Below are 61,059 nucleotides of genomic sequence, written 5' to 3'. Positions count from 1 at the left end.
TAATCTAACCCTTATGTCATTCCACAATTGTATAACTTTTATTTTTCTGTGAATAAACATCATTTTTGTCCATTCAAGTGAAATCAACGCTCAACAAAACCGTCTGGTTACCAACTTAAAAATATCGTTTAGTATTCTGAAAAGTAGTATAGGTTTGGAACGATGTAAATGGTGACTTTAAGTGCCATTAAGGTCTGAAACCACAGTTAGCACCCACGCAAAGCATACTAGGAGGCATTGTAATAGCATATTTACATTGCTTACAAAAGGAAGCAGCAAGCAAATTATCATGCGATTAAAACACCTTAACTCAGAACCACTTCCCTCTCAGTAAAACAGACCATCAAAAGAATTCAGAGAACCACTTCTGTAAGCATTTATCTGTCCATCTTTGCAGATGGAATATTTTATTCAACTATTATTGAAACAATTTCAGTTCAGGCTTATGCTATCTGAGTTCACTGAGTGTCTTTCTAGCAGCACAAGCTTCTTGTTTAGCTTAATTATGATAGGTGGAAATTGAAACATCTGAAATACGAGGTTTTGGTATCCTGAGAAGAAGACCAAAGGTTTGTGAGAATCTTTGAGCAGTGTTATCTTAGTTGCATTTGATTCCATTAACAGGTGTGAATATGTTTTCATAACTGCATCTTCAAGAGTCAAATTCTCCTTCTTGTCATATCTAGGAAATTAAGGAAAAACATTCAGAAAAATCATCAATATTGCACATGTTTAGCATTGTCTTTGATAATTCATTGGTCACACACCTCCAGTTACTATTTAGCTCCAGAAAACGTGAGACTCCCGTCTGTGCAGCAAGTATATCAACATGTAATGACACATCTGTGTGAGAAGTATGCAACTTAATTAGATTGCTTCCATTTTTCAATAATAATTCAAAAGTAAACAAGCAATCAAAATGAATATACCTGCTGTTGCTGGAATTATTCTATGCAACTCCTGCATTGCTTTCCCTCCTGGGTAGTTGTGATGGGAAACATAAAGAGAAATACTTGTGTATACTCCATTGAGCATCAAATGTCCTACTATAGCTATGGAGCCAATTTTATACATCCATGACTTGTAGTAATTCTTCAAACTGTAACAAAAAAAGAAAAGTAAAACTAAACATATCCGTTGACATGAAATATTGTAGGGATGAAAAATTTACAAAAACACTTCCTGTTAAAACCACCTGTTCCATACCAAAACATAGGGTACGGTATGCAAATTTTAACATTTAGTACAGCTTTAATCTTCTAATTGGTCGATTTGAATGTATCAGATTTGTTTTTTAGCCACATGAACAAGAAAAAAAAAAAGGCTTGCTGGGTCGCTGTGAACATAATTGTTTTTGACAAAGTTTTGTTATAGACATTTCATGAAGACCTTAAAGAATCATAAAAACTTGCAGAAAATGGGCATTCTATTTCCCCTTCAAACTAAATTTTGTAGTCAACCCTTTGGGTAAAACATATGAACAACGCATTTGCAAGATTTTTTATTATTCTGACAGACCAATCTGATACTAAAGTGCATGAAAATAATCTATGCAGGACCAATTAGAGCAATAGCCGTAGCCGTATAATATCAAGTAAAAGTTAGCCAGCATAACTAGTGGTCTTGTTAACTATCATTTACTGAATTTCAGAAGTACTGACAAGCAATACTATACATGCACACAAAACAAGGTTCATGTATTTCAGAAATGAGGGTAATGTGTTTCAGATTTTTAACTTGTAATGTTTATCTTCTGACATATGCAGGAATTCTCCACCTACAAACTCCATTTTTTTGTGCAATGGGCACATTTGAAATCCAATCAACAACTGATGCGCAAAATCAAGTCCCTGTCCAAAAGTTTTTCTTTTTCAATAATCTGTTATACTGTAATGTTCATCACAATCTCTACTTTTTATAATAACTTCAATTTAACTTAAATTCAATATTTTAAAAAAAATAAGTTAATAATATTTTATTCTAGTTGAATAATGTTCTATTTGAAAACTAGTTACAAATATTAAGATAGAATAAAAGTTTTAAAAAGTAAATAATCCATTAAAACAACCGTAATCAATATAGCTGCCAAGCAGCGATTACGGGGCCAAGCACTCCACCAGCAAATTGAGGAGCTAAGCTTGGCATGGAGCATCACACCAAATGCAACAATGAGCAATTACAGCAATTTTAGTATGATTGTTATCGAAATGGAGAAAAAAATCATAAATACAACCTCTCGTAGCATGATTTATTGGCTTATCAAGTGTGACCAATAGGTGGCGCTGTTATCAAATTGATATGGTGTGTTCTGTGTGACTGACATTGACACACACTAAGTTAAGTGTCAATATGCCAAAGCACTGCAGAGCTACAGCTACAAGCTATCATGCCTCAAATTCGTTGCTGTAGTCTGTGAAAAAGGATTTGTCTATTGACACAAAATCCATAACATTTTGTCAGCGCAGTCTCTAGATTATCTCACTTGAATTTGGTGAAAATCGGACCAATGATTGATGAGTAGTTCAAAAAAGTTAGGTTTTCAACATAAATCAAAATGGTGGACAGGAAGTCCAGCTGGCATATTTGGAATCTATAGCCGCATTTCCACTGTCGGGCCAGTGCGAGCCAGGGCTTAAAGCGGGCCGGGCTAATAGACTCGGGCCAGTAGCACCGAGGCCAGAATAGCGCAGGGTTTCCACAGTGGAGCCTGAAGCTCCGCTGCGCGTCACTAAAACACACGCCCTTTACACGCCTCTCAGAACAACGTAATGCAACCTCATCATTTCACCAACAAAGAGAAGTTATCAGAAAACTAAGAAATAAGTCACTGGAACATGCGTGATCACACAGGAACATGATAAAAGCGGCCGTTTGTTTGCATGCTTTGGTAAATATTCTAATTCAAAAGCATCGATGTAGAATAAGTGATACATTGATCATACTGATTTAATTTATCAGGACTCAAAATTAATCACACATAAATACACTTACTTCTACTTTATTTATTTATTTATTTTAAACGCTTATGAAAATAGCCTGCTTATTCAGTCGAGTCTTTTTCTGTTTATTAGCCACAGTAGCCGTCACATTTAGAATGAATGATAATATCTCTATTTTTATAAAAGCTCCCGAACAAAAAACATTATTGTATATTTTTTATGATAGGCAACGTGGAGCTAAACTCTCGAGACGAGGCTTGTGACATAATATAAGTTACTAAATAAATACACGATTGTGATAGAGAATAAGAAGCTGACATCTGATTTCCTCAAACGGTCATATTTACCATGTTTACTATGGTAATGTTAATGCCTAGCGTGCATAGTCTTTTGCATCGCTTATAAATATTTCTGCCTTGTATGGTGATTATAATCCACATTGGACCCAGTTATTTCAAAGACTCGCTGCTGACTGAAAGTGAGTTTTGAGCTCGACTTATTTAAAAAAAGTGTTTAATGCTGGTGTTAAAGCTCTTATCTTACCAATGTTTTGCCCGAGGAAGCCCTGGCGAGGCACGATCAAGCCCCGGAAGTGACAGTGGAAACACGACTGGCCCTGGCACACACTAGCACGCCCGCTTTAAGCTCACCAGTGGAAACGCGGCTTATGTTGTTGGCCATTGAATATTTTGAGACCAGTTTCCATTTTGTTGAAAATCGGACCAACAGTTGAGGAGTTAGAAAAGGTAGGATTTTAACATAAAATGTTGGACAGGGAGTTCAGATTTCCTACTAAAACATTGGTATGTCTATAATCTATGTTACCAAATTGACGTGGCATGGTCAGTGTGAGGTGACAATAACACATACAAAGTTTGGTGCAAATGTGTCAAAGCTTTGTTGAAATACAGCCTCAAATGCATTTTGCCATCCTTCCAGCAAATTCGTTGATACTCTAAATGACAACCGTTCCGTATATCGACACGAAATCCATTAACTTTTGGCCAGTCGGGTCTGAAGATGATCCGCGTCAAATTTGGTGAAAATCGGACTAACGGTCTAGGAGGAGTTTGAAAAAGTAGATTTTCAACATTAATCAAAATGGCGGACAGGAAGTATGGCCAATTTTGGCATAATTGGAATCGATGTCCTCGGCATGACAAAAAGAATATAGGGAGACTATTTTCATTTCAATATTCTAATCTATTCAAAAATTATTAGCATTTTTTTATATTTCAATATAACTCTTGATCACAAGTTGGCGCTGCCATGCATGAAGCCGAATATTTTTGTAATTATTTTCATAACGATACGATTATGCATTCAAAAGATACAGCATTTTAAAACATAATTCAAAATGTCAGACGCCTAAAATGGCTGACACGGGAAATCTGGTTGTTTGATTGTTGGCCAAACCATTCAGAAGTTTTAGGCAAAAATATGCATTTTTCAAATCTCCTTACCACTAGGTGGCGCTGCGTCAAAATACTGCAGGTAGTCTCAGGTCATGGTTATTATAACACACACCAAGTTTGGTCTCAATATGCCAAACCATTGACCAGATATAGCCTCACATGCACTTTTGCGTGCTTTTCCTCAAATTTGTTTTCCGTGTCATTCAAGAATGGTTGGACGAATCAATTTGAATTCCTTAACTTTTTGCTAGCTTTGTCTGAAGATGATCTGAGCCAATTTTCGTGAAAATTCACTTTCGGTGCTTGGCCCCCTATTAAAACAGCATGTAGCCTTCAAATATTTTTCAATTAAGTAAAAATTGCTTTTAAAAAAGTCAAGTGAAAATTTAGTAATAAAATGAAGAACAAAGAAACTCATACAGAACAAGTGGCAAGTCTATCAAGTGTGTCATTTACATTCTAAGATCTAATTTGACATCAGATTTTTTTGTCCCATTTGTTGCTATGACTAACAGTGAAATCAGTGTAATAACTGTGTCATTGATTATAACGAGAGTTTTGGCAAAAATGTAGAAATCATGTTACTTACAGATGGTTTTCACGTGACTAAAAGGAACTGTGTGTAGTTGAACATTCAGTCACTGGATTGATTCACTAAAGCCCCTTTCACACTTCACGTCGGACCTGGCATATTGCCGGAACATTGCTGGGTCGCCTTCTGTGTGAAAGCAAACACGTCCCGGGATTGATTCTGGCATTGAACCCGGGTCGGGGACCTAGTAACATTGCCGGGTTCAACACGGGATGAGCGCTGTGTGAACAAAAGCCAGATCTAATGCCATGTCGAAGTGATGACGCGCGTTATCGCGTAACTCTTTTACTGGCTGTTTTGAAGGAAGATCAACGTTCACGAGGAAAAAATATGTGCAAACTGTAATGAAGCAGAGATCAGTTAGTTCCTCACTTTCCGCGCTGACGCCGAGATCGTTCGCTTGCTTCAGTGAAAGTATAATGTGCCTAACGTTTTCGACTCGTACATTACACATCACGCCCTGATGTCACGTGTCGTTAAGGGATCTTTATGGGTTGTGTGTGAAAGCACGCACATATCCCGGGTAATCACTGGCAGTGTGAGAGTGCAAAATCTAGTGACCCGGGAACAATTGCCGGAACACTTTACCCGTGTATTTGCCGGAATGGCAGTGTAATACATAAAAGCAGAGGACCACTTTGGGATAAATAACGACTGTATATGACAACAATCACAGGTCATGAGGGTCATCTCAGATTATGTTTCTAGAGGTTGGCAGTGTTGGGGAAAGTTACTTTTAAATTAATGCATTACAATATTGCGTTACTCCATAAAAAAGCAACTAATTACATTAGCTACTTTTTATGGAAAGCAATGCATTACATTACTTTTGCGTTACGTTCGTGTTCCTTTTCAAATACAAGCAGGGCTTGATTGTTTTTAATATAAGAAGTTCTATTTACAGTAAATGTAAAAGCCCTTTCACACCATAAAGTGTAATGAATAAACCTCTGAAGTAAATTCACATCTGTACATTAGGACACAGGGTAAAAAGGTTCAACACACTCCAGCAATACAAAATTTTTTACAATTAAGCCCAATTTTAAGTTTATTTAAAATAATTTTTGCTTATTAGTATGTTTGAACTGGATCATCAAAGGTCAGCAGGAAAGACTTGAGTTAATAAATGGGATTAGATAAATTTGTGTTAACATTAGGGCTGCACGATATTTGGAAAAAATGACATTGCGATATTTTATTTTTCTGTGATATATTGTCACGGTATTACGCTGCCTGAAGGAATACGGAGTCGAGGATAAACGGAATAAGGTTTTTAATATATCCAACACAGGGGATATCCAACATGGAGCACAGAGGTAGACACACGTAAGTAGCAAATGATGATCAAGTGAGCACAAGTGAGTAGCAAGTGATGAATGAAGACCCGACCAAACAGAACTGAAAGGACAAGGCTTAAGTACAAAGGATAATTGGGGAAACACAGGTGGATGGAATCATTAAATTAACAGGGACATGGAACACATGAGGAAGATAATAGACACCTGGGAACTAATCACGGAAGACAGAAACTGGGTCACTGGGCAAAAACAAGCTAAATGAGTCCAGGTGTGTGACAGTACTCCCCCCTCCCGGTAGGTGCGTCCTCGCACCGTAGAAACAGAGGGAGGCATGGGTGGAAACCTGGGAGGAGGTTCCGGTGGAGGACGGACTCCCAGGAGGGGGCCAGCAGACAGGGACCACAGAAGGAGGAGCCAAGGAGGAGACGACGGAGGAAGGAGCCAGGGAGGAGACAGGAGCAGGAGGAGCCAGATGGTCCACCAGAGACCAGCCAGGACGGAGATCCAAGGTGGAGTCGACGGCGGGAGGAGCCATGGTGAAGGAAGGGTCGACGACACCAGGGAGCCGACAGGCGGAGACTGCACCGGTGGGTGAGGAGCCCAAGATGGAGCAGCACAGCCGCAGAGCCAGGGGGACGTCGAGGTTCCGGAGGGCCTAGGTGGAGCAGAAGGCTCAGGCGACCAAGGCGGAGGCAGGGTCCTGGCAGACCGCTGTGGAGCCGGAGCGACCGAGGATGGAGGTGGAACCGGAGGGAAGGAGGAGCCTGACAGAGCCGGAGGGATGGAGTGACGAGGTGGAACCAGAGGAGTGGAGTCCCGAGGCGGCGGATGGTCGACGACTGACCAAGGTGGAGCCGGAGGGACGAGGGAGCCCGGTGGAGCAGGTGGGATGACAGGCCACGGTGGAGACGAGGGAGCTAAGAGCCAAGGCGGAGCCGCTGGGTCGAAGGACCGAGGAGGAGTCCAGGGCTCGGAGGCTGGAGGCGGAGACAGGGCCTTAACACGCCAAGGCGGAGCTGGAGACTGGCAGTCCAGCGGCGAACCACCGCGCCCCGATGGCGCGGACTGAGGGTGAGCTGCGGGACTGACTGGCACCAGCAGGGATGACGAGGAACTGGCTGGTCTAGGAGGAGGAGAGAGGAGAAGGATGGGAGGAAGGACAGGAGGATCAGGACTGGACGGAACCAGCGAAAGAGGAGTAGAGGGACCAGCAGGTTTGGGAGGAGGCGGGAGAGGGAGGCTGGGAGGGAATACAGGAGACACAGAAGATTCAGAGCTGGGCGGAACCAGCGGAGACACAGAAGATTCAGAGCTGGGCGGAACCAGCGGAGACACAGAAGATTCAGAGCTGGGCGGAACCAGCGGAGAAACAGAAAACTCAGGGCTGGGCGGAACCAGCGGAGAAACAGAAGATTCAGAGCTGGGCGGAGCCAGCGGAGATACAGGAAACTCAGGGCTGGGCGTAACCAGCGGAGAAACAGAAAACTCAGGGCTGGGCGTAACCAGCGGAGAAACAGAAAACTCAGGGCTGGGCGTAACCAGCGGAGAAACAGAAGATTCAGGGCTGGGCGTAACCAGCGGAGAAACAGAAAACTCAGGGCTGGGCGGAACCAGCGGAGAAACAGAACACTCAGGGCTGGGCGGAACCAGCGGAAATGGAGCAGAGGAAATGACTGGAGGAGGTAGGAGTGGGAGACTGAGAGGGTATACAGGGGAATCAGGGCTGGACGGAACCAGCGGGGAAACAGGAATATTAGGGATTACCTCCGTAGACCAGTCCATCAGATCCCGAACTTGCTCCATACGATCTTCAGAGACTGTATACAGCTCACCCTCAGTCGCAGGAGTGTGGGCAGGGCTTTCCTCCACGCCCTCGATCTCCACGAGGACTCCCACGATGCACGGTGTTGCCGGCTCACACACCTGGTCAGTCGTGCTCTCGAGATCCTGTTCCCTGACAGTGGATGGCTCGGGCTCTGCGGCTGCGGTGGGCTCTGGCTCCGTGCGGCGTGATGGTGGCTGGCTGGTCTCTGGGTCGGGAGTGGGGCTGGCGAGGTCCTCTATGGGGCAGACGGTGAGAGGTGACCCATTTCTCGCCAGAGTCCACTCCACGTATGCGGCGAAATCCTCTCGAGGACCATCTTCGGACGACAACGCTCTGCATTTGGAGTTCAGGCTGGTGTTGTAGAAGGTGCAGAGCGCGCCGTCCGGGTAGCTGGTGGCATTAGCTAATAAGGAAAACCATCTGGTGTGGTCCTCGAGAGAGCGTTCTTCCTGCTTCAGCAGAAGGATGAGGAATTCGGGACGATAGAGGGGATCCATAGAAACACTAAGAAAAGAAAAGACTTTGAAAACACAAAAACAAAACGGAGGGAAGAACACGCAGTTTTCTATTTTCTCTTATTAGGTCGGGTCTTCTGTCACGGTATTACGCTGCCTGAAGGAATACGGAGTCGAGGATAAACGGAATAAGGTTTTTAATATATCCAACACAGGGGATATCCAACATGGAGCACAGAGGTAGACACACGTAAGTAGCAAATGATGATCAAGTGAGCACAAGTGAGTAGCAAGTGATGAATGAAGACCCGACCAAACAGAACTGAAAGGACAAGGCTTAAGTACAAAGGATAATTGGGGAAACACAGGTGGATGGAATCATTAAATTAACAGGGACATGGAACACATGAGGAAGATAATAGACACCTGGGAACTAATCACGGAAGACAGAAACTGGGTCACTGGGCAAAAACAAGCTAAATGAGTCCAGGTGTGTGACATATATATTGCGATATGAAATCTAATCTATTTTTTTTTTACAAACAAAAATGGGGTGAGCACACTTACATTCTAATTTCAAATGATTTAAACATCGACACCATCGTGTCAATTGATTAATATGAGTGAAGGAGGGAGAGCAAGACAGCACTCATGTTGTTTGAAGACGGCTCTCTCTCTCTCTCTCTCTCTCTCTCTGCCCTGTTAAACTTGCATGTGTCTTTCAGTCCTGTCAATGATAAACTTTCACTCTATGATGGTTAAGCTGTGCAATTAATCTGCGAATCACATTCGTTAAGGGCCGGGGAGCAGCTGGCCCGTACAGTTAATGAATAACAGATCAACTACGACAGCCTACATCGCACATCCTGTGATGTGACAATCGTGGATTCGTACATTGCGATATCGATGCTTAAACGACACATCGTGCAGCCCTAGTTAACATATTTCATTATTGCAGGTTTGCGGCATATTCTGAGTTTGCATTTCACTGTTCTAATTAATTTTGTTGAATACTGAGTTTTTCACACAGCGCACGCAATGCCTCTGTGCTTCCGATTTCTCCCAGTATGGGGAGCAATATGACTTGTCAGTCAATAAATGGGAAAAAGTAGCTGACGTTACATTTTTGAAAAAGTAACTCAAAAATGTACACAATGTAAAATAAACAATGTAAAATATTGTAAAATAAAAAGTAATGCATTACTTTACTGGTTACTTGAAAAAAGTAATCAGATTATGTAACTCGCATTAAGCACGATTTTAGCCCAGTTTTTGGCTCGCCAACAGGTTTTGAGAAAACGCTGACAAATGCCCGAAATCAGAGGAAAATCTGTGCTCGTTCACGCGAGTGACAATCACGCAGTGTGAATGAGCAAAGACGTGATCTGAGAGAATCGCCGACAAATCACTGATGCCCGTTAGATATTTGGCATGCTAAATATCTGGAACTGTTGGCGATTCAAAATCATGTTCTACATCGGCGATGACCGACAGCCAATGAGAGAGCAACGGTGAGGAGTTATAAACCAAAATATCAGCAAGCATGGCTTAATTTCAGAAAACGTCTTTCTTCTCGGCCTATTTGGACCCAAGATAAATTAGTATAAATTTAGCAGGAGCACCCATGTCTGTTTGACGTTTCATCTGAGCTATCCCAGTCTCACGTGAAAACTCTGGTCTTGCAAGTGTGATATCGAGTTGTTTCCTTGTTACATCTCACGGGTGTTTGGTTGTGAAACGTAGTTTATATGCAAGGCAGAGTTGTCAGCGATTCTTCCTATTGTAAAGTCATGCAATGTGAAAAGAACAGAAAAGAACCCGACTACTTTGAAAATCGTGCAGTCTGAACTCGGCTTTACTTGTAATGTGTTACCCCCAACACTGGAGGTTAGTTTATACATTTTACAAAGTTTGTTGTTGCAAATTGTTTGTGAAACTGCATTCTGAGAGTAAGATTTAAAATGACATATTTGCTCTGCGTATGTATGTGGATTAATTCCAGTAAATTAATGCATGGTACATACAAGAAAAAGAATTAAGTACAAAATGTATAATACTGTACTAAAGTTTGACTAGACTCCTTCAATCTTTTTTGTTAATCAAAAAATAAACTAAATGTCCAGTGTTCTTACATTTTCAACTAACAAGAAATATTTTGTCAAGTATGAGGCTTTCTAAGCTAGTTTTGGTTTGTGATAAAGTTTCTTCCTCATCCATTTAAAAATCATAAGTATTTTGTAGGGATGTAACTATCAAAATCTCACAAAACGATAATATATGAAGTCCACAATAAGATATTTATTGCAATATTCTGCAATATGTTTCGTTTGACATAATGCCCCAAAACACAACTTAAAGGTGCTGTAGGGAACTTTTGTAAAAAAAAAAATTTTTTTACATATTTATTAAACCTGTCATTATGTCCTGACAGTAGAATATGAGACAGATAACCTGTGAAAAAAATCAAGCTCCTCTGGCTCCTCCCAGTGGTCCTATTGCCATTTGCAGAAAGTAATGCGCTCCCGGTAAAAAATAACCAATCAGAGCTGCGGTCCATAACTTTGTTTGTGTTCAAAATGTAGAAAAATGAACATAATAAGCGAGTACACCATGAATCCATTTTCCAAACCGTGTTTTTAGCTTGTCCTGAATCACTAGGGTACACCTATAATAAGTGTTTATATTCAGACTATTTTAGATTGCTTCGGGGGTACCGTGGCGGAGTAACCCAGTACCTTTGTGATTCTTCATAGACATAAACAGAGAGAAGTAGCTCCGGCTACAATGTTCTTCCGCAAGACGCAGGCAGTTCTGTTTATTAACCGCTAGAGCGTCAAAAGTTCCCTACTGCAGCTTTAAGAGGCCTTTTATGTTAAAATATGAAGTTTAAATATATTTTAAAAACTACACTTTTTGCCTGGAAGCCCTAAGTTTCATATCGTCAGGTGACCACAATAATATCAAGACAGTTTTGCTATCGCAATATCACAATATTTATATTGTTACATCCCTGTTATTTTGTCCTTATCAGTGTTGTCTTATTAGGCTTGCTACTAAGGGACATAAGGGACTGTTGTAACTTTCTTTTTAAATTTATTTCCTTTTGCTCTCATGTCACTAAGGCTAAGTAGGCTATAAAATGCTAACAATTAAAGTTTTGTTTTGGCAAAATCTCATTCAGTCTGGCACTATTCAGGTAGACCCTTAGTTTTTTTTTACCAAAATCTAAAATGGATAAAATAAATTTGTATTATATATTTTTCTCATTCACAATTCTGTTTCACTCTGAAATACAGCAAATTATTGAAGTAAAATATGTTTCATGCAAGAAAATTCTATACAGATACCAAAACATTACTATCAATATATGTTCAACTTACATAAAGGAACAGCCGCAGGCAGCGATCATGTTGAACACAGGGAAGGTGTAGATGATGAAACGGAGCTCCTTGTGAGGCAGAAAGGAGTACAGCAGAATGAAGCCTACAGTTATGATGAGCGGTTTTGTTGTTCGTCTATCCAACAGGCCAAGTGGAATGAATAGTATTGTGCTGCCAAGAGCTCGAGGGAGAGCAGAGTAGAAGTACCACAGAAAAGGTAAAGTTTGAGGCACGAATGAAGTCAAGGAAAGATACAAAATTTTGACAGGAGACAGAATCATGCAAGTTGCTTACTTAGCATGTTGCTTAAAATCTGTAGTTTTCAGTTTACTGGTCACTTTTACTCATGTGATCGTTTTAAGCATCAAAAAGAATGCAGAAGCAGAATTCAAGATTTTCTTCTACAATTCAGCAGTTAAAGCCTTAGCTATTACCATGACCACTGCGTCTGAAACACTGAGTAATAGTTTACAATGCACACATCAAAATCTTTTATTGGAAGAAAGTTGCTCAAGACAAGAAAAAAGCTTTTGTGTTTATATGCACTGTTAGCAGTTTTACCATGTACATGCAATAAGCAGCTTTCTCCATCCTTTCTATTATTTATATTATCCCACACAAATGCACTATCCTCACAAACCTGTTAGTCTTATGTACTTGTAGTCCTTTTGACTACTTTTAAAATATGATTTATTTATTTGTCATTTTTTAAATATTGAAATCTCCAGTGCTCATTCATTGTCATTGGAAAAGAGCAACCAGTTCCTCCTTTTGTGCTCCACAGAAGTCATAAGGTCTTGGATTGTCATGAGAGACAAGGACAAAACATTTTATTTTGACTAAACTATTGTTTAAACTACAAGCATTTTAAAAGAATTTTGCAAAAGGATATTCCCCAGTTGGAGCTTTTATTCAAGACTGTGTTGTACCACAGTACCTGACCCTCAGGCCAGAGCAGCTTATTCCAGAAAACTGTGTCAACCATGACAGTGAGACCTACAAAAGACAGCAAACACTTCAGTCTGTGAAGGTATTTGTCTGCATGATGGCAAGCAAAATATATCAATAAATGGAAAAGTCTACATTTAGCTTTAGACAATTACAGGATATGCTAACAAAATACATAAGAAAATACAGAAATCAAGAACTTGTGCTTCACTAACCCAAAGATAAAAGACCAGCAGGTACGGCATGGCAAAACAACTGTAGAAAATTGAGTTTCCTGCTCAGGAGTGACATCAACAACATCAGGCCAAAGAAAAGACACAATTCAGAGCGAAACACAATAATGGCCAAAGCGGAGAGCCAAATGAAGGCACCGTGTCTCTGGCCCAACCAAGATGTGAATGCCAGCAAAACTATTCAATAAAACACAATTTGGAAAAACTGTTTAATGTTAACACTTAAGTTAGACAAAATAATGTATTACTAGAACAAGATACTATTAAACACAGATTTTTTTATGAATATGAAAGTCAGCAATTTGCTTTAGCTTTGTTTTTCAAGCCAAAATAACAAAACTGCTAATAGAAAACTGTAAATATTGCTCAAAAATACTTTACTTTACTTTACTTCACAATACTTTGTGCTTTATAAAGTCTGTATAGTACCTAAAGGCAAAGCAAACACATTTGGGAGGGTTCTGGTACTGTAAAACATCAGATGGAACTGTGTGATGCAGATAAAGCAAAACAGACTGGCCACCATTGATCCAAACTGCCTCCGGATCTCTCTTTGCATCTGCCATAGCGACAGAATCACACATAGTCCAAGAACGCCTCTCACTGTTGTAAAAGAAGAACATAAAGCAGATGAAACTGCAACAATTAAAATTAATTTAATCTAGTCTTAAAACTACAGGTTGTGATCTCAGACATACCAAGGATCTGAGTGTAACATTTTGGTGTTTGAAAGAGGGCAAGCACACAAGTCATTGGTGCACTGAGTGCAGATATGAACAGGGGTCCAAGAAACGTACGTGGAACCACACCAGGAAACTCATGATGGTCATACTGGAGAAAGAGAAATAACAAGGAGATAAGTCTTTATGTAGATCTAGTTGTTTCAATGCTATACAACATACACACACACACACACACACACACACACACACACACACACACACACAATTATATATATATATATATATATATATATATATATATATATATATATATATATATATATATATATATATATAAAGAGCACCATATCACTACAACGGAGTGCTTCTCTTCCGGGTTTTGGCGTCACAGATACAGCACTCTTAGCAAATTTAATCAGATCACTAGCTTAGGTATAACGCACTAAAACACAGGATTAAAACAATACGTTCTAATTTAAATAGTTAAATGCGCTGTTTAAGGTTTAACGTGATTTTGAAAAATAGCAATAATCATTTTTGAGATTTGAGCACTTACCTTTTCAAAATTAAATCTGTGATACAGAACATCGTGAATTGCTTGTAAGTTAAAACTTTCCTCAACTTTGGTGTAAGGACAGATAAACAAATGTATAAATACAATACAGATTATTAAAATTAAAAGAGGACGCTCAGTTACGGTTTCCTTTCGAGCCATCTTCTTCTTCTTCTTTTTGTTTTGTGGCGGGTTGCAAACCAACTTAATAGGTGCATACCGCCACCTACTTGTGATGGAGTGTGAAGAGAATGTACCATTTCTCATCTAAATCTTATATTCTGTCCATTATTCCACAATTCTTAAGAAATCTCATTATTGAACTCCGGCATGATTTGTTTTCCTGCATTTGGACCATCGTTCATAATACTGCTTAATGAAAATTATTTAACTCCTAAGGATTATAATTCATCTTTAAGTCAATCCCTTTCTCAATATGCTGTACATCTCATCATAACGTGTTCCACTGATTCATCTGTTAAACAAACTTTACATAGACCAGTATCATGTTTCCCTATAATGTATAGTGTTTCCTTAAGATTTGAATGTCCTGTTTGTACATACAAATGACTTGTTCCCTACTTATGTTATGAATGATGTTTCTGCTCTTTATACTCTGTGATAATACCTACCTGTTTGACATGAGTCCCAGTAAATCTGCCATACAATATGGCATGGGAAACATCACACATGATGAAGTCATGAAAAGCTAATGCTTAGTTTATGATGAGTTCTGTATTTGGATGTTAACAGAATTCACATGATGTGTGCTGTGATGGGCCAATGTTGGGGTCTGGTCACCACTTTAGTTGAGGGGCCACACATATGATGAAGTCATGAGAATCTTATGCTTAGTTAATGATGACTACTGTATTTGGATTTTAACAGAATTCACATACTATGTGCTATCTGTCCATTTACCTGCAAGCTACTATGAAGAAGATATGAACATGCTGCTTGATAACTCATATGATATGGAATGTCCACATTAGATTCTAAATTAAAACACATTAGATTCTAAATTAAAAACATTAGTTCTCACATTAATTGATATCCTATTGTAGCCTGTATGCATGCATGTGGTAATGTGGATTTTTGTATATTCCTTTAAGAATTCAAGTAGTCTTACATGCATGAAGTAATGCTTTTTTGAATCATGTATAAGCATAGCTTTATGCACAATGGATAGTAAAGACCTTGAAAACATCACGAACATGCATAATAAATCATAAATCATGATGATGTACTCTCCTTACTTAATGTCTTAATTAAGGTGTTGTTCATCCATGAAGTAATGAATGAAAGACTATGAACTCATGTTAGTTCCTGGTAATTCATGAGATATAAATGCATGAAGTAATGCATAATTCACACATTAATTTATGCATGAATTCATGGTAATTCATGTACCCTAAATGTAAAGTGTTACTAATACTACAGAAAGAATAAAAGTTACACCTTTCTTTCCATGAACATTTGGGCAGTGTTATGCAAATCTTTCCACCCAGTGATAAAGACGTGGTGGCATGTTTAAATGAGGCATTTTAGGAGGACGTGGACCATTCTTAACTTTTATAAAGTTTTTATAAAATCTTTGGATTTGAGACTGTAGTCTTTGCAACTTTACAGATCTTCTTTATGCACCAAGAGCTTTTAACACTCCAAAGAGAAAGGAAAATTTAAATCGCATCATATGACCCCTTATATTTCTTTTTGTACGTTTTAAGTCATCTACAGGTTGTTCCAATAACCAAGGTGCTATTGGAGGAGTTACTATTACCAAAGCAAATTTATTTAATTCTATTCCAGTTTCATTTATAAATTTCTTAATTTTACATGCAAATACCATACCTGGTTTATTTACTGTTTCTCAGCTTTCTTTAAGTACTTTTTTTTTTTTTACAGGATGATCCTCTCTTTGGCCCTAAAGATTAATCCAATATGCCATTGCTAGTTTTTTTCTTCTTAAATATAGAGACATTTAATATAGAGACATCTGAGGACTCTACCTGTATTACTGCAATTGGTGTCGTCTTTACTGCTTCTAGAATCAATCTAGTTTCGTTAATAACGCTGCAGATGCAGATTCATACAAAATACATTCATAATTGAGAAGTGATCTCATAAGTCTAATATATATACTCTTTAATTATCTGCACACCAATCTTGTCCTGCAACCCCTTTTTATTAAATTTTATATAATTTCATATAATATATTCTATGTGGACATTCCAAGTTAGTTTTCCACATTCCCAAATATTTACATTTAGATACTTTTTCTAATGTGGACCAATAAAGTTTAAGCTGCTTATTTTTCTCAAATTTTCCTCATGATAAATATCTGGTAATATGTTTTGGATAATGAAAATTTCAACCCCATTCTAGAGACCACCTTTCAACTCTGTCTATTGCTTCTTGAATTCTATCCAAATTAAAATATAAATGTCTTCCTCTTTTCCACATTATTCCATCATCAGCCTTTTCAATATCAAAATAAGGTCGGGAGAGAGCCTGGTGGATAAACCTGTCCTTCAGTCTGCTGGTCCTGGCCTGGAGACTCTGCAGTCTCCTTCCTGATGGCAGCAGCCTGAAGAAGCTGTGTGTCGGGTGGGTGGGGTCAACTTCAATGCAGAGGGCTTTGTAGGTGAGACAGGTTCCATAAATGTCCTGGAGGGAGGGGAGAGAGACACCAACGATCTTCTCAGCTGCTCTCACTATGCGTTAAAGGGTCTTGCGGCAGGACGCATTTAGGTATCATACCACACAGTGATGCAGCTTGTCAGAATGCTCTCGATGATGCCTCTTTAGAAGGTGCACATGATGGGGGCTGGGGCTCTGGCTCTTCTCAGTTTGCAGAGGAAGTAGAGATGCTGCTGTGATTTATTGGCCAGTGCTTTGCTGTAATCAGTACAGGAGAGGTCCTTTGTGATTTGCACACCAAGGAACTTGGTGCTGCTCACTCTCTCCACATTCGCAACATTTATGGTCGGAGGAGCATGCTGTGTGGGCACTCTCCTGAAGTCAACGACAATCCCCTTCATCTTCTCCACATTCAGTGAGAGTTTGTTGTCAAAGCACCACCCAGCCAGGCGGCTACCTTGCTAGTAGTTTGTCTCATCTCTGTTGCTAATGAGACCCACCACAGTCATGTTAACTGCAAACTTAATGAAGATGATGGAGTTGTGTGACAGCAGTCATGGTGCAGCAGAGTGAAGAGGAGGGGGCTCTGCACACATCATTGGGTGGCCCCAGTGTTCAGTGTAATGGTGCTAGATGTGTTACTGCAAACCCGTACTGCCTGAGGTCCTCCAGTCAGAAAGTCAAACAGCCAGTTGCACAGTAAAGGGTTTAGCCCAAGCTGGACCAATTTGTGAATGAGTCAAGGGATGATTGTGTTGAATGCTGAACTGAATTCTATGAACAGTGTTCTGACATATCATGAGTCTTTTTGTTCAGATGTGTGAATGCTGAGTGGAGGGCAGTGGCGATGGTGTCATCGTTCAATCGCTTAGATCGATATGCAAATTGGTTCATTCACACTTTCAGTGATTTCCCGGAATCTGTGCATGTGTTTACACAAAACCCATAAAGGTTCCGTAAAGACACATAACATCAGAGTCGAAAACTCTAGGCTATATTGTAGCTTAAAGTATAGAAAGGCCAGTCTAATCTCTGCTGCTGCTATTTCCATTTTGACCCAACACTTGGTGGATTTTTTTTGGCAAAGAATTGAGCTTACTTATAACATGTGACCATGCTGTTGCATTTGGTTCTTAATTTGCTCATACACAACCGCATCACTTACCATTCCACTGATCTGGCGAATGATCTCAGCTTCAGTGCGGATACTAAGGAGCTCTGTGGTCTCTGCTTCAGTCAAGTCAAGTCAAGTCACCTTTATTTACATAGCGCTTTGAACAAAATACATTGCGTCAAAGCAACTGAACAACATTCATTAGGAAAACAGTGTGTCAATAATGCAAAATTATAGGTAAAGGCAGTTCATCATTGAATTCAGTGATGTCATCTCTGTTCAGTTAAATAGTGCCTGTGCAGTCCAGTTTGCTAAATTTCTTTTTATTTTATTTTAGTGAACACCACTCTCTGCATTTAAAAAACAGACTTGCCCCTCTGGCACTGCAAGATTGTATTATTGAAGAGTCACATGATAACTACGTCATCACTAGGGTTGGGTATCGAAACCCACTGCTAATATATGCACCAAACCAAATTAGAAAGCAGATTCCGGTGCCTCATTTCAATGCCTCCTAAATTCCTGAGCGATCGGTAGAAATTTGTGTCCTAGTTCTCCGAAATGTACAAAAGAAGCACATGTGTAGCTAGGCTTTTTTTAGCAGGGCTCTAGCATTTAGCTCCATAAACTGTACACAAATTTGCATTTGTCTCAGAGTCAGTCCACTTAAATTTAAAATGGAAATGGCAGCAGACCTGTCTCCTCTTCGTCTTTCAGCACGCTCTTTAATCCGCATAGCGCAAGTGGACTCTAACAGAAACAGAGGACACAATGTGTGTTTATTGACAGATTGTTAGAATATATGTATCTGTGCAGTTCGTTGTCATAAGTACAGTTTACAAAAGGTCACGAGGGAGCAATCGGTTTCTCATCTACTGTGAAGTTTTCGCTCCGTTCATTGCTCATCACACCACAGCTGTTTCCTCCAGCGAAAATCAAGCCCTTAACACATGGACGCATACTTTCATTACACTTATTTAAATATACTTAATCTAATTATACGTACTTTATACATACACTAATGTGCAAAAGTCTTAGTCTTAGGCAATCTGTTGTCTGCTTGTGCATTCAAAAATCTCACTAGATTATTATTAAAATGAATGGCAAAATAAATGTTTGTAAATGTAAACTGATATTTCTAACTGACATACTACAGCACAATATTTAAATAACTGGCTATTTTGGGCTGAAAATACTAATGTGCCTAAGACTGTACTTTACAAACGACATTGTTGCTACCTTATAAAGAATGACCATACAGTCATTCACAGAACTGATTAAAGACAGGGACATACAGCACTCATTTTAACTAAATATCAGAGTGATTGACAGAGATACAGTAGAAACATTATGTGTGGTTTTACATTTGACAATGACCCACATCATGAAATACATTTATTAGCTTTAGAGTAAGGATGTGGCAAGTGGGGCGTGGCCGAGAGACGTGGGAACGGGGCGAGGCCGGTGGAGTGATTGGAAATGAGCGACACCTGCTCGACCCGCCGGTCTCGAGTCCCATGGAGGAGATGGAAGGATATAAAACAGGAGTGACAACAGTGATGGACGAGAGAGGACCAGGCCTGGACTTTATTTTATGTTTTGATTTTTGTTTGTGCAAATCCCCTCATGGACGACTGCCACGATGTTTTGTGTTTATTTTGTAATTAAAGTTTCATTGTGATTGTTCGCTGGTTCCCGCCTCCTTCTTCCCGATGATTATGACATTTGTACTGCGTTTGTCATGATCCTGCCCTCGTGTCCTTGATTTTTCCTAGTCTTGAGGCAGGATCATGACAGACCCTTGTTTTGTGTACAAGCGCATGGCCTTGTCTTTGGGCCATGTGCTTGTGTTGTCTCGTTCCCTTGCCCCGCCCCCCTTGTTAACCTAGTCGTGTCTTGATTGTCCTATCTGTAACACCTGTCGTGTCTTGATTAGTACCCCTATTTAGATCTCCTAGTGTGCTCTGTCTGGCGTCGGTTCATTGTCATTGAGATTTGTACCTGTGATTGTGATTGTTCCACTCTGTGATTGTTCCTTAAAGAAGTGTTTGTATTACCGTGAGTGTTTGTTTATAGTTAGTATTTAGAGTCCTTGTTTATCTTGTTAGTCCAGTCCTGTTTTAGTTATTTAGTCTTTACCTTGCTCCGTGTTTTCCCCCTCGTGGGTTTTGTTTTCCCCTTTTTGTAATAAACCCTTTGTTTGAGAATCCCTGTCTGCACCTGAGTTCCTCCCTTACCAATACCTGACAGAATGAACCGACCCCAATGGAACTCAGCAGACAGGAGGCAATGCTGGATGGCATCAGCCAGCCAGCGAGATTGTTTTGAGGGCTCTCGCCTTGTGGTGTTCCGGGGGACCAGGGGAGGTCGTTCCGGAGTGAGCGGGCGAGAGGAGGAGCCCCAGAGGTCCCCACCTACCCAGCTGCCGGCGATCCCGGAGGGTCGTGTCCTGGCCGTGGCAACCCTGGGGGGTCAGGCAAGCCCCTCCCAGAGTCCTGAGGTGCCCTCCTCAGCCAGCAGTCTCCCCATGAAACGAGGGAGACGGTTTTCATGGGAGTCAACTTCTGAGTCTTCGGCGTCCGAGACTGCCCTGCCCGAGACCAAACTCCCCCAACCCGCCTCTGACCCAGCTGTGGCCTCTGCACCGCGCCCAAGGAGGAAGAGGAGGAAGAGGGGGCCTGCCGGTCCTGTGACCCTGTCTCCTCCCGTGCCAGCAGCGGAGAGCGCTGGCGTGCCCGTGCCAGCAGCGGAGAGCGCTGGCGTGCCCGACCCAGCAGCGGTGAGCGTGCCCGACCCAGCAGCGGTGAGCGTGCCCGTGCCAGCAGCGGTGAGAGCTGGCGTGCCCGAGCCAGCAGCGGTGAGCGCTGGCGTGCCCGAGCCGGCAAAGAAGAGGGCAGTATGCAAGTCGGCAGTCGTGAGAGCGCAGGAGAGTGCCGCGGCCGACTCTGCAGCAAAGACTTTAGTTCAGTGTATCTCATCTCGTAAGGAGATGCCAATTGTCTTAGCGGCTAAAGCCTTTTCTGATTATTTGTCTAGTCTTGTCCGTATCCTAGAAGTCCCCGTCAGTCCTGTCTTGTCCTCAGACCCTGTCCCCAGAAATCCCGAGTGTCCTGATGTCGTCTCCCCGTGTCCCGTAGATGTCGTCTCCCCGTGTCCCGTGAGTGTTGCCCCGTGTCCTGCTGATGAAGTCATGTATCCTGTTGATGTGGCCCCGTGTCCCGTAGATGTCCCGTGTCCTGTTGTCCCCCCGTGTCCTGTAGATGTTGCCCCGTGTCCCGTAGATGTCCCGTGTCCAGTAGATGTTGTCGTCCCGTGTCCAGTAGATGTTGTCCCCCCGTGTCCAGCTGTCGTCTCCCCGCGTCCCGTAAGTCTTGCCCCGCGTCCCGTAAGTGTTGCCCCGCGTCCCTTGTCTGCTCCTATCATGTCCCCTGTCAGTTGTCCCGAGACCCCTCCCCGCCCCTCACCACCCAGACCTGCCCGTACCCCCCGTCGTCAGCCTTCGTCCTGTCCTCCTAAAACTCCTGCCCCACCCACTCACCCTGGTCTGCCCCCCATGAACTTTGTGGTCCCGCCCCCTCCCCTTCCCTGTTTGTTTTTTTTGTTATGTCACCCTAACCCTGCCATTGTGTTTTCATGTTTGCCTTTGTTATTATTAGTCATGTCTTGTTGGTTTGTGTCTGTGTCCCAGTCTGTCATGTCAGTCATGTCCCGTGTTTGATGTTCCCTTGAGGAGCGTCTGGAAGCCGCTCCTTAAGGGAGGGGTTCTGTCATGATCCTGCCCTCGTGTCCTTGATTTTTCCTAGTCTTGAGGCAGGATCATGACAGACCCTTGTTTTGTGTACAAGCGCATGGCCTTGTCTTTGGGCCATGTGCTTGTGTTGTCTCGTTCCCTTGCCCCGCCCCCCTTGTTAACCTAGTCGTGTCTTGATTGTCCTATCTGTAACACCTGTCGTGTCTTGATTAGTACCCCTATTTAGATCTCCTAGTGTGCTCTGTCTGGCGTCGGTTCATTGTCATTGAGATTTGTACCTGTGATTGTGATTGTTCCACTCTGTGATTGTTCCTTAAAGAAGTGTTTGTATTACCGTGAGTGTTTGTTTATAGTTAGTATTTAGAGTCCTTGTTTATCTTGTTAGTCCAGTCCTGTTTTAGTTATTTAGTCTTTACCTTGCTCCGTGTTTTCCCCCTCGTGGGTTTTGTTTTCCCCTTTTTGTAATAAACCCTTTGTTTGAGAATCCCTGTCTGCACCTGAGTTCCTCCCTTACCAATACCTGACAGCGTTACAAAGGGATACACAACTTAGGAAATGAGAGGAGTGTGTGCAAAGCTATGGATTTAATTTAATGTCCTTTAATGTTATCCATAGTTTTTGTGGCCCTTTAATTTTTTTTTTAAGTATCGGTTCTGCCACCGTTTAGGCACCGGAACCATTTGTAAAGTATCAAAATGGCACTGGTATCAGAAAAAGCCCAAACGATACCAAACCCTAGTCATCACTATGACAATCGGTTCCGAATTTTGTTCACACGGAGCTCATTCAGGGACTGAACCCCACAATGTTACTAGGTCCCCAACCCGGGACACAACGCATTTGTGTTCACACAGAAGGCACTCCAGTATTTTTCCAGGACCAGCTTGAAAGGGGCTTCTGAGTAATCTTGGAGGTCTGTGGTGTAATTGCATGTGGCAGCCTGCTTTAACATATTCCAGTCATTGGTGTTGAAACATTCTTGAAGAGGGTTGCATCTCGATCCAATACTCAGTATCAGTATCGACTCCGATACTGAAATTTTCTGGCGGATCATTTATTGGTCAGACGAGACCAATCCAAATCCGATATTGTGCCTATAATATTCTGTGTTATTGTTGATAAAGCACCATATATTTTAAGTGCACTATATTTCAAGTGCTGTTCCATAGTTCAGTGTGAGATACAGATTAATATTTAAGTCTTTAAATTCAAGTTCACATAAACTCTTCTTTCTGCTGTGGCTGTCTGTCATCCTCCATTCAGCAATCAAACTGCCTGTTGCATTCTGTTACTACAGTCAAAACATGAAACTCTCTTCAAAAGCACACAGTAACGGGTTTAAAACTGTTAAAAGAAAAGGCTCAATAAACTAACCCATGGATTTAATACACTACGTATCAATATCTCTTCCCTTTTTGTACTAACTTTTCTATGCGGACTCATATTGTTTCAGCACTAGTCTTGAAGTACCTCTGATTACCCTTCTGGCCACACTTGCATCTGTTTATAAACTGATTTAGTGACTTAAATGAGAGGTCTGTGTGCAGGCATTAGCCAGGGTTGCCATCTCTCATGTATCTGACGTGACACTCACGCTTTCAGCATCTATCTCACGCTGAATTCCAAGCATGACTGTCACGCCAGATGCGTGAGAGTTGGCAACCCTGCATTAGCATGACAGTGATGTGTTCTGAGACACCGAGGTGGGAGAGGGGTAGGGCCTTGAAAGCTCCTCTCTGGGTGGTTTAAACAAAATACAGAGTGTTGTTTCCCCGTGTTGAAAAGTCCATGCATTGGTGTATTTTTTGGAACACACTTTTTAAGTCTGCATGGTTGAAATCTCCAGCTAAGATGAGAAAAGCATCAGGGCGGGTTGTCTGCTGAACACTGATGTGCTGGTACAGTTCTGGTACAGTACAGTTTAGTGCCTCACTCCTGTTGCTGTTGTTGGAACTGGGAGGGATGTATTCAGCAATGTGCAGTATATTAAATATGTGTAAGTAAACAGATTTTGGATCTTTATAGATTATGTTATTTATTTGATCAATAAATGGTGATGGGCATAGTAGACTAATAGTGTAATTTATTAACTACACATAAAAAACTGACTTTTTACTTAAGTACCAGATATATGAGTGTCATGCCATGAATTATTTTTAATATGACATTTGTATTTTGTTACACCCCAGTTTCTGTCTCCCGTGTTTGGTTAATTGATTAGTTCCCAGGTGTGTCTCGTTTCTTTCCCATGTGTTTCATGTCCCCATTAATTTAGTAATTCCATGCACCTGTCTGCCCTTCGTTATCCTGTCTTTAAATACCATCGTCTTTCAGTTCAGTTTTGGTTGGTCTAGCTATATAGGGTTACATATGTGGGTAACACTTTATAATAACTGCACACTATTAATCATTAATTAAGCATTAGTAAACAGATAATTCATAATTTACAAAGCATTAATAGACAGTAATAAGCAGTTTATAAATACAGATGTAAATGCTTTATTCTTAATTTAAAAGCATATCTATAATGTGTTTAATAATTGTATTTTCATACTTTATTCATGATCAATTTATCATTTCTCAATGAAGTATAGCATTATTTACAAACCAGTTATTTAGGAGTTGCCAGTGATTCATAAGATCACAAGAAATGTAGTAAATTCAGGTAGTTATAAAGCATTTAGTAGTGGTCAGTTAACTATTTATGTGAGCTCATCTAAAGTGAGTCTAGTTATGCCTTGTAAAGCATTTATAAAGGATATTTAAAGGCTCAGTTATCTTCTAAACAAAAAACGGAAACAAACACCACAGTGATACAGAACATAGAAATATTAACAGCCTTTAAATCTCATGTGTAAAAGCTTTACAAGGCATAAATAGTCCTCACTTTAGATGAGCTCACAAAAATAGTTAACTAACAACTACATATGTTTTATAACTACCTGAATTAACCCTGAATTACAGTAGAAATACATGTTAATAAACCATTTATTAACACTATAAGTAACTGTTACTATATGTCTGAATAAAAAGATGTATGAATGCACATTTAAATAGTTTATTAATCATTTACTTACAATTTCTAAGTGATCTTATGAACCACTGACAACTCCTTAATAACTGATGTGTAAATAATGCTATACTTAATTTAGAAATTATAAATTGATCATTAATAAAGTATGAAAAAACAATTATTAAATACATTATAGATATGCTTTTAAATCAGGTATAAAGCATTTACATCTGTATTTATAAACTGCTTATAAATGTCTATTAATGCTTTATAAATTATGAATTAAATGTTTCCTAATGCTTAACTAATGATTAATAGCATGCAGTTATTATAAAGTGTTACCCATATGTGTGTCTTCTTCCTGTGATCCATGTTGGATATACATCTGTGTTGGATTAATAAAGAGTCTCTCTTGATTATCATTGACTCTGAGTTCCTTCCGATACTGGATTGTGATGGAAGACATGACCAAAAGAGTTACAATTGCATGGTTTCCCTTTTTTTTCTGGTTTTCCTCAGTCCTTTTTGCTTCCGTAGTGTTGTCCATGGATCCTGCTGGTGCAGGAAGGAAGGTTGCTAGCTATCTCGCCACCTACCTTGATGACGTGCTCTACACATTCTATAATGCAAGCCTCAACACTGGGTTGAGAACCGTTGTCCAAATACGGTCTTCGGGAGGAATTCGCCACATTCATTGAGTGGACCGGTCCACTTCGGACCCAGAGCCTATTCCATCATCACATGCCCAAGCCTGCTACTAACGGAGAGCCAGAGCACGCCGCAACTGACGAGCCATCACTACGGAGCTAGAAGCCATGACATCATGGAGAGGTGCTCCGGCCCCTGTATCGCACCTGAAGGTGAGTGGAATATGGAATGCCAAAATGAGGAGATGGATTTTATAGACTGGGAATCTGAACTGGAGGATAAACTGCCCCCTCTCCTCTCTCTGACATCTCCGCTGGTCCTGTCCAGCCCTCCTTCGTTCTTGGTTTCCTTGTCCAGCCCTGAGGAGGCTTCCAATTCTCCAGTTCCAGTCCCCCAGTTAAGCCCAGGATGGGCTCCAGGTCCCCAGTTAAGTCCAGGAAGGGCTCCAGCCCCAGAGCTTGCCCCAGTTCACTCCAGCCCCAGAGCTTGCTCCAGTGTCAGCTCCTAGAATGTGCCCTACTGTGGCCACTCCTCCAAAATGCTCACCCTACCATCCGCTCTGCCGCACCCACCATGGATCCTAGCTCCCGCCTCTTCCACACCTCTGGCTTTGTCTCGTCGCTCTGGCTCCAACATAATATCATACCCCTGGACTCATTATGTTGTGTTTTCCATTTTCCCCATGTTCTTTGTGATCCAGTTTCTGTTTCCCGTGTTTTGTTAACTGATTCGTTCCCAGGTGTGTCTAATTTCTTTCCCATGTGTTCCATGTCCCCATTAATTTAGTAATTCCATGCACCTGTCTGCCCTTCGTTATCCTATCTTTAAATACCATAATGTTTTGGTTTAGTTTTGTCGGGTCTATCAATTACATAAGTGTGTCTTTCTCCTGTGTTCCATGTTGGATTAATGAAGACACTCTCGATTATCATCGACTCCATGTTCCTTTCTGCATTATGACATATTTAATAACAATATTAAGTAACTTAAAACACAGAGCAAAGAACATTTACATTATCAAACATTTTCATTCAGTCTAGCCAGAGTACAGTCACTCTCAAAAACTCCCATTAAAATCACTGAAGCTGTAAACTTTGCAATGAATATCTTAACTTATATCATACGCACATCTGCATTATTCGTGATTAAGTTGAAATCAGTTCAGTGTTGAAAAGTGTCACCTTTCCTCATGTATTACATGGGCATCACTAAGGTTAAAGTTGATGTCATCTAATGATTCCCTAGCAGTTAAAAAAGTGAAAACCTGTCAAAAAATCTGAAAAAAAAAGAAAAGTGCACGGTATTAATTTATTGTTTTCTATTATGGCAGCATCACTTGTGCTCATCATTAGGCCTACTTCCAGGTTTTCACTATATTTGTATTCATAACAATTATTTCTGTTTGTAGCTTTCACATGGTTTAATACGTAGTGCTAACTATTTCATATCATATAAATCAAAGAAAATAAATTACAGCGTAAAAAGCACGCAGTTCTGAAGCCTTGATTATTAATCGCTCAGGCTTAAATTTTCTGGTGCTTCTGAAAATACAGATCGTCAGCAACTTAATTGCACATATTCATAATTCAACCTATTTTGAACACACAAATAATAATCTCGGATAGTTCGGACAGCATGCGAATTGTGACGTAGGCTTACAAATATATTTTATTGTTTTTCCCGCGCGTGGAAGCATTTCATTGGCTCACACGTTGATGGCCAGGAGAACTCACCAATTACATAAAGACACAATGTTACCGATGGGCTGACGCGGAAATCCGAATGTCTAGCTGGTGAGGAGGCTGCATGGAAATTTCTGAAAATGACAATCTACATATCTTTATAATAAACGTGTCATAATTTCAGACACTAGATGTTGATTCAGGGCAACTTAACTGGGTGGAACAACTTAGAAATATAGTGTTTTCTTATTGGACAACCTTTGAGCTAGACAAGAAAGCATGATACGCTCATATAGTATTTTTATCTTGAGTTGTATTAATTTGTTTCTACCACTTGGATATGTGTATACAAAGGACTTTGACGCATTATGCTCAACCTGCAAACAATTAGTCGACAATTTTGACAAGGTATGTCTGTATGTTTATTTTCGATCTCTTGTGAAGAAAATACCATCTTTAAAGCGATTCATTGTAATTGTTCTTTGAAAGTCTCTAGCATCACTTCTTTATAAATGTTACATTGATACCTTATTGCAAAGTAATGACATTTAGACATGTTTAAATGTGATGTACTGTAAATGTGTGAATACTTATTAGGGTCACTTTAGGTATGTTGAGTTTCAACATATTCATTTTTGCCAGGGTCTGGAAAAAACAGCAAAGCAAAATTTTGGTGGTGGAAACACAGAATGGGAAGAGCGAAAACTCTCCAAATATGAACTGAGGTGAGAAGTAAGAATTTTATAATTTGACAAAATATATTAAAACAATATTTACATGCATGCACTAATGAAATGATAAAATGTGCTCTTGTATGTATGTTACAGTGTATGTTATAATTCACAAATATGTGTGTTATTTATTGATTGATTGATTGATTTAATTCTTTTAGTGAGATTAGGTTGACCGAGATACTGGAGGGCTTGTGTGACAGCAGCAGTTTTGAGTGCAACCGCATGTTGGAAGAAAATGAGGAACATTTTGAGACGTGGTGGTTCAAGAGGTCAGGAACTCAAATGGAGACCATAATTTGTACCATAATACCTGAAGACTTCATTCTCAAGGCTGAGGTATACTTCATTTTTCTGCGTGCCGTCATGGCTTGTGCATTGTTGAATAGGCAAGCCTATCTCAGCATACTTCATTTTTTTTTTTTTTTGATGCATCTGTTGTGTTCTGAACGACAAAGAAGCAGCATCCATATACTAGGGTAGGGGTGACCAGCTGTCCTGTATTTTATGTGACAATCTCAAAATTGAGAGATTTGTGCATAAGGACAGTCTATGTGGACTCTGACACAATTTACACCTTGCACACTGTGCGATACAATACGGCACGCAGACAGTGTATGTATACTTTGGGCTTCAGTTGCATTGTTAAAAGTATCTGTTTAATTGAATTAAAGGAAATCTGACTTTTTTGCATTTTTGTTGTAGGAAAACAAAACACCCTGATCTGTTCAAGTGGTTTTGTGTAGAGACCATCAAAGTGTGCTGCCCAAGAGGTTTATTTGGTCCTGACTGCAATAGTAAGTGTTCTAAGTGTTGAATTAACAAATTTTTAATAAGTACAAATGCTTAGCCAAAGCATTGTAAGTCCACCTTCCAGTGCTTTTGTACGCAAAATTTATTAGTTGCAATACTTTTACTAGCAAAAAACTGTTTTTAATTTTTTTAAACATGCAAGTTTTTTGGGGGGAGAACGCAAGCATTATATTTGAGGGAACGCAAATGGATTGAAAAAATATTTTTTCCTCTTTTGCTACATCACCATGTCCTCTTGTAATATTTTGACTAATTTCACCTTGACTACCACAAATTTCCAAACCGATATGCAAATAAAGCTTACCACTAAAAATCAGCTTTAAAATTGGTTGATGGAACACCATCCTCATAATGTCTTTTGTTGCACCCCTTTATGTCAATTCTATGAATCCAAGACATACAGTATATGCTCTGTTCAATGTGTTGTGCTATGATTATAGAACACATGAAATTAAGTTCATATAGCTAGAAGCATTTCCATTCATGTACACATATTGTTGAAGACATTAAAGGCCCCATGTTGAGATTATGAAAATATGTAACATTATCTTTTGTTTTGCATCATTTTAAGCTTGCATTGGAGGAGCTGACAAACCATGCCATGGTAACGGCAAATGTGATGGAGATGGAACAAGGGCTGGAAATGGGAAGTGCACTTGTGATAAGGAATATGAAGGGGAGTTTTGTCTGGAATGCAGTGATGGTTATTTTAGTGCACTGAGGAATGATACATACTCCTTGTGCAAAGGTACACATTAAATAAGCCTGATGAGCATCATATGTTTCATAGTTATAACTAGGGGTGTGTAGTGGAGCCAATATCTGTATTTGTATCAGTCTTAAAATTATTTGTATCTGTATTCTGACTTAACTGGAAGTTCGTAAAAATGCATTCTGTTTTGAATGTAATTTTGTCTCTTTTATAATTTTCATTTGACAGAAATGCCTTTTATAAAACAAAAATGTTTTTTTTTTTTTTAAGTAAAGGAAGATTAATAATAATAATAATAATAATAATAATAATAATAATAATAATAAAAATAAGAGAAGCTCTAAGAGAAATTGTGACTTTATATTATTGTGAGTTTATCACATAGATTTTCAAGATTCCGTATCTTAGTGCATATTACTTAAGCTCTGATTTCTGAAAGACAACGTAAGACAGCAACACTGCTTTTTGATTTGCAATTGTGCCGTTTATTTTTTTTCAGAGAGTTTACACTTTACACACTCGTTCAGTAGTGATTTTAGAAATTTATGTATAATATTGTAGTATTCCTGGCTCACCTGTTATCCAGCAAGCACAAATCATGACCGTGTATGACAAATATATATATTTTTATTATTTGGTAGAATTCATTATAATTTATGCCACTGTCCGTGCCTTTCCAAAGCTTTCCAGCTTTGAGTACACCCCCTAGTTATAATATTTGCAAAAGCTGACTTTATCCATATTTATATATATACAGAAATTTGGAAAGCCGTTTTGGAATTTTGAAAAATCTATATAAAAACCGTTATTTAAAATGTAAGATTTTAAATTGTATCTTTTTTCTTTCTTTTTTTTTTAAAGAGTGTCATGAGTCTTGTGTTGGATGCACTGGAGGAACCAGTCAAGATTGTAAAGAATGTAGGAATGGATGGGAGAAAGACCAAGAAGGAGCATGCATTGGTAAGAAGAAAATAATAATAATTTGAATGCCTGGAAAACCGATGGAAAATAATAAAACTTTAAAATTCATGGAGTCCTTTTAATTTAATGAAGTCATTTACATGGTGGTTGCATTTTAATAGTTCTGTTCTAACAGATTTAATAGTCTAGATATGGATGTGTGTGTATATATAAGGGATTGTATGCAGTCATCTTTTCATTATTCCTGCCAGTTTATTTATGTTCGGTACTCCTATGCTATATTCATCTAATAGGAATTGTGTTTTTCTTATTGGAGACATTTTTACAACAATTCATAAATAATTATATTAAAACATGATCCGTTAATTCAAAGTATTGTTCCTGAAATACCAGTGGAAAAGCACCTCTGAACTCTTTGTGAAAGAATAGGAAAATAAAAATAAATAAGTTATTTGCCTTTGTTCCAGCAGCAGGTTTCATTTTTTTTATTTATTTATTTATTTATTTATTTATTTTTTGCGATGTCTTTGAGTAGATTCTGCTTTGATATTCCCATAAATCCTTAGCACTAGGGCAGTGCGATTAATTGAAATTGTAATTAAATCGCGATTTCTAAATCACTTTATAGCACGATTTTCTGTGGCCTCGACCTCCGCAGTATGCTATCAGCTAACAATCAGAATGCAGTGCACCTGAGTGGAGCGGTAGAACCGAACAGGCTGGGCATATGCATAACTCCAGGGTCACACACACTGTCTTTGATGCGTAGCCATTTTTTTCTAGCCCATGTTAACGCATCAGAATGTTCACACTGCACTCGGTAAAAGATGAGAAAAGAAAATGTTATAAATAGAAAGGTGCGAAAAGATTTAATATCTAGCGTATGAGCGGGAGTGCACAGGACACAGGTTTAGGGAGACACGTTTTAAGGCAGCGTGTATCTGAACCTTATACAGCCTCATCTGAGCATGAGCATTTGATTTTGTTAACAGAGCAAAGGAAATCTGCATGCGAGCGGATAGAACGCGCTCTCGTTGCTGCTTCTGAACCGCGTACACATAACTTACTGTATACACACTGCAAACGGAGTACGTGTGAACCTGTATAATGTATAACAAATCTATTTCAACACCTAAGGCACCGCTACAGTAAGCTCTATGACCAATGTATGGCAAAAAAGATAAAAACCGTGTCCAGAGATTTTTTTTTTTTTTTTTATTTGTATTTTTTGCCAAATGTCTAGACTCTAGACATTTTGTTTGACATCTTTACTTAGTGATTATTTTGACTTATTTCTCTTCTAGAGACATGTTACAAGTTTTTGATAAAGCTCTCATTGGTTTTCTTTTGGAAATTTGTTTCAAATTTATACTGAATGCATTTATGACTGAAAAGCATATGTGTCAAAATCGTGATTAAAATCGAAATTACAAAATTGATAAAAAAAAAAAGAATGTGATCGTTTGTTTTTTTTTGTCCATATCACACAGCCCTACTTTACACCCAACCTGTACAAGGGGGAGAATTGGTGGTTACTCTGATTACTTGGACCTATTAGGTTGTCGCAGATGGATCCAACATCCTTGCTTTTGTTGGCTTACTGCTTTAATCAGATGTCTTTCTTCTGTCCTACTTCTATCACCACCATTAATTCCATTCATCTGCCTCATAGAGGCTGCTGACCACCATTTATAGGCTATTTCTAGTCCAAGACATGTGGTTCCTACCTGGGTTCTTCTAAAAATCTGTTGGTGCTTCAATCACAAAGCTTTGGCCTTTGTTGGCCTTGCACCTGCATTTACCTGACACATCTTTTGCAGCCACATCAGGTGATGATATAGTCTAAACAGTTCTAAACAGCATACTTTGAATATTCCTGAAAGATGACAAATTTTATCCAAGAGTGTATTTCAGAAAGCCTACCATCACTTATATCTAAAAAGTGCACCTTAATTTAAAGGTTTTTTTTTTTTTTTTCTTTTTTTCAACTGTGTGTGTGTGTGTGTGTTTTAGATGGATATGATTTATGTGTTCTGAGCTTTAGTGACAATTCAAGTACCTTGAACCTTAACTTACTAGTTTTATGCATTTTTGCTTATTTTGATATGTATTTCTAAGGCCCATACATTTGTCTTTACCTGTATCAGTCCTGTGTTTTTCCATTTACAGACATCAATGAATGCATCAAAGATCAAGCTCCATGCAAAGAAAACCAATACTGCCTAAACATGGATGGATCTTTCTCCTGTAAAGGTCCATAATATTAATTTCCAAAACTTGCTTACTGTAGGTTTAGGGTTGGGGTTAGGAACAACTGTCAGTTGTGCATAAATAAATTGTTACTTTTACTTTATGTCCCAGAATGTGATATCAGTTGCTCTGGTTGCAAAGGACCTGGCGCAAGTTACTGCCTCACGTGTGCTGATGGCTTTAAGCTTGAAGAACGCACCTGCACAGGTATCACTTTTCTTTAGGGAAGAGCTTGAATGGCAATGATTGGATTTTTTGCTTTTTCCTGTGCTTGTAGACATGTGAACAACTGATGCAGTGTATATACCAGGAACACTGACAGTGTGTGGATTTAGGAAGCCTTATGTGATGGTGTACTGCTGGTTTTAGAGCACGTTCATAGTAAATGGTCACTTTTGTTGTAAACAGAGCTTACACTGTTTTTACACAGCTGATCCAGAAATGAAAATTCAGGAACATTTTAGATTAGGGGACACTGTTTACTATTAACAAGTTGCTCATTAGCATATCTTTTTCAAGCATACTGGCTGTTTGTTTGTATTTATTAAGTTCATATAATTCTGCCTTATTCTGCATTAACCTATTCTAGATCCCTTAACCCTACCCTATACCTTGCCATAACTCCCTTGCTAATATCAATAAGCAGCAAATTAGGAGTTTGAGGGAAACATGCAAAAAGAAAAGATGAATTTTATATGCAGGTCCATTTTGTTTGAGTTAAGAATAAAATAAGTTAAACATTGTTATATTTTGTAATAATATACACACAAACACTTACTGAATATCTTAATCATAATGCACATGAGAAATGTTTATTTTTACTGTTATTTTATTCATAAGTGGATCTACAAAGTGGATCTTGCAACAGGACACGTGTGTGTGTGTGTGTGTGTGTGTGTGTGTGTTTGCCTTTTTTTTTTTTTTTTTAAACCTTAATTGACAATTCAAGTACTTTATTCATTTCTAAGGCCCATACATTTTTCTTTCCCTATATCCTGTGTTTTTCCATTACAGACATCAACGAATGCACCGAAGATCCAGCTCTGTGCAAAGATAACCAATACTGTCTAAATACAGATGGTTCTTTCTCCTGTAAAGGTTTGTTTAAATAGTGTTAACAAAAACATTTGTTTTATTTTGTTAACCCTATTTAAGGTGATGTTGTAATAGTGTAATTACGCATAAGTAATGAGTAATATTAATTTCCATCACGTGCTTAGTGTAGGTTTATGGTTAGCTTAGAGTTAGTTACTGTAAATTATGCATAATTACATGTCAAACAAGGACACTGTAAAATAAAATGTTACCATTATTTTATATCCCAGAATGCGATACCAGATGCTCTGGTTGCAAAGGACCTGGTGCCAGTAACTGCCTCACCTGTGCTGATGGCTATAAGGATGAAGAAGGCACATGCACAGGTATCACAGGGAATAGCTTAAACGGCAATGACTGGAGTTTTTCTTCTTTCGTGTGGTTGTGGATATGTGAGCAACTTGAGGCAGCATACACACCAGGAACACCAAGAGTGTGTTAATACTAGGGCTGAACAATTACAATTATGGATGACACAATTACATAATCGTTCAAAGAGGCAATTCATCGTTCAAAGTCCACTTATGTTGAGGATACTCCTTTTTCAATTGGAGATGGATAGGAACTGCAGGCATGCCAGTCAATCGCATTCACTCTGTGTCTGTGTCTGTCCTTGTTATTTTAATGAGATATGTATACTTTTGTAATTTGTCTTGTGTGTGTGTGTGTTTCATTAGAAGAGGATAAGGAAGTGCCTGCCTTTGACTCTGAAGGTTCCCAAACTGGTGGCTCATTTGAAAAACATGAGGACCTCTGAAGTCATATGGTTTGAATGCAGAAAACAGTCTCCAGGACACAATATTTGCCAAGGGACCACTAGTGTCTGCACTGCATCTAAATATTGTTTGTTCTTCTTCTGGAATAATCAAGAGTGAAAGGCATTTACAGTACATACTTGAGAAACAGCCCTTTTTGGGAACATGTTTTTGCAGTTGAGACAGTCAGCACCACTTTATCAGTGAGCAAGATTTACTTCGGATATACCATCCCGGATTTTTGTTGTCTTAAAATTTATATGAAATCAAAATAAAAAAATTAAAAAAAAGTTTTTTTCTTTTTTTAAATTGGGTTTCACCGCCAACTCTATAGCATCTATATAGCATTCTTAGTAAGTGCTTTTGAAACTTTACATAAACCCTGCCTGTTTCTCCACTGTCCCAACTTTCCACTGTTCATTAATGGAATTATAGCTTTTACTTCAATATCCCCATTGGTAATTTACATACGCTTCTCTTTTATCATGTTATTTTATCACGTTATCATCCACCTCATTCTCTAACACCCCAACATGTTCAAATACCCAACAAAGATGTATCACTACTTCAACTTCATACTTCCTTTTGTATTCATTTGTTTGGTTTATTAAGCTCATGTCAACCTTTAAATCTGGCTTTTTAAGGTGGGTTACCACTTAAGGGGTACCACAGGACAAAATTACATATTATTAATTCATAAATGTTTGGCCCACTACACAAAACTATGGCCTACATTATATTTATTCTCCCAATAATCCCACAGAACTCTGCAGGAGTTCATCAGTGTCCCACTGTATTGTGAGTCAGGGTCATTACCAGTACCAGCAGCATACCTAGATATTTGATTTACAATATTTTATGGATTTAGTTTAAAGTTATAATTGTATGAATATGAGTATGCCTTATTATTCACATAGCTGTTACCAGGAGAAAAACTTTTGTTGATTATGAAAAAAATACTAAATAATGACATGCATGTAACATTTATCTAATCATCATCTAATCAAACTTTAATCAAAAGTTTAATCAAAACATCTAATCAAAAGTTGTCTGAGGGTACTATGCATCTATTGTCACATTATCCAAGTACAAAACAAGATCCTAAAGATAAATGCATACAATGTACAATTTAAATGTATTTAATATTAAGCAATTTAATATTAATTAATTCATATTTATTCTATTAATATACGATAAGCAAATTAGTGCACTCTCAGTGCTGGGTTGCATGAGGAAGGGCATCTGCTGTAAAACCTGTGCCAAATGGCTGTGTTGGCTGTGTGGATAATTTTGCTGTAGCGACCTCTAATGGGAGTAGTTGAAAGAGAGGGTCAAAACCACAGAGATAGACCAATCTACAAATATGTGACAGTGCTGTTTCTTTGGCAACTTAAGTTCTCCAACACATGGTCTATCCTCTTTCCTATACACCATGTAATTTTTAAGGCATAAATTATGGGAGTACCTTCTGTTAAACTGTGGTAATCAGCAACCTTAGGTATTGTGATTTAAATTTGAGTGTAATAGATAGTCAAAATAGATGTATTGGAAAGTGGAGGCAAATTAGTATTTAAGTGCATACGTCACCAAAGTCTGCTTTTTCCTGTTTGATTAGTCAATTAATAAAAATACAAATGAAACATGTACAGCTGGATTCTTCTGAATTAGATGCAGAATAATTATGTGCAGAAAATAAGGTGAACTTACATTTCATGCCAACTAGATGAAAAACTGGGACATTGTTAAATAAAATAGGAGAACAGACCTATTTAATAAGATTAATTTGGAGGAAAAGAACAGAGTGAATTAAAAAGAGCTCTTGCCATGGATATTCTTGTGATTTTATATATATATATATATATATATATATATATATATATATATATATATGTGTGTGTGTGTGTGTGTGTGTGTGTGTGTGTGTGTGTGTGTGTGAGTGAGTGTGTGATATATCTCAGCTTGTCTAACAGACATGTCTTGCTGGATGAAGGACCATCACCTTCGACTCAACCTTGACAAGACAGAACTGCTTGTGTTTCCAGCAAACCCATCGTTTCATCACAATTTCACCATCAAGTAAGGCACATCAACCATAACTCCTTCAAAAACAGCCAGAAACATTGGGGTTATAATTGATGATCAGTTAACTTTCTCAGACCACATTGCTAAAACTGTCCGGTCCTGCAGATGTGCTCTATTCAACATCAAGAAGATCAGGCCCTTTCTTTCAGAACATGCTGCACAACTCATTGTTCAAGCTCTTGTTCTGTCCAGGCTGGAATACTACTGCAATAGCAATGCTCTTTTGGCTGGTCTTCCATCCAGTTCTATCGAACCTTTAAAATTAATCCAGAACATGGCAGCAAGATATATTTTTAATGAGCAGAAAAGAATACACGTCACACCTCTGTTTATCAATTTGCACTGCCTACCAATAGCTGCTTGCATAAAATTCAAGGCATTGATTCAAGGCAAAATCACAACTGGCTCTGCACCCATTTACCTAAATTCATTACTTCAGACCTATGTGCCCTCTAGAAGCTTGCGTTCTGCAAGTGAATGTCGCTTGATTGTGACATCCCTAAGAAGTACAAAGTCACTGTAACAGACTTTTAAATTAAATGTTCCCTCCTGGTGGAAAGACCTGCCTGAGTCCTTAGCCATTTTCAAGATACCAGCTTAAAACAGATCCAGGGTTGCCAGGTTCCAGAAATATTTCCAGCCCAATAACAACTCAAAACCCGCCCAAATGGAATAAAAACTAGCCCAATTTTTCAGTGTCCAATCAGATTAGACAACGGCTGAATTCCCACAAAGGGCCTTAAAATAAATTTATATAAGTTTAAGTTTAAAGTATTCGCCTCTTGTCTTACCCAAATTCTTAATATCACACAATGTTTTTTTTTTATTTTTATTTATACACAATCTCATACAATAAAGGTCAAATAAGAACACATCCTCTCTGATTTTTTCTGACCCTAGTCAGAAGTACTAAATTTCTTCCACCATACTTCCTAAGTGGTCAACAGTTAAAGTGCTTGAGTGACAAGCAACAAGGGCAGCCAGCTTCAACTCCGCCTCTTTCACAGGTGAATTATTTCTTAGAAAGGAACTGCCTGTGTCAAATAATGTTCTGGCATTTGAGAAAGGAGCTGCATTTTTTTATGTTTTTCAGTCACAGCATGAGCTACCAGATCACTGTGGTGAGCTCTTACTTCCCATTTGCAATATTTGCAGAACGCTTTTCTATCATCATTTGGAACACTTCGAATCCACTCCTTTAATCCTTTCTCTGTCTCCCATTCTTTGCGATACTTATTTCCATACTTTCCCCATTTACCTGATATTTAAGAATGCTGCTTGTTCATCCACAGACAACCTAACTGACGCTTCTGACTACAACGCTCTCATGATGTGAGTGACGTGATGCTTGATTTGTGATGTCAAAGCACATGTGGCGTGCGCGCCTACTCGCATCTCGCGAGAAGCAGCGTTTGTTGCCAAGTGTTCATTCCCAGGAAAAACACTCACTTATAAAAGGTTCACTTTTATCTTTGACCACAATTATTATTATTTATTTTTTTTGCGGCCACGGTACATTATAAATGTAGCCCAAAAAACCGCAACCCGCAACTCCGTATTTTTTCCCGCAACTCCTTTTCTAAAATAGCCCAATTGTGCGGGAAAACCGCCACCCTGGCAACCATGAACAGATCTCTTCCATCTTTATTTGACCCTCTAACTTTAGCAATCAATATTCTAATTATATTCTTTAAAAAAAAATCTTATTACCTTTCTAATCTCTTTGTGTTATATCTATTTTCTTTTAATTTATCATACAATTATATATAAAAAGACCTCTAACACTAGCTTGCTCTATTCTTTTTCGATTCTGTTTTATTTTTATTATTATATTATTTAAAAGCCCTTGCTACATGTACTGCATTTAAGATAATCAAGACTTGTTATTGTCACAGTGCAGGGTGCCGTCTCAGCTTCCCCTGTGTTCTGTGTTGTCCTGTCTGTTCAGTAGCTCGTGGTCTGGGCAATCAGCGCTGATCATGGCGGGGTTGTGCAGATCACGAGCTGATTCTTCCCCACCTGTCGCTCGTTCCCCCACTCCCTTATTTGCCCCTGCTTTTCTGTCTGTGGTCGTGAGTAGATTGTTTTGTCTTTGCCCATGTTTTGCATTATTCTCAGTATCAGTCTCACCTTCTGTTCTTGTGTCAAAGGATCCGTAATTTGGAGATCCGGGCCAGCACGGAGATCTCTGTGTGCGCCAGAGCATTTCATTATTGTTTATGTTATTTTGTGTTTTGTGGCGAAAATAAAGATTCTCCTTTTTCTTTACTCTGCATCTGAGTCCTCTGTCCAGTATGCACCCGTGACCGTTAAAGCATTTATATATCATTGCTCTTTTGTTGTTTTTGATTGCTTCCAATGTCCTCATTTGTAAGTCGCTTTGGATAAAAGTGTCTGCTAAATGACTAAATGTAAATGTAAATATGTTCATACATTTTTGTGTGTGTACAGAACATGGCAAACTCACCCCATAATTACAGGCATTCTGTTACCATAAACTGGTTAATGTGCTCATACAGTACACATATGTAATATTTCATGTTATTTAGTTCAAGTTAGGCCTCAGTTCTTCATAAGATATTCCAAAGGTTGCAAACATTCTGGCCAATCCACAACTGCATTCATTTATACATCTGTTCATTCACTCATTCTATAATTACATTTAACACATGTTTTGTTATATTTTGTGCAACCATGTATATCATGTGATCCTAAAAAATAAATAAAAACAAACAAACCAAAACATGCCAATGAGGTGTTGTGTTTGTGACGTCATAAAGGGCTGATTATGCTACATTTGCCCTTTTGTAAAACTATTTTGGCAAAATGTTTGTGATTTTATTGAACACGCTTTTGTAAATTGCTAAACCTGATTCGAGGGATAATTGTATTCATCATAAATTCCTGCCCAAGACCAACGCAAGCTGTCATCGTATAAGCCACTCAGAAAACAGATCCATGAGATCACATGAGTTTAATCGTTGGACTATTTCCACATTGGTTCAGACATTCAGTGGAGGAGCTGTGAGGCGAGTACTATAAAATTTTTTTTTACGTGTCGCAACGCCATGGATTGAGCTGGGGGTACATTGGGCAGAAGGCGACGCACTGACAGGCGGCGCTCCGCAGACATGCTCACTCGCGTCAAATCCGCTGTGGCCAGCTTCATCGGTGGAATCGATCTAATAATAATCATCAGTCTAATAATAATAGGGAACGCTCGGGTAGTGGCTCGGACCTGCCGTTTAAATACCCCTAACACGAGACCCAAGTTTCTGGGACTGTCGGTAGATGAGATCGAGTGCTCGGCGGATCACATTGCGAGACCTATCCTGATCCTAAAAGAAACTCGCAGGTTGCCGTGGCCGACGGGATACTCCGAGTAAGAGCAGCACTTAATGCTTTGCAAAATAACACTGTTAAACAAAATAAAAATTCTAATGCACCAGTGTGACATGAAAATCATCATCAACATCAAAGTAATTAGGCAGCTGCATATATGATAATAAAACACCTAACCCTAAAAAAATTCTAAGAAAAGGTTTCTCAGCTATTTTTTGTAGTATTATGTGTCCTTAATAATATACTAAAAGTTTACCAAAGTTTGACCACTAGAAAGGTGTAATTTTCAAGATGGTGTCCAAGATGGACAGGGAGCCCTTAAAATATCCTAACTCTAACATTATTTTACTTATTCAAGTAATCTTGGTGTCTAACCCCATGTTTTATACGCGTATTCGTATTGAACCATTCGGTACGAGGCTTTCGGTTCGGTACGCGGTATGCATTATGTACTGAACGGTTCGTTGGACTAATTAATTATATTTGAAAAAAAAAAAAGTGAAATATAATGATATGCATTCAACAAGGTAGCCTAATAACCCAAACGACGTAACAGGCAACGCCCCTGACACCCCCAAAGAAGAAAAAAAAACCCAACTTACATGTTTATGTTAGGCTAATCAGTCAGGCGCTCGCTCACTCAGTACGCGCTGAGTGAGCGAGCAGTTCATGCATGGTACGCGGTGGCTAATGCGTTTAACAGACCAGAAATAGAAGATCCTCCAATAACCAACAGGTCTGGTGTTTGGGTGCACTTTGGATTCCCTGTAAGCCATGGTGATGGCAAGAGAGTGGTGGATAAAAAAAACAACGGTATGTCGCATCTACATGAGGCTACACCAGCGAAAAAAAAGCACCAGCGGGAATACTTGAAACATGTCAGCTCATTTACGCGACATCATATTAGTGTGTCAGTATCTGGGAAAAGACGTAAAAAAGGAGAAACATACACGCAACAAACTATCCCCGCAGCATTTAGGCAGACATTTCCAACAGATTCAAACAGGGCAAAAGACATCACCGCGGCGATTGATAGGCTTCATTTACGTTATAGCCGCGGATATGAGACCTTACTATTTACCATTCATTCTATCATCACCATTATAGCTTAAAGGGAATCCAAAGTGCACCCAAACACCAGACCTGTTGGTTATTGGAGGATCTTCTTTTTCTGGTCTGTTAAACGCATTAGCCATTTTGCAACGAGCCTTCAGCGCGTACTGAGTGAGCGAGCACCTCTAGTGGAAAACGCAGGTTTTAAGAACATGCTTAATGTAATTGTGCCCCGTTACAATATTCCTTCTCAAGCCCATTTCAGCCAGACCGTAATTCCTGCTTTGTTCCAAAAAACATAAGCCCTATAGAGAACCAATTGAGTAAAAACACACTCAATATAAAGAGTTATAGAGTTCCATATAAAAAGTTACATCTTTGTATTTGTTCATAACTACTACAACAATATAACATTTTAATATTTTTTTTTATAAGGAGCTGTTTTTGTTTTATACAGTATGCTGCTAAGAAAACACCATAGAAGATGGGTAAAGAATAGCTCCATCATTGTTCAATGTAAAAAAAAAAAAAAAAAAATCCTTTGTTAGTTTTAATAAATAAAACATTTTTTAAAAATCAAGGAAATTTATCACCAATTACCAATTTTTTCATTTTGCTGTATCTAAAACGTACCGTACCGAACCGTGACACCAGTGTATCGTATCGAACCAAACCGTGAATTTTGTGACCGTTACACCCCTAATACGTATGGAATACATGATTTTATACTGTAATACTGTAATATACTGAGAATACTGTAAGGTTTTATCATTGTTTGGGGTGAACCAGAGATGTAAACAATTTAGCCTATGTCATGTAACTAGCACGTCCTGATTTTGCCAAGTCCGATGTGTTCCTAGGTCAACATATTTTGTTGACCCTGGAACAACATTTTACTCCAAAAATATATTCTTAACCATATCCCTACACCTAAACCTAACCTTAACCATGAGTAATCCCTAAAATCAGAGGAAATGATAGATGAATGACACTGATGTACAAGAACCAAACACTGATTTTAAGCATAAACTTCACAAAATTTATAAACTGGTTCTTCAAATCTGATTGGTTAATCACAATGTTGTTCCAGGGTCAACAACGATGTTGTCCCAGGAACATGTCTCACTTGGTGAAATCAGTTTAGGCCATGTAACTACTACACAGTACCTGTTTTTTTTTTTTTGCTAAAACACAGACTTTAGATTCGATGTTAAAGTTATTGCACCCAAAAATAACTTAAATTGGAGCTGTATAACTTTGATCATAAACAACCCTGTATTAGCCCGGACAGAGGCCTGTGTGTGAAACCCTTAAAATGGTCAATGATTTAAATTTTAATTAGGTAATACATATGTTATGCATCCTCTATAGCTGTTTTTGAGTAAAAGGTGGCATTATACTAAACTTGACTCATTGTAATGTTTCAGGCAGCGCAGTGTATACCATTTTGCTCAAACAAAATTCATCATTGACTACTTAAAAAAAAAAAAGAAAAGTTCTTTATTTTTTGTAATTTAATTCAAAAAAGTAAACTTTTGTATATTGTAAATTCATTGCACACAAACAGAACTATTTCAAGAGTTTTGTTTTAATTCTGTTTGTTACGACTTACAGCTTAGGAAAATAAAAGATTCAGTATCTCAAAAAAATTGCATATTCCATTTTGAGCTTGATTAGTTTTATTAATTAGGAGAATAAATACCGGGTACCTCCTGGGCTAGTTCCCACAATTGTGGGAAAGACTACTGACTTGACAGTTGTCCAGAAGACAATCATTAACATCCTCCACAAGGAGGGTAAGCCACAGAAGGTCATTGCTGAAAGGGCTGGCAGTTCACAGAGTGCTGTATCAAAATATATTTATAGAAAGTTGACTGGAAGGAAAAAGTGTTGTAGGAAAAGGTGCACAAGCAACAGGGATGACTTCAGCCTTGGAAAGATTGTCAGGAAAAGCAGATTCAAGAACTTGGGAGAGCTTCACAATGAGTGGATTGAAGCCGGGGTCAGTGCATCAAGAGTCACCACACTCAGACATCTTCAAAAAAAGGGCTACAGCAGTCACATTTCTAAAACCAAGCCGTTCCTAAGCCAGTAAAAAACAAACATCAGAATCATTTCACCTGGGGTAAGGAGGAAAAGGACCGGACTGTTGCTTAGTGGTTCACAGTCCTCTTTTCAGATGAAAGCAAATGTTGCATTTCATTTGGAAAACAAGGTCTGTAGTCTGGAGGAAGACTGGAAAGGCACAGAATCCAAAGTCCAGTGTGAAGTTTATGAAGTCAGTGATGATTTGAGTGCAGTGACATTTGCTGGTGTTGGTTCATTATGTTTTATCAAGTCCAAAGTCAATGCAGCCATCTACCAGGAGGTTTTGTAGCACTTTATGCTTCCATCTGCTGACAAGCTTAATGGAGATACGGATTTAATTTTGCAGTAGGAATTTAGCACCTATGTCAGGGATCTAGGAGGGAGGACCCAATTGCAGTGTGAGGTAATAAGGTTTTGACAAAACAGACTGATACAAGTCAGTAGTGAAGTGAACAATAGATACTGTACCACAACAGGAAAACAGTAAACTGGAACAGCTAGGGGAAGCCACTGGGAAAGCTTCAGGAAACAACTGGCTGAGTACTTGGCAACAGAGGGGGCAGCAAAACAAGGCTGATGGAGAAGACCACACAAGGCACCACTTGATGACCACTTGTTGACCACTGACTCTGAAACAGACCAAGTGCCAGGTAGGTAGAACCAGTGCAGGACACATGGGGACAGGTCAGGAACTCGAAAGCTCCACAAAAAAAAAAAAAAAAAAACCCACACAAATTAAACTCAAGACAAGGAAAGATAAGCCAATGAACTAATAAAAGGTTAACAAAAGAAACTACCAATTTAACCAACTTATAATAAATCAAACAAAACCAAGAATCAAGACTAGAAAAACTAAATAAATGCCACAAATAAAAGCCAAAGGCAAGAACAAACAAATTACTAAAATAAGGAGTAAGACAAAAACATAGAACTACAAGGACTAGACAAGGGCACAAGACCAACCAGACAAGTAGACACGGACACATATTCATCCACAGAAAGAGAAAGAGAAAGAGGGGGTGAGAATGACCATGAACCAGCAAACGCAAAAGGGTAAGGGGCACTTTAAATAGGGAGGAAAATACATGAGGGACAGGTGAGCACAATTAGACTAACCAGGCTAACAAGTGGGTTTAGTAAAAAGGAAACAAGGAGGAGGGGCTAAAGGAGCACATGGCCAAGAAAACAATTAACAAGGCCATGTGCTGACACTAGACAAAAGAAACAAAACTGTAGTTTTTTATTTTAATTCTGTTTGTTATGACTTACAGCTTAGGAAAATAAAAGATTCAGTATCTCAAAAAATTTAAATATTCCATTTTGAGCTTGATTAGTTTTATTAATCATGAGTATAACTATGAGTATATTTTGAGTATTAAATAATTTTTTACTTCAGATTTGGAGCCAAATTACAGTGGGTGTCAAATGACTTTAGAAAGATTGCAGGTCAAAATCGGTCGACTTTCGAAATCTTTGTTGCATTATATGCTAACAGTTAAAAAAATATTGAAATCTCAATATGGCTCCAGGAGAAATTTGTTAAACTGTTCACATTTTCAGTGGTCAAAAACCAAGTGTGCACTTTGTATTCAGCTGATAGTTCTTTTTTTTCTTTTAAAGAGAAATGTCTGAAAGGGGGGGTGAAATGCTATTTCATGCATACTGAGTTTTTAACACTGTTAAAGAGTTGGATTCCCATGCTAAACATGGACAAAGTTTCAAAAATTAAGTTGTACGTTTGAAGGAGTATTTTTGTTCCCAAAATACTCCTTCCGGTTTGTCACAAGTTTCGGAAAGTTTTTTTCGAGTATGGCTCTGTGTGACGTTAGATGGAGCAGAATTTCCTTATATGGGTCCTAAGGCACTTCTGCCAGAAGAGCGCGCACTCCCGTATAGCGAGGCTGAGCACACATTTCACTGATCAGAGCGATTCACTGATCAGAGCGAGAGCGTCGCGAAAAGTCACAAAAGAAGTGTGTTTTTGGTTGCCAGGGCAAGACAACCCTGCACAGATTACCAAAAAAAAAACTGCATTAAGGGACCAGTGGATGGAGTTTATTTTTACAGAGCATCAACGGAGTTGTGCAAGTGTTTTTGTTTTTTTTCCCTGCATTTCAAAGATGCTTGTTCACAAGGCCCAGTTTGACGACGGATTTGCGTATCGTTTATTTCTTAAGGATGATGCAATCCCAAGGAAAAAGGGTCACGATCGTGTGTTGGAACCGCAGGTGGTGAGTAAAACTGCTTAAAATATCTCTGCCTCCTTGTTAGTGCTCCGCCTCCCATGCCGGAGACCCGGGTTCGAGCCCTGCTCGGAGCGAGTCGTTGCTGCTGCTGCTCTCGTTCAGTTTCAGCCTCGGGATCTAATTCTGGATCATAAATAAACGGCTGAATCTGACTGTTAGCCATGGTTTGTTTTGGATGATGTTTTTTTTTTCCTCAAGGTAATGTCACAGCTTCCAAACGCTCTCAACGCAAAAGCCTACTGGTGATCGTGATTCTTTAGCTCTGCCCACACGTCACGCCTCCAGCCGCTCGTGTTTTTCCGGGAAAAATCAGTACAGACTATCTTTCTCTTATGAATATAATAAAACTAAAGACTTTTTGGAGTTATGAACGATGTAGTACTACTCTATAGGTACTCAAGATTAACAGGATATTGAGTGAAAATGAGCATTTCACCCCCCCTTTAAATACCAGATTCCTATTTACAATCATTCTTGTAGCATCAGTGAAAACAGGCAGAGACAATGGTAGCTTTAGCAAATTAGCCTTAAAGAGTTAACAAGAAGCTCTTTTGAAATGCTTTGGAAAACAAAATATAACGGGCTTACTTTGTCTGGAGTTGACATTCACAAAGAAAGCGTTGGTATTGATCTCTAATTCAGAATAAACATTTTCTAAAATCTAGTGTTGAAATGACCCTAATTTGTGAGGCAGTCTGGTGTACAGTCATATATGACTTCAAAAATTCAACTTTATCTCAGCATAAATGGAGGGAGTCTATGGAGATTTCTGTTTATTTGTGCATCCCTAAACAATTTTAATACCTCTTTAGCGCAGACAAACAGCTACAGCAAGAAAACAGTAATGGCAGACTGCTGCTTCTCACTCAGAAGCAAGAAATTGGCGGGACCTTTTCCGTACAATGATGTGTATGTATGGAGTGGGGTGAAACGGTTTGCTGAAGAAAATCAAACTGTACGGTTCTCCACAAACAGTTCAGCACACTGTGACTGTGGTTCAACTTAAATCTGCATCTGTAAAATGGTTTGCTATAAATAACACATAAAACAAACAGGGTTTGGCTAATATATGTTTCTGTTGATGGATGCGCACTCTAGCTTCCCAATACATTACAACAACAGTGATGAAAAAAAATGTGCACAAACTATTCACTCTTGTTCAGTGCAAGTGCCATATGCTGGGCTGATGCCATCATCACCCGGGTGATGATAGCGTGCACACACAGGTGACACCTGAACAGCACACGTTGACATCTGTGTTTAAGCTAAATGTCAAGCTATATTTGTCACGTTCTGTGATACAAGAAACACAGAAGAGATCCAAATGCAGGTATGAGGTTTATTGGGGCGCAATCCAAAAGGGGTAAACAGTCCATGCAGGGTCAAAACCAGGATATCCAATAAACATAACAAACAAAAACAAGAACACACGGCAAGAGCAAACTACAGGAAAGTATCACACATAAGACAAGGACTCCATGACACAGACTCAGACAGACCGGATATAAATACACAGAAGGATAATGAGGGAACTGGAGACAGGTGGGGAACAATCAATTAACTAAAACAAGGAGGAAGGTGACCAAATAAGGGAACAGGAAGTGATAAGGTGACAGACACCGTGGGAATGGAGGACACCTAGTGGAAACCCAGGAAAACATCCCAGACACTGTGACAGAACCCCCCCCCCCCCCTCTACGATAGACAAAACAGAGAACAGGAGGGAGGCGGACAGGTGGAGGCTCAGGGGGAGGGATGAAGGGCCAGAAAAAAAAAAACATGGGGAACAAGTACCAGAATGAAAACACAACACAGGGAGACCAGGAGGGAGGAGGACCGGAGGAGGTTCAGGGGGAGGGACGGAGGGCCAGACTAACAGAGGGGAACAGGGACAGGAGTGAACACACAAAACAAAAAACAAACAATAATATGAAGCCCCCCCAGGGCGGAGCGGAAGACCACCACATCCTCGTGGTCGACGTCGGAGTCCTCCAGGGTGGAGCAGATGACCACCACATCCCTGTGGTCGATGCCAGAGTCCCCCAGGGCGGAGCGGAAGACCACCACATCCTTGTGGTCGACGTCGGAGTCCCCCAGGGTGGAGCAGAAGACCACCACACCCCTGTGGTTGAGGCCGGAGTCCCCAAGGGCAGAAGAAGGAGCAGAAGACCAGCACTGCCGTGTGGTCAAGGCGGAAGCCCTCCAGGGCGGATCAGACCTCCGTACGGCCGGACCAGTGGAACGACGAAGCTCTGGTAATCCTCTGGTGTTTTTACTGGACTCCAGAAGATCAGTGCTAGCCTGACTCTGTTCGCAAAGATGGTGACTTGACACAGTCCTTGACGATCACCAGTGACTTGACTTGACTCTGAAGGGTCAACGGTGACCAGCCTTGTCTCTGGAAAGTCCATGGTACCTAGCCCTGACTCTGGAAGACCGGGTATAAATACACAGAAGGATAATGAGGGAACTGGAGACAGGTGGGGAACAATCAATTTAACTAAAAGGAGGAAGGTGACCAAATAAGGGAACAGGAAGTGATAAGGTGACAGACACCGTGGGAATGGAGGACACCTAGTGGAAACCCAGGGAACACAACCCAGACACTGTGACAATATTTGTATCTTTACTCTGTTGTATTTATTTGTGATGTTGCTTTTAGTTAGATTAGTCGTATTTTCTTTATTTTTATTTGGCAGTATAGAACTTGCCTAAACATAGCGGATATCAAACCATACTGAAATTCTAAAACCTGATACAAACTGAACCGTGAATGAGCTGAACCATTTCGCCCCTAGTAGGGAGATTCTGGAATTTCTTGGTCTGAGAGACTTTTTATAATTTATTGGTATTATTAAAAAGTGGGCAGATTTTTACCATTATAAGCTGGTTGTGTTCACAAACTTATAGTTTACAGGGAATCCAAAGTGCACCCAAACACCAGACCTGTTGGTTATTGGAGGATCTTCTATTTCTGGTCTGTTAAACGCATTGGCCATTTTGCAACGAGCCTTCAGCGCATACTGAGTGAGCGAGCGCCTGACTGAGTAGCCTAACATAAACATATAGATACAGTCGCCATCTAGTCATAGCTGGGGGTCGTGGCGAGGGCAGAGTCGGCGTGGGGGAAAACACTGGGAGCATCGTGTGTATCTGAATGGCAAAATGCACATATTGAGCACTCTTTCCCAGAGACACGTAGAAAAATTGTAGTCTCTTTTAACTTTAATATTCATATACACTAGTCCATATCGATATTTGATTCATTTTACAGCCCTAATATAGATGTATTCATTCAAAAATAGCCAAATCTCGTGACGTTCTGCTTTATACAGCAAGTTCTATTTTTGACTGGATTCCGCGATTCGCAAACACAGACGGGGTCAATTTATGAATGAAAGTGTAAAAATTCTGACACAAAACCACATGCTTTTTTGAGTGGGTTTATGTTCAACGCAAGGCTAACGTTACATAATTTTGCTTCAGGTAGAATGATAAGGCTAATTATATGTGCATTTCAGTTTCTGAAACAACCTTACACAGTTTTGATAGCGTGAATGAACATGATGTTAATATAGCCTGCCTGTGATGGATGCCAACTGCACACATATACATGCTTAGTCTTGGGATTTCCACAACTTCCCTTAATCATCCTCACAACTTATTGCTTGTAGCCATTTTGTAATCATTTCCGGCTCTGTATGTTTATTAGGAAGGATGTAGAACTTCAATTCATAAGGTTGTTGATTGGCTGGAAGTTCAGTAGTCGCTGAAGTGACGTCTTGGGAAGCCCGTGGTTGTTGGGCGTTGGCTGAAGATGGAGTTGTGTGGCTGGTTGGAGTTGAAACGCACAGACGAGGTCGACGTTACAAAACTTAACTCAGAACATGAAACTCTCAAACGGAAAAGAAAAGAAATAAAGTTTGACGAGACAAGGTTGTGTTCCTTCTCATCGTGGCTAAGTAGCAGCAGGCTTGCAGACCGAAGCACGCTGGAACCGCGCTCAAAGAACAGTGATGACTAAACAGCATGGCTAATAGCAGAAACACAGCTAGAGACTAAAAAGCTGGCATGACTGATAGCAAAAGCAAGGCTAGAACTAAAAGCCAAGATTTTATGGTGTCCTAAGTATTTAAACTGGCCTGTTGGCCACACCTCAAATGTTGTCTTGACCAATCAGATATTGTCTTGGCTCGGGTGTATTATAAATCATATGTTTATCTTACCAACCATGTGGTCCGAATTTTCCCACTCTTGCAGGGTCTAATTTTGGACATGATTCCTATAACCGAATATGATAGATTTGACCAATAATTTATTGTCAGGACAATATTAAGCAAGCAGATTCGATTATATCAATACTAGACATGACTATGTATCCTATAGTTATCAAAATACATACACAATAAGAGATTATAACATGATAGTCAAATGTGTGGGTTACACATAAATGAATATGGAGTGAAGCGATGGACTGATTCATTTATAAGTCATTTGGAGTTCATTTTGGTCCATATGTACAAAAGACATTTTCTTTGTCATTCTCTGACATTGGGATGTTCTGTGGAGAGCAGAGGATACAAGACCCCCCCTCCCCCCTTAGGAATTTCAGTCAGGTTCTGCTAGGTGGGGGGGGGAGTCAATGGAAGTGTTTAACTCGATCTCATGGGTTTACATGTGATGTCCAGCATTGCATTTCCGTTACAAACAACACATTTGACACCAAATTTCTCTTCTTCGAATTGAAATTGTAATTGTTCTAGTGGTGTTAATGTTGAAAGCTGTTGTGTTAACAAGTTGGTTGCTCATCTTGCTTGGGACTTGTGGCACAGAATGTTTTATGACTTCCTGAGGAATTGGGCTCCGTGTTTCAAACAACTTTGATAGACTCTTTAATATGTCTGGTTCGACTCATTTCTGTTACATATCCCCCTTCATTTCCACAACTTCCCTTAATCATCCTCACAACTTATTGCTTGTAGCCATTTTGTAATCGTTTCCGGCTCTGGATGTAGAACTTCAATTCATAATTTGTTTGTTTATTGGAGGTACAGAAAAGGACACAGCAACTCTTCGGCTTGATTGTCTCGTTTATTTCAATTGTATCCAAGGCAATGTTTTCCGCCACAGGCTAAATTCACATCACGTGACGGGGCTCTTCCTCCTGATTTCCTGTTAATGATTAGCTCAATGATATCACCTGTGCCTGGCTTTTTAGTGTGTGTGTGTGTGTGTGTGGGCATATATAAGACCTGTATTTATTTGTATCTTTGCTCAGTCTTGAAGTTCTTTTGTTCAGACAGATCCTTTGGCCCTATGTTTTGGATTTCTTTGAGAGACTTTTTACTCAGAACTTTGACCTGATTATTTGTAGGCTTTACTTTGTTTTTTGGACCTTTTTGCCTTGTGGATCTGTACTTTCTTCACCCATGCTTCAGATGTTAACTCTTATGTTTATTCAAGAAAGACACTAAGTAAAGATGGTTTGTTTTTCTCCAATCCTCCCTTGTGTGGTTCTCTGCAATTTGGGTCTACACTGCTCTGTGGTGTAGTGGCTAGAGCATTTGGCTATCTGCAACACATTCTGGGTTCTAGTCCTGGTTCTGACATATATATATGAAACGGAAACAGGTCAATTTAACTCAAAGGGAATCATTTAATAATTTAAAGGGAAAATTGTAATTGTTCTAGTGGTGTTAATGTTGAAAGCTGTTGTGTTAACAAGTTGGTTGCTCATCTTGCTTGGGACTTGTGGCACAGAATGTTTTATGACTTCCTGAGGAATTCGGCTCCGTGTTTCAAACAACTTTGATAGACTCTTTAATATGTCTGGTTCGACTCATTTCTGTTACATATCCCCCTTCAATCGGCGAGGTGTTTAGGTGAAGACATCATCGATCGCTGGAGAAACAAAGGCAGAAGAAGCAGACAAACACAGCAAACAGCAAGACAACACCTCCATGACAGTTACTGTACTGGTGCAGGCATCAGGTTATTTAGGTACACATGGTTAAGTTCAATTAGTCAATGTAGTTTAGCACATTGAGGATAGTTTAGATCGTCTTGGAAATTGTTGTTTTATTTTGATTCATCAATCAAATTTGTGGTTAACTTTGTTTGGTTCTTCTAGGTTGTCTTACTTTACACGTTTACTGTTAGTTTTCTAGTAATTTCATTTTCAATTCAATGAATTGACCTATCATGCATGGAGCTCTCTGGCTTCCATTCAGTTTAGAGTGGCTGGCGGATATTAGGTGTTGCGAGTCAATCCTAATATTAGACCTTCGACCCTTGCAGGGTGTCTAGGCGTTTCACCTACTCAGGAAAGAGGGGAAGGAGAAGGATAGGTAAAAGAAGAACAAAAACAAAACAAAACTGCTGTGGATTTTCCTAGCGTGGGTTACAACTACTATTGAGCTAGGAGGTCAGGTGCAGTTAGAGTGTCATGAACCTTAACTTAGTGTCAGGTGTTCTACCTATTGTGAGGATGGCTGCACGTTTCTTCATGGTGGGTATGTGTAACTTTGTTACACTAAAAGTTGGATATTCTACCTGTGGGAAGAATATGTTTGTTGAATGTGTTATCAGTAGATGTGGTTAACTCTGGGTGTAGGTAATGTTGTGTGTGTTAATGGTGTAGTGTATGTGTGGTCAGATCTGTTCAAGTCTGTGTTGTCTCCCCCTTTTCCTAGTATGTCACTGAAGACAGGCTCTCAGCATCCTTGGCTTGGATGAGGGCGTGTCCATGGTCTAATGGGGGTCAGTCCAGCAAGGCAGGAAGTTCTTTAGCAGACAGTCGGAGGCAGTTTGGCATGGCTGTGTGAAGCTGGGTTGCAAAACTTTGTCTCCTATGTTTCATTCTTCTTGTGGTGGCTTCTGGCTGTAGCAGACTTTCTGACCTTCTGTGCTCTGGTGGTTGCTGTTGCACAGACAGGGAATGTGGTTCTTGGAGTTGGAGTTAATTTGACAGTTTGTTAGTGACTGTGTTAGGTGCCTGAGGTGATGTCCTTTAGTACCTCAGATTTTTCATCAACAGTTGGCCGTGAAAGACTTGTTCGTTCTGGGTCGTTGTTGAACAGGTGCTTGTCATCTCTGATGTGGTGCACCAGGTGATCATCGGCCTTCCGTTCTGTCGCTGTTCACAGCGAGCATGACTCAACTTTCTGGTCATAAGCATGTAAATTGTCTTGAAGGAACTCTCTTAGTTGTTCCATGACTTGTTCCGTGTCTTCTAATGGTAAGCTGTCATGTTCTTGTGCATACTCAGCACTGTGCGTGTCTGAGTGGTGCTGAGGTGGGTTTTGTTGTCGCTTACCCACATGAGTTGCTCTTGGATGAGTCAGGTGATTACCTTTGGATGTCTGGTTAGGTTTTCAGATATTATCCTTTTGGTTTCTTAAGAAGCGTGGCTGGTCCCATGGATTTTTCCAGCAGTTGGGCTGAAAACGGTCGTGTATATGGGTGTCACGCTCTCTGTGCTCTTGATGGAAGACTCTAGTGTTGTGATGCCACTGGGTGTTGTCCAGTGCAAGGCTTGAGTCTTTGTTGACAGAGTTCAAGAGTGTGGAGGTTCTGTTACCTTTCTTTGAGGCCAACTTCTGTTTGTTATAGGCCTCCTGTGTAAGGTCACCAAACTGTTGGATGGTCATGGAGTTCGGACAGGCCATGACACCCAGATGGTGACTGACTCCAGGGTGCAGATTTCTTAGAAAGAGGCTTTTGAAGTTCACCTTGAAGGTTGGTGATGTGCTTGTCGCTCAGTTTCAGCTGGGTTGTGAAGACATAGCTTAGGGAGCTGGTGATCTTGACTAGCTCCTCGTGGTTGTTGTTCTGGCTTGACTCTTGTGTCAGTAATCTTCTCAGGATTAGGATTATTAAAAATAATTAATAATTGGTCTCAGGGGGTCTAAGTAGACTAGAGATGCGAAGACTTTGTCACTCTAATGAGGAAGAGGAAAAGAGAGACAGAGGTGAAAAACAAATTCAATGACAAGCAAAAATTTGTTTTTCAAATGAGGAAAATTAGTTTTTCCCAATTAAATTTTATCAAGAAGTTAAACAATATTATTAAATCTCTTGTTTTGTTTGAACAAAAGAATACAATAATAATTCTGATATCTCTTTTCTTAGTCTGACAGGATTGACACCATACACCTTTCAGTTGGACCGCTCACCAGGGAGGCTGCGAAGGCGACAGTTGTTCAACACATATCTCTATTAAATTGATCTCAACGTTGGATGAGATGCTAAAACTTGGACTGCTTTTCCAAATGTAGGGAGGTTAGGAAGAACAAAGGAGAGGTTGATTACAATCAAAATTCATAAGGATGATTCATCGTCTTTGGCACGATTGTGTATTTAATTCACTTAGAATTGATTGATGGTTCTTACATGTCCTACAAATGTAAAAAGAGAAGAGGAAAGTAAAGGAGAGAGAGGACGGAGATGGTAAGTCTCAGTAGCAGTTATCTCAACTACAAGGAGAGCATTGTGTTAGTTGCTGCACAACTAATCAAACAAGATAAACTTTAAGTGAAAGAGAGCTGTCTTTCTAATTTATTTGAATCAATCAATCAATCAATCACCTTTATTTATATAGTGCTTTAAACAAAATACATTGCGCCAAAGCACTGAACAACATTCATTTGGAAAACAGTGTCTCAATAATGCAAAATGATAGTTAAAGGCAGTTCATCATTGAATTCATTGATGTCATCTCTGTTCAGTTGAAATAGTGTCTGTTTTAATTTGCAATCAAGTCAACGATATCGCTGTAGATGAAGTGACCCCAACTAAGCAAGCCAGAGGCGACAGCGGCAAGGAACCGAAACTCCATCGGTGACAGAATGGAGAAAAAAACCTTGGGAGAAACCAGGCTCAGTTGGGGGGCCAGTTCTCCTCTGACCAGACGAAACCAGTAGTTCAATTCCAGGCTGCAGCAAAGTCAGATTGTGCAGAAGAATCATCTGTTTCCTGTGGTCTTGTCCTGGTGCTCCTCTGAGACAAGGTCTTTACAGGGGATCTGTATCTGGGGCTCTAGTTGTCCTGGTCTCCGCTGTCTTTCAGGGCAGTAGAGGTCCTTTCTAGGTGCTGATCCACCATCTGGTCTGGATACGTACTGGATCCGGGTGACTGCAGTGACCCTCTGATCTGGACACAGACTGGATCTGGTGGCTACGGTGACCTCGGAACAAGAGAGAAACAGACAAATATTAGCGTAGATGCCATTCTTCTAATGATGTAGAAAGTACGGTGTTATGTGAAGTGTTCCGGTTCCAGTTTACCTAATTAATGCAGCCTAAAAATCCTTTAACGGATTTGGATATTAAAAGCATATTAGTATGTTATGTGTATGCCAGGTTAAAGAGATGGGTCTTTAATCTAGATTTAAACTGCAAGAGTGTGTCTGCCTCCCGAACAATGTTAGGTAGGTTATTCCAGAGTTTAGGCGCCAAATAGGAAAAGGATCTGCCGCCCGCAGTTGATTTTGATATTCTAGGTATTATCAAATTGCCTGAGTTTTGAGAACGTAGCGGACGTAGAGGAGTATAATGTAAAAGGAGCTCATTCAAATACTGAGGTGCTAAACCATTCAGGGCTTTATAAGTAATAAGCAATATTTTAAAATCTATACGATGTTTGATAGGGAGCCAGTGCAGTGTGGACAGGACCGGGCTAATATGGTCATACTTCCTGGTTCTAGTAAGAACTCTTGCTGCTGCATTTTGGACTAGCTGTAGTTTGTTTACCAAGCGTGCAGAACAACCACCCAATAAAGCATTACAGTAGTCTAACCTTGAAGTCATAAATGCATGGATTAACATTTCTGCATTTGACATTGAGAGCATAGGCCGTAATTTAGATATATTTTTGAGATGGAAAAATGCAGTTTTACAAATGCTAGAAACGTGGCTTTCTAAGGAAAGATTGCGATCAAGTAGCACACCTAGGTTCCTAACTGATGACGAAGAATTGACAGAGCAACCATCAAGTCTTAGACAGTGTTCTAGGTTATTACAAGTAGAGTTTTTAGGCCCTATGATTAACACCTCTGTTTTTTCTGAATTTAGCAGTAAGAAATTACTCGTCATCCAATTTTTTATATCGACTATGCATTCCATTAGTTTTTCAAATTGGTGTGTTTCACCGGGCTGCGAGGAAATATAGAGCTGCGTATCATCAGCATAACAGTGAAAGCTAACACCATGTTTCCTGATGATATCTCCCAAGGGTAACATATAAAGCGTGAAGAGTAGCGGCCCTAGTACTGAGCCTTGAGGTACTCCATACTGCACTTGTGATCGATATGATACCTCTTCATTCACTGCTACGAACTGATGGCGGTCATATAAATAGTGAACTCGTAGTGAGGGATAACAATGTCTCCTTTTAGGGCTCGGGTGTGTCGTTCCCAGGCTAGGATACACAAAGTAAAGAAATGGTAAGAAAAAGTTAAATAAAAAAAAATTAATAAATGGGCAAAATATGCAAAAATGAAATTAAAAAGAGGAAATCAATAAGTAAAACAATAGTGGTTAAGTGTATAACCAAAACAGGAAGAAGGGTAAAACGCAATCAAATAAGTAAAGGTCTGAATAGCATATATTCAGATGGGTAATAAATAAATTAAGTAGAATAAGTTAACTTAAACTTTCAAAGTTCAAGGCTTATTCATTCCTAAAATAATTAGGCTCAAAAGAGAATACTAGAAATAAAATATCATATGAAATTATCTGAGAGGGAAATTTTTAATGATTCAAAATAAATTGAATGTTTCAATTAAATTTCAATTTGTCACAATTAATAATTGTGAGTTAGTATTTCCCTTTCTAGTAAAATGAAAATAAGTGGTTTAGTGAGACAAGAGAGCAATAAGAGAGAGGAAGAGACCTACACTAGTGTCGATGCGCTGCGCCTGCCCAGTTCAGAGTTGCTCCCACTGATCTATAATATAGAACTGGATTGCTCATGACGTCATTAAAGTGAAGCCGCCGCGCCGCCATATTGGTAATCCCTAGTGTGCGAAAAGGTTCCATTGAATTAATAGGAATTTGTATGATTTTAATGAGAAAACATCACCTAACAAGCCAGCGTTTATAAATATGAAGTATCACTGTACATTATTACAATGCAAACACCCTAGGCATGTAAACGATTATTTTTTAAATGTCGGGAATTTCCCCTACTTATTAAAAAGCTACGTTCATTACAGTAGCGAGCATCATGAACATGATAAACATCAGACGGACACGACCTCAACACATATAACAAACTACAAAGTGTTCGTTCTGAAATTTGAATTTATTCAGAGAAATAACTGACTATATACAGTACGGATTTAAGAAATAAATACAAAGCTTTATTTCCCAGAGAGTAAATTACATTTTTTTCATTTCATTATAGAAAAATATTAACAACATAATTGTATAATTCATTGTAATATATTAAAATCAATTTCTGATACTAATACGTTCGTTGAATAATTCCTGAATAACTTTGTTCATAAAGAAATAAGCCATTTTTGTGTTTGATCAGTTACCTGTGTCGTCAGCGCGCAGAAGACACACCCACCTACACAATTTAAATATATCGCTTATCCTGTCCCAAAAGACCGTAAACACTGCAGATAACATCTGAAGTAAATATTACTTTATTACACATAACATAAAAACGAGTCCCGTTTGACTGATCAGCTTCAAATCGAGTTTTTTTAGGACAGCGGTTTGAATGTAACTCAATGGTGCTCTCTGCTGGTAGGGATTAGTAAGATGGCGGATCGAACACTTCCGGTGGCTTCACTGCCTGTTGGCAGTTTAGAACGCGATGAGCAATCCAGTTATATATATAGATCAGTGGTTGCTCCGGAAGTATGTTAAGGCTTCCGGGTCACGGTCGTCACTATGGCAACCAAAACACTCTCTAGTCTAGTGGATTAACGTTAGCACATGAATCGTTGCATTGTTGCAAATACAGTTAAGCATGTTACATGAAATGTCGGCTCATTTCAACACTGTACAAATAACAACACCGCCTTTAGTTGGTTTTGCGATGTGGCACTTAAACTCTCAGTTCGTATAGAGTTAAATTTATCTTAATTCAAATAGCAGCTTCCTGCTGTAGTTAAGGGAATACAGTGATGGCGATCTGAATCTCGGTGCCAGTTTCACTGGACACAAACACAAAAGTTTTCCTTCGCTGTTGGTACACAGTTAAAATTTACTTGATCAAGCTTTTAAAACACTCCCATTCAAATTACTCTCGGACACACGCAGTGTTACGCGAGATTGCATTGACTTTGTGAACGGATACAAATGGGCAAACATTGTTCTCTAATGTTTAACGTTAACTTAGGGGAGTCAAATATCAAATTTGATTCGGCAGTGGAACACGCACTGGCAATCAAACAATATGAAATATGAATACGGAGGCTCTGATAAATAGATTGAGGAACACGCTCAAAACTATTCTTTATTCACCGATTTATATCCCTTTTGAAACACTAACAGTTTAGCTCCCTTCAGCAAACAGTGACTGAGATAGCTTTTGAGACACTGGAACATGTAGTGAAATCAAATCAGCTATAAACAAGGCTTTACAAAATTGAGGAACACGCTCAATTTCTACCTTATTGTGCAATCTCAGATGTTTACTTTTAAGTTCACTTACTGCTGTTAACAACGGAGAGGCGGACTTGAGTTCTAGCTGCTTTCATTCATTTGAGGGGGCGCACGCTGCTTACGTAACGGGTCACACAAACACACACACGTCTCGCTAGCTTTTCATCTTTCAATCCTTTAGCAAAATCAAAGATTAAAGGGGGGGTGAAATGCTCGTTTTCACTCAATATCCTGTTAATCTTGAGTACCTATAGAGTAGTACTGCATCCTTCATAACTCCAAAAAGTCTTTAGTTTTATTATATTCATAAGAGAAAGATAGTCTGTACCGATTTTTCCTGGAAAAACACGACCGACTGGAGGCGTGACGTGTGGGCGGAGCTAAAGAATCACGAGCGCCAGTAGGCTTTTGCGTTGAGAGCGTTTGGAAGCTGTGACATTACCTTGAGGAAAAAACCATCATCCAAAACAAACCATGGCTAACAGTCAGATTCAGCCGTTTATTTATGATCCAGAATCAGATCCCGAGGCTGAAACTGAACGAGAGGAGCAGCAGCAACGACTCGCTCTGAGCGGGGCTCGAACCCGGGTCTCCGGTATGGGAGGCGGACGCACTAACAAGGAGGCAGAGATATTTTAAGCAGTTTTACTCACCGCCTGCGGTTCCAAAATACAATCCTGACCCTTTTTCGTTGGGATTGCATCATCCTTAAGAAATAAACGATGACAAACTCAAATCCATCGTCAAACTGGGCCTTGTTTGTAAAACAAGCATCTTCGAAATGCAGGGAACAAACACTTGCACAACTCCGTTGATGCTCTGTAAAAATAAACTCCATCCACTGGTCCCTTAATGCTGTTTTTTCTTTGGTAATCTGTGCAGGGTTGTCTTGCCCTGGCAACCAAAAACACACTCCTTTTGTGACATTTCGCGACGCTCTCGCTCTGATCAGTGATTTTCTGTGCTCAGCCTCTCCGTGCTCTGCTATACGGGAGTGCGCGCTCTTCTGGCAGATGTGCCCTTAGCACCCATATAAGGAAATTCCGCTCCATCTAACGTCACACAGAGCCATACTCGAAAAAAACTTTCCGAAACTTGTGACAAACGGAAGGAGTATTTTTGGAACAGAAATACTCCTTCAAACGTACAACTTAATTTTTGAAACTTTGTCCATGTTTAGCATGGGAATCCACCTCTTTAACAGTGTAAAAAACTCAGTATGCATGAAATAGCATTTCACCCCCCCTTTAAATAGCTTGGTTTATGCTCACAATTTAGATTAAACTGCCCGCATTTTCCTCCACCATAATAAATGTAACTGAAACAGGTCAATTTAGCTCAAAGGGAATCATTTAATAATTTAAAGGGAATTTGAACAGAATCACTGTTTCACGGCTGATTACGGAGACGCCCTGCGATTCACTGAACAAGCCGTTTATCATCAAATCTGCACTGGATACTAATATCCAAACTATAGTGAAAACACTATTAATTGGCACAGTAACAAGATCGGCAGTTTAAGACATTAACCCTCTGGAGTCTAAGGGTATTTTTGGGGCCTTGAGAAGTTTTGTCATGCCCTGACATTTGTGCTTTTTTCAGTTTCTTATAAATATCTAAATGGGTAAAGTCTAATATCACTGTAATCAGCACAAACTGGGCTATAATAATATGTGAAACCCATGCATGTACATGATTGTATTTTTGAGAAAAAAAAATGTTATGCATGGTTAGTGAAAAACTAAAAATGTTAAATCACTTGAATAAGGGAATAAAACACATACATAAAATTGGTTGCCGGAAAAGTTGAGAACTGGAGCTTGTAGCCTAGAATTTTTCTTTCTGAATGATGTGAAAATCATCTTGTTTACTCACTCACAGAAAACAATATATTGATTTAAATTTTCTAAAACACTTTTTGTTGGTAAAAGTCATATGCGAGTAGGCGTCAACTATCATGAATATCATTGTGATTTACACCTGAGAAGACAAAGGCCTGCATAATGAGCTGCATAATGAGCCTCTCATTCAACTGTGCTACTGTGAGTGAGGACTTACAAGAAAGAGAACAAAATAAAAGTATATAATTTTATGTTTGTAGTTTATTAAGAATATATTTAATTATCCCACAACATAATTTAATATCCACTTGGGGGAGCAGTTAAACAGTTTATTAGGAACAATCAAAGCTGACTTTCAAATTTTTTGGCATCCTTTCTCTAGTCACACAATCCTTCAGAAATCCTTTTAACAATCTTATTTTCTACCAAATAAACCCCATTTATTATCATCATCATTATTATTATTATTATTATTATTAATGTTGAAAAGAGCTGATAATATTTTTCAGGTTTTTTTAGGGGGAATAAATCGAAAGAACTGCATTGTTTTTACATTTGTTAGAGTTATCTCTATTTGTCACATTTATATTATTTACATCAAGCTTTTGAATGGTATAGTATTGTATATTGTTATTGAAACTTCATAATGTTTCACTTGATTATACATTTAGTCAGGAATTATAGTTTGGAAAAAGTATTTGGAAAAAGTCTAACTAGTAAAATGTTTACACGTTATGTGAAAACTAGTACAAATAAATAAAGAGAGACTTACTCTGTTTATGATCTCTGCTGAATAAAGTGCTTCATTCTTTTTTCTGAGGAAATCCATTTCTCAAATCCTCAACCACATCACATCTTTTTGGGGTGAATTATGTCTTAGTCCTCTCATCGCGAATCAAACAGTAAAATAAAATAAAAACTTGAAGAATAGTCTGGCTGCTTTTTCTTCTGTGTGGGCGTATTCAAGCCGCGCGCTTCAGTTTGAATCTGAATAGCGTGTTCAGCGCGGGGGCGTGGTCACATTAAACATAATGAGCGGAGATATGAAAAATAGACATCGCGTTGTTTTCATATGGATTACTTTATCTCAGAATATTTGTTTTCGGCAGCACTTGTTTAGTTTAAAAGTAGACATTCCAGGCTATCTATAGATATCTCTCTCATGTCTCTTCGTTGAGTATTCACAGAGTTACAGTTCATTTTAATGAAATGTTTGTACATGACGATCAGCGGAGACAAAGACTGTAGACAGCGCACCTTGTTTGTTATCTTTATTTTATAAGTGCACAGAGGTTTTTTGTTATTATGTCTGTATCCAAAAAAAACTAGACCCTTTACAGATTC

At 39.3% G+C, this 61,059-nt stretch overlaps 2 protein-coding genes across 3 annotated transcripts; one reads left to right on the top strand and one right to left on the bottom strand.

Moving 5' to 3' along the window:
• Positions 1-370: 370 nt before the first annotated feature.
• Positions 371-14,532, bottom strand: alg12 (ALG12 alpha-1,6-mannosyltransferase). Its single transcript, XM_026231539.1, has 9 exons — positions 14,325-14,532; positions 13,784-13,916; positions 13,515-13,688; positions 13,068-13,262; positions 12,797-12,900; positions 11,905-12,128; positions 930-1,099; positions 768-843; positions 371-682 (listed from the first exon to the last, which is right to left on the bottom strand). Exons 1-9 carry the CDS (start codon positions 14,481-14,483, stop codon positions 433-435), a joined length of 1,485 nt encoding a protein of 494 aa, XP_026087324.1. The 5' UTR covers positions 14,484-14,532; the 3' UTR covers positions 371-432.
• Positions 14,533-27,244: 12,712 nt separating this feature from the next.
• On the top strand, positions 27,245-34,736 carry creld2 (cysteine-rich with EGF-like domains 2). Of its 2 annotated transcripts, XM_026231505.1 has the most exons (11): positions 27,245-27,577; positions 27,812-27,894; positions 28,062-28,172; positions 28,606-28,697; positions 29,285-29,461; positions 30,287-30,385; positions 32,516-32,599; positions 32,708-32,803; positions 33,611-33,694; positions 33,922-34,017; positions 34,369-34,736. In XM_026231505.1, exons 1-11 carry the CDS (start codon positions 27,449-27,451, stop codon positions 34,446-34,448), a joined length of 1,131 nt encoding a protein of 376 aa, XP_026087290.1. In that variant the 5' UTR covers positions 27,245-27,448; the 3' UTR covers positions 34,449-34,736. The 2 variants fall into 2 exon arrangements, with proteins under 2 accessions (XP_026087290.1, XP_026087296.1); XM_026231511.1 differs by lacking the exons at positions 32,708-32,803; positions 33,611-33,694.
• Positions 34,737-61,059: the final 26,323 nt, after the last annotated feature.

Source organism: Carassius auratus, chromosome 4 (genome assembly GCF_003368295.1).
Source record: "Carassius auratus strain Wakin chromosome 4, ASM336829v1, whole genome shotgun sequence".
In the NCBI taxonomy this organism is placed as follows: Eukaryota; Metazoa; Chordata; class Actinopteri; order Cypriniformes; family Cyprinidae; genus Carassius; species Carassius auratus.
Note: the sequence above shows the minus strand (reverse complement) of the source record. Positions and strands in the feature narration are given on the sequence as shown.

Bases quoted from the DNA above. Each gene is read 5' to 3' on its own strand.
- creld2 (XM_026231505.1), top strand. From the start codon at position 27,449: ATGATACGCTCATATAGTATTTTTATCTTGAGTTGTATTAATTTGTTT. The intron at 32,804-33,610 runs GTATCACTTTTC...TTTCCATTACAG, and splicing joins TGAAGAACGCACCTGCACAG to ACATCAACGAATGCACCGAA. The intron at 34,018-34,368 runs GTATCACAGGGA...GTGTTTCATTAG, and splicing joins TGAAGAAGGCACATGCACAG to AAGAGGATAAGGAAGTGCCT.
- alg12 (XM_026231539.1), bottom strand. From the start codon at position 14,483: ATGGCTCGAAAGGAAACCGTAACTGAGCGTCCTCTTTTAATTTTAATA. The intron at 13,917-14,324 runs GTAAGTGCTCAA...CTCTTTCTCCAG, and splicing joins ACAGATTTAATTTTGAAAAG to TATGACCATCATGAGTTTCC. The intron at 12,901-13,067 runs GTTAGTGAAGCA...TGTCTTTTGTAG, and splicing joins TGCTGGTCTTTTATCTTTGG to GTCTCACTGTCATGGTTGAC.